The 72,089-nt window shown below is 41.9% G+C and overlaps 1 protein-coding gene across 1 annotated transcript; it reads left to right on the top strand.

Moving 5' to 3' along the window:
• The first annotated feature begins 16,512 nt into the window (after window positions 1-16,512).
• On the top strand, window positions 16,513-40,511 carry LOC147103193 (transcription factor GATA-4-like). Its single transcript, XM_085962590.1, has 6 exons — window positions 16,513-17,290; window positions 28,402-28,568; window positions 32,991-33,116; window positions 34,973-35,060; window positions 36,873-36,997; window positions 39,843-40,511. The coding sequence occupies exons 1-6, from the start codon at window positions 16,816-16,818 to the stop codon at window positions 39,978-39,980; spliced, it is 1,119 nt and encodes a 372-aa protein (XP_085818716.1). The 5' UTR covers window positions 16,513-16,815; the 3' UTR covers window positions 39,981-40,511.
• The last annotated feature ends 31,578 nt before the right edge of the window (window positions 40,512-72,089 follow it).

Below are 72,089 nucleotides of genomic sequence, written 5' to 3'. Positions count from 1 at the left end.
GAATTTAAAAACAAAATGCAGCAGTTGGAAACTTTTATAAGCAGTCCTTATCATAGGAGTAATTGAGAAATAGAGAAATAATGATGAATGAGGAATTAGCACACAGGCTTTCATATGTTCTGGACAATATGAGGGCCGGAAGTGGAGTAAAAAAATTGTCAGGGAGTGACTGAATGTAATTGAGAATAGGAATGTTGGAAGTGGCACTGATTTGGATAGAAAGGAAGGACAGCATTTGGGATTAGTTAGTGATGGAAATATTCTACAGCTCGTGGATAAACAAAGGGAGTTAAGTCAAGTCCTCTAGGAGGTAATAAAACAGTGCTATGTCCAGAATAGTGATCATAGGCAATTTTTGTCAGATCTCTTCAATATTGACTATGATGCCTAATGTGGAAAGACCAGTTATGAGTGTAAAATTATTGAAGTGATGCAGCATTTGTTTCTAAAGCAGTATATGAGGGAACCAACACCAGAGCAATACTGGATCTGATTTTAGCTAATGGAGTGGGTGGGGTATCAGTGAAGGAATATGTTGGATCAAAGAACCACATTGCTATTAGATAAGGTAAAAACAGAGATTGGAAAATAGAAGGGAGACTTTCAAAAAGCTTGATTTTGGGAAACTAGCTTTGAAGATGAGGAAACACATAAAGACAAAAAATGGGGAGGAAACACTAATATGAAAGAGTAGTAGGAAATAGGGACTTCTAAAAAATATTTAAAGTACAGAAAGAATTTATCAATAAAATGAATAGAGGACAAAAAGGATAAAACCACCACAGCTGTCTAGAAGAGTCAAAAAAGACTTAAGAAAAAGGAGAAAGTGTTCAGGTTGTTCAAGAACTCAAGTAATGAACAAGATAAGAAGGTCTATAAAGGCAGGCTAAGAATCTCAGAAAAAAAGCTGATAAGAAGCTGCAAAGAAGACACACGAAGAAAATATAGTAGCAAACATAAAGGCAAACAGTAATGCCTTCTTCAAGTATGCTAGAAGCAAACAAAGAAGGAAATCAGCTACTAAAATGAGAAAGGAGTGTGTATGTGAGGACAGTGAAGTTGTTGAATTGCTTAACTGCTCTTTCACAAGTGTTGACTGATGAAGTGAGAGGAGAAATGCTAGAACCGAGGATTTGTTTGCAGAGGGGTATACACTTGATCATTTGGGAATCACCAAAGAGTAAGTGCCAAGTAGATTGCAGACACTGATGGTGGATAAGGCACCAGCCCTGACAATCTTCACCCCTGGGTTTTAGAGGAGTTGGGAAGGGTGACTGGACCCATTTGCAGATATTTTCCAAAGATCACCGCAATGACAGCAGATCACAGGGGACTGGAAAATAACAAATTGAACTGCTGCCTAGGGATGAGTCATCTAATTTTAGACCTCCAAGTCACATTGTGGGAAACTTGCTTGAAACAATGCTGAGGGACAGCATAAGAGACCACCTGAGGAGCATAGATTAATGGGGACAGGAGGTATGGAGTGGAAGATTGTGATTGATGAATATATTAGATTTTGTGTTGAAGTTTCCAACCTGATGGGAAAGAGTAAGACATTGGATGTTATTTATCTTTAGAAAATATTACTGCACAAGGTTCTCTTCCATAGAATAGAGAGAAATGCATTAAAGAATGACTAGTTGAACAAAATTAACAAGTAGCAGTAAATGGGAATGGTTGTTAGTGGTGCACTACAGGGTTGGTGTTGGGACCACTGTTGCTTATCATTTTCATAAATGACTTAAAGTTCGGAATCAGTTGAAAGTTGTCTATATTTGCAGATAACACCAAAATGGGAGCACTGAGACAAGATTACAGCCCCTGAAGGATTTTGAGATGATGGTTTTGTGGGCAGAAAAATGGCAGATGCAGGTAAGTGTAAAGTGATGAGATTTGGCAAAAGAAAAAGTTAACAATAGAATATGTCCTCAGTGGGAACGTACAGGAGGTAGCAGAGCAGGAACGAGATCTTGAAATATTTGGGTAGGTAACCAAAACCATTAACCTAAGTATTGCCAGGTAGTAATAAAAAAACATGGGCTGCATAGCAAAGGGTGCCAGATATAAATTGCAAGAGGTGATGTTAAAACTGTATGTGGTCTTGGTAAAACACCTCCGGAATATCATATCCATTTTTGGCCATCTTGCTTCAAAGGGGATATCATGTTAGTGAAGAATGTTCAGCAGGAGGCTATAAGATTAATACTACATCTTAAAGAGATGATCCATGAAGAGAGGTTTCAGTACCTTAAAAGTTTTCTTTCTTGAAAAGACTAAGGAAAGACTTGTTAGAAATTTTTAAGATTATGAAGGGTTTTGGTAACTTGGAAACAGAGAGGGTGATTTTGCCAATGGGGAGCTTTTGGAGGCGGGACTCCCACTTGTCAGGTTTTAGTCCCGCCTCCATCGACTTCTGGCCAACCCACACTATTTTCCCTTGATTGACCTTGTTAAGCCTGCCCAGCGTGCTTAGCAGGCCATTTAAGGGAAAGTCGGTTGCAGAGAATGTCAACGTATGACGTTTCATCTGTCAAAAATTTTTGACAGATGAATTGTCATCGTTTGACAGCTCTGTGAAGCTGTCAAATGGTGACATTCTCTGACCTCATCAAACCTCTTTCTTTTACAGAAATTAGATGGTTGTTGCATTGGAGAATGCAACGGCCATCTGTCATCTCTACCGCGGAGGGGCGAGACTCACCTCGTACCCACCAACTGAAGCCTGCAGGAAGAAACAAAGTAAACTTTTTCTAACACTTTCCATTTACCTGAGATACTCACCTCTCCACACTTGCACCCATCACTTACCTTCACAGCACACTTTGCACCCCTCCGACCCCCGCAGACCCACTACTCGCCTCAGTGACCCTGGCGGGGTTCGGAGCCTTCGGGAAGCCCGCACTTGTGTGGGCAAAATGGTGATCAGCCTATTTGCTGCCTGTTAACTACCTGTTAACAGGCAGTTAAGTGGCTGTAATCCCTTCCCGCCTCCAAGGAGACGGGACCCGGCGAGGGACGGCTACCTGCCTGCTGGGAAGATGGCACAGAGGCGGGTTGGGGGCAGGATGGGCACCCGCCCCCAGATTCTGCCATTTTCCCGGCAGACCCGCCACCATACCCGCCTCCCCAGGGCTGGCAAGATCGCGCCCAGAGAAGTTGTTGTTTTGCTGCAGACAAAATTCGAGGATCAGAAAGAAGAGATTGAAGATAATGAAAATTAAAGTTAATAAGCAATTTAGCCCAAAGGAAATTTAACTACATTTATTTTCCAAAAGGGTGATCAACATATGGAACAAATTACAGTGCATGCAGTTAATAGGAAACTTTAACTGGTTTGGAATAGGAAATAGACAAGCTCTTCTCATTTGAAAGGATTCACAGTTATTACATTTTATAAAAGATATTTCACAGGAAAGAAAGAGAAGAATTGGATGGACAAGCTAAATTGACCACAGGTCTTCTCCTGCCTGAAATGTATTTCTGTTTTAGCATAACTTAGTGAGGTCAATATTATCAGACTAATAGAAACATAGAAACATAGAAGATAGGAGCAGGAATAGGCCATTCGGCCCCTCGAGCCTCTTCCGCCATTCAATGAGATCATGGCTGATCATCCAAACTCAGTACCCTGTCCCTGCCTTCTCCCCATATCCCTTGATCCCTTTAGCCTTAATATAAATACTCAACAGGTGATTAAGGCATTGGTCTGTCTGTTAATTTAACCCATTTAAAGAAAACAGGTGAACACTTGTGTTCAAATATCCAATAAAGGAATGTCATGCAAACGTGCTAAGCTTCCATTCACAAATGTCACCAACACTTCTAGGTTTATGTTACTATTGTTCAGTTGCCTGAGTTGGTGCAGCCTGCATTTCTGAATGTTCACTAATTCCAGCTTTCAGTATGTTCACCAATCCCTGATGGAATCTAATACAGTTTATCAAGGTAAATGTATGACTCATAATCTAAGTATTAGGCTGCAAATGGTACGAAATAAGCAGGTTTCAGTGTAAAAGCAAGGGAACCAAGAACAGTCAGAATGAGTTATTAACTGCTACTGGCGCTGAAAATACTCTTCCAGCTGTGTACAAGGTTGCCAATGTTTTTCACATACCTTAATCATTATACACAAAGATAACAGATACACACACGATAGGATACAATTCTGAGAAAACCTTGATGTTAGAGATGGTTTTGATTAAACTCTACGCTAATTGGGTAAGATCTACAAATTCTGCTGTGTCAAGACACTTAGGGAGGTTGTTGCTAAACCATAGGATTCTAACTTTTATCTTTTGAAATTGAAACAAATGAAAACACAGTTCGTTGTGGAGGAGGGCTGCTTGCTGAGCAATCTGTACCAGAGAGAGACAGCGCAAACCTCATAGGAAAACTGATTTCTAAAGCCTCTCCCCTTCCAAACCCTGGCATGGAGAGACACATAAACAAAAGAAACAGTGATAAAGCCAGATAGAAAAATATAGAATAACAGAGAGACAGACAGACAAAGGGAAAGACACACAGACAGACAAGAAGATACATACACATAGATAGCACGTCCGTTTTTTCAGTAATTGTATTTAATTGTATAATGTTTGCATTTTGAAGGAACTTGTGTTTTTGGGGGAAGGGGGTGTGTTTAGAGACAGCAAAAAACAAACTTGATTCTCAAACTGTCTGTGATTGCTGCACTGGTACTTTGCATGTCGTACTGACAGCTATGTAACAAGTTATGCCAATACTTATATACCCCAAACACAAAATGATTTGACAAGACAGAATGCTATCAATTCAACATTCCTGTATCCTTATTTCAAGAAGCCAATTCAGCTTGGTTTGAATAGGAAAGGAGAAGACCACAAGAGACATTTCCTAAAATAGGAAATAGAGGAGCTGGTGCTCATAATCTGCCAACATTATGACCAGTCATACAAAGCAACACTATACAAAGATCCTTCAGGCCTCCAAAGAGATATGATGAGAGGTGATCACTGCTCAACTGAAGGTATTTCCCACATTGCCTGGGTACGCAGAGCATGCTACACATGTTGTAATGACGCCAAAAAGAGAATGCAGATGAATATTGCAGATTTTTGTAATGTACTCGCTTGTACAGGCGATAGTCCATCCTACATGATTATCAAAAGCTAAGTTTATGTATACTCCTAATGAATTCTAGTTTAAGGAGAACAGCCAAAATTTACAGTGAGTGACCCTTCAGGCAAGTCATCAATGTAAATAGAAAAATAATCCACAGTGATACAGACTGACCCTCTATTACAACATTATTACATTACATTATTCCTACATTACAACAGTGACTACACTTCAAAAGTACATCATTGGCTGTAAAGCACTTTGGGATGTTGTGAAAGCGTTATATAAATGCAAGTCTTTCTTCCTTTCTTTCCTTCTTTCTTTCTATCTTTCTTTCCTTCCTTCCTTCCCTGGGACATTCTTTTGCAATGGTCACTTATGAATTCAATTCTTTTAAAACTAATTGTTTAATCATTCCTTCTCTCATGGACCCTTCTAGATGGGAATAAAAATGTTGTTTTGGCCTGTGTCAATTAGCTAAGTATTTGATTCCAGCAACAGTCAAGCAGAGTGAAGTGGCGATACCTGTTAAAATATCTTTTCCTGATAGGTACCTCTTGGGCTGGGAAGGTTATCTGACAAGTATGCCACATTATTAAGAGGTACCTGGACAGAAGTGGAAATCCATCACTACCTGTACATCTAAGAAGCACTTGTTTGACACTTATCTGTTGTCAAACCACTGTACTTTAATCAAAGAGCTCATTGATCAATCTATCAAATGGTAGTTAACCTTATTCTCCCAGTGGTTCATTTTCTCTGTAGACCTGCAAGTGTAGACCAAGACAACTAATGATGGACACAGAAGTAGCTGACTCTCTGCCTCCAGCAACACATAATGCCCCTCCATGCGTTACAAGAGTTATCTATGTCTGACCCTCTTGATGAGCCAGACACTGTAAAAAGGTGAAATAGTAATTATCAACTCAATATTATAACTTCACTTGCACAATTAGAAATGTGGGAATACCTCATTTCTTGGATTACTTTTCTTGATTTTTGTTTAGCGCAGAATTTAAGGTTTTTTTTCCTTATGTTAAACGTTCCACAATTAAGGCTATCTCATTTACTGCTTTACTTTAACAACATTGTTTTTGTTCTATTTATAGTTTTGAATATAAACTTTTCCAAAGTGTAGGATGTCACTGGGGATTTTCATCAACCTGCTGACCAAATTTTCAAAGTTCAGAATTGTGTGTGATAATAGATGGCATCACAATGGTCACATTCTTACCTTTAAACATGATGTTGTTGATCAAATGGTTCCTCAATTTCAGACCTTCACTTTCAGTCTTGTACTGAAAGGTAAATATTGTAAACCTCCTATGTGAAGCCCTTCTATTTCCCTTATCAGTGCAGTACTGAGGGAGTGCTGTACTGGCAGAGGTGCCGTCTTTTGGATGAGACGTTAAACCGAGGCCCTGTCTGCTCTCTCAGGTGGACGTAAAAGATCCCACGGCACTAGTTCAAAGAAGAGCAGGGGAGTACTCCCTGGTGTCCTGGCCAATATTTCTTCTTCTTAGGCAGTTCCTCGGGAACCGAGGATGACTTGCTTCCACATTAAAAATGAGTTTGCAGGTGACTAATGAGTCCAATGTGGGACCAACAGTCTCTGTCACAGGTGGGGCAGACGGTGGTTGAAGGGGTGGGTGGGTGAGGTGCTTGGGTTGACATGCGCTCCTTGCGCTGCCTGCGCTTGGCTTCCGCTTGCTCTCGGCGAAGAGACTCGAGGTGTTCGGCGCCTTCCCGGATGCTTCTCCTCCATTTATCCCTCAACCAACATCACTAAAACAGATTATCTGGTCATTGTCACATTGCTGTTTGTGGGAGCTTGTTGTGTGCAAATTGGCTGCTGTACTTCCTACATTACAACAGTGACTACACTTCAAAAAGTACTCCATTGGCTGTAAAGCACTGTGGAATGTTTTGAGGTCATGAAAGGCGCTATACAAATGCAAGTCTTTCTTTCATTCATCCACAGCTGGATCACTTGCTAAGTACAGCAATCTTGCAGTATGCTATCAAAATATTTCAGACTTTGTAAGCTATATTGTAACATTCATCAGAGAGGTTGAAGCAACAAAAACATATTTTATTTGTGTGCCAAGGTGCTCTCCTGAAGGTGCTGGTTCTTACCAAGTTATGATCCTACACATGCCAGCAGCTCTCTGGTACCTCAACTGATGTCCCTGTAACTGAATAGCCTGTTAACACTCACCGCCCAATGTCAGACTGGATGGTGAGTGTTAGCAGACTATTCAACTATGGGGGACATCAGAGATCACTGAATAGGAGCAGAAGCAGGATTTCTTTTCCTTTGCTAACCTGAGGGCTTTGAGGCCAATTGCAGCACCCTGATAACAAATCCTACTGGAATCAGATAACTCAATCACGGGGCCTTCCAGGTCTCAGCACTGTATCAGGCAGTGTATTTACCCACAAAACTATAGCGGGATCTGCTCGTTGAATTGCTAATGAAGGTTGTAAAATCACATTTGATGCATAGCCACTATCCTGTGAAAAGGGTGTGACACAATCACATACAAACAATACTTAACAAGAAATAACAACAGAAAATGCTGGAAAAACTCAGCAGGCCAGGCAGCATCCATGGAGAGAGAAACAGAGTTAACGTTTCAGGTCTGGTGTTCTGACGAAAGGTCTTCGACCTGAAACGTTAACTCTGTTTCTCTCTCCACGGATGCTGCCTGGCCTGTTGAGTTTTTCCAGCGTTTTCTGTTGTTATTTCGGATTTCCAGCATCCGCAGTATTTTGCTGTTGTAATACTTAACAAGACACTGTTTTGTAAACCACACTGTACTAACCCAATGACTGTCTCCCAGCAGCTCACTATTCAGGAAGTGATGTGCCAAATCAGATGAAGTACAAATGTTCCAGAACAAAGGTTGCTTTTTGGCAGGTGATCTGGATGTCATATATAATCACAATGATTGCACCAATGCTTGGGAAAGCGAGCTCTATCATTCGTGCACTTTGCGGGACTTTTTATCTGTAATTCTGCTAAAATGTCAGGTTCTGGAGAATGTTTTATTGTGGAAGAAAGCATGACTGTTTGTGGTGCTGTGCAGCACAATTAGCGTTAGAGTACTAACTGCTCCTCAAAACTTTCAAACTATTACCAAACCTTTGTAATTTGTTCTTCACTCAGTAAAATTGATTTTTTTTAAGTATTAAATGAAGAAAAAAAGATTTACATTTATAAAGCACCTTTCACAACCACCGGAGATCCCAAAGCGCTTTACAGCCAATGGAGTACTTTTTTTTGAAGTGTTGGGCAGGATTTTCATTGGGCCGTGGAGGCGGGATTGGAGGCATGTGGGGGGTTAAAATCCCGAAATCGGGGGGGCACGAACCCATCCCGCCCCCAACCCGCCTCCATGCCAGTTTCAAAGGAGGCGGGTACCCGACCCGCACTGGGAGCCGCCTCCCCGAGGCGGGAAGGGGATTAGTGCCAATTAACTGTCTGTTAACAGGTAGTTAACAGGCAGTTTTTAGCCTAATCCCTATTTTCATTCTTGAAGTGTGGGATTCCCGACAGCTCCAAACCATGCCAAGTTAGCGAGGCGGGCTTAAGGGATTGGAGGGGTCGAGATGTCTGGTGTTCAGGTGAGTGATGGGTGCATGAGTGCAGAGGTAAGTGTGTTTGGTGTGTTTAAAGTGTTTAAAGAAGTTTTACTTACCTTTACAGCCTTCCTTCCTTCAAGTCTCAGGAGTCCCTCGTCTCACTGGCACAGAAAGCAGAATGGCCGCGATCTGTCAAAAATTGCAGCATTCAGCTTTCTGTTGCGGAGAGATCTCTAAATCATCCTGAGAGGAAGGAATTAATTTGGAGTACGGATTGTCAGTGTTTGACAGCTTCAAACAGCTGTCGAACGCTGATATTTCATCTGTAAAAAGGTCTTGACAGATGAAATATCAATCTGTGACGTCACCTGTTGCCAGGTGGCCCTTAATTGGCCTGCTGACCCCGCTGGGCGGGCTCAACAAGGTCAATCAAGTCAAAATCGCGTGGGTTGGCTACAACTCAATGGAGGCGGGACTACAACCCCAAAAGTTGTAGTCCTGCCTCCTACCCACCTCCTCAATGAAAACCCAGCCCGTAGTCTCTGTTGTAATGTGGGAAACGTGGCAGCCAATTTGCGCACAGCAAGCTCCCACAAACAGCAATGTGATAATGACCAGATAATCTGTTTTAGTGATGTTGATTGAGGGATAAATATTGGCCAGGACACCGGGGAGAACTCCCCTGTTCTTCTTCAAAATAGTGCCGTGGGATCTTTTACCTCCACCTGAGGGGTCTTAGTTTAATGTCTCATCCGAAAGATGGCACCTCCGACAGTGCAACACTCCGTCAGTACTGCACTGGAGTGCCAGCCTAGATTTTTGTGCTCAGTCTCTGGAGTGGGACTTTGAAACCCACAACCTCCTGACACAGCGGCGAGAGTGCTGCCCACTGAGCCACAGCTGACTCTAATGTGGTAAACAGTTTAATTCCCATAATTCCATATTTTCTTATAATGTTCTTACGATCTTGTATTGTAACTTCCATTTAGTTACTATGACCACAATTACTATGGTGAGACATTTTACTAATGTAGGAAAGAAAGCATTAAAGGATCACCATATGTTATGCATATCACCACAATTCAAATTGCCTATGGGTTAAGGTCTTGCAATTACACCATGGGATGTGAGTGTACAACCTCTTAACGGTTTGTCTGAAACGTGCCTCTCTGCTATTCTAGTGGAGGCATTGACTCACTTAAAATAAATGGATTAGCAACTCCGCTAACAAGTCGCAGAGAAATTTCAAACAAGTACACTACGTGTTCATATGTTAGTATCACATAATGTAATCTCAGGGCTTAAATTCTGGACTGTTTCCATAAAAGTACCATAACGGATACATCACACACCTTTGTTGTACCCAGTTGGGGAAAGGAAAGACTTATTTCTAAAGGTGTTGACTCCTTGCTGCCATACTCTTCCTTGATCTCAAGGTGCCCTCTGCCCAACTAACCATTCTTCATGTGTAGACTTCTACAGTAAATTTTGCAAGCTCTCAACAGTGGGAAGGATCACAGCCAAGCCCAATCCTCTCCTCATCTACACCAAGCAAAGGACAATTGGGAGGGGGAACCCAGGGCAATTTTTCCCCAACACAACTTAAAAGTGTTGAGGCCAATCATAGGAACCCCTACCACAACCCTGGCGACACAGATTAGGGATCTTACTGACCTGAGCTCAGTTATAATCTGAATAAACTCACTGAGCCATCAAGGGAGCTATCCCCGTGCTTTCGCAAACTTTTAAAAGGTAACATTACCTTCTCCTACAGCAGCAGCTTTGAAGGGCTCAATGGCCTTTTCTTATCCTATGCTTTCTTATGTTCTCATGAAGTCCAGTATGGTGAACAAACACTGAGGCTAATCTTTTAATGCATTAGAGTCCTTTATTGCTGTGTGCACTCAAAGGAAGGTTGTATCTATCACTGTTATACCACGTGTTCAAGCATTTTAATTAAAACCATCATTTGTAAAATATTTACTCAGATTTTTCTATCAGGCGAATGAATCTTCTATGTTACAGCTTTGCAGGGATGTCAACATGTTCTCAGGGACCGATTAATGTACACAGTGATATATTTTATTTATAACATATTCTTATCTCTAAATTACATGTTAATTTAGTTTTAGAACTGCACAAAAATTCTCTTATTGTCCTTTCCTCTGACAATATTATTCTGCAGCAGTAATATCACAACAGTGCCTTAGACTTCAGTCATTAGCCTTGTAAGTGCTGTGAAAATATTATCATACGAACATTTAACATGTTTGTATCAAATTCCTCTATCTGCTATTTTAAAGGAGGCTTTAACCATTTAAAATATAAGCAAATGCCTCTTATAAAATAGTAGAGAGGGATTTGATACAAAATATTAACCATTTGACATTGCCCATAGTAATTTCCACAGTAATGTCATTGCAACACTCCTTTTAATTATCATAAACTCTATAATGACTTTATTGAGATAAGTCATTATTTAAAAATTGTACATGCTTGAATTTAATCTTGTAGTTCAGATGACACCCATAAACCATTTGAAAGTCACACTCATTGCTTGTAAGATCGTCTAAACCCTGATAGTAAATGATAGCCTTCTTACTTAGTTGACCATTTGTAAATCTCAATCAGGTGTTGGCAGAATCTGAGTAGCTACCGGTAAAATGTATATAAAACCCACTCACATATATGAGGGATTCTACATAAGTAATATTTTGTTGATTCTTTGCTATGAATGATTTATAATGGGACCATGTTGCATGGTATTATTTTAAATTATGGATCTTGAGCCATCGTTATACCATGTATTAGTTGCTTTTGAATAAAATATTAATGCACTTGCCACTTGTCATATTTTGGATTTTATGCCATGTGTTAGAAAAGCTGCATTATCACACAGTGCACACACCAATCAGGGTTATTTCAGTGACTGTGATATCCTCACATTTTCTTTTCTCCCTTGACATAGACTGCACCTTCAATAAAGTTCCACGTGGGAGGAGGCACTGAACATACAGTTAATGATGTACATCAACTAATTTTAGCATTATATTTTGTGAAGACTTCTTTATGTATTTGCTCCTATAAAATTGTTTTGCTGATTAAATCTGAAGTTTTCTGATTATGAATATTTTTTTATTTTTATCAAAAAAGCACAGATTCACCCACAGATTTCTCCCTTTTTTTTTACATCAGCTCAGAAAAAAATCAGAAGGCCTATTTAAAATATAACGAGAAAGCTATTTTCTGTCCCATCATACTAAAAATTATTGGAAAAGAATTTTGTACTTTGACCAGAGTAATATCTTCACTAATATACAAGCAGAAAATGCTGGAAATACACAACAGACCATATACGAACAGGAAATGTATCTTCTCATACAGCACAAACCACATTTCTGTCACCATATTCTGTTTAGTTCTCTGTTAATCCTCATTGCTTTCTCTGTATTATATAATGTCAGTATTTAAGAATAGGTTAGATAGGTGGTTGAAGGAAAGCGGAATAAAAGGATATGAAGACAGGGCAGGCTCATGAGATTAGGAGTGCAGGATAAACACCAACATGGGCTGTTGGACTGAAAGACCAGTATCCCTGTTGTAATATCCATATATGTCTAGGTAATTTTATGTTCCTTCCAGCAAAGTTATAGTTATATAGGTAGGTTAAAAGGAAACCATAATCAAATCTATAAACCTATCAGCACATTTCATGAATTTTGATAGAAATTGGAAGGCATAAGAACATTAAGTGGGCATTTATATTCTGTAGAAAAATGTTCATGAAAATCTCCACTAATTTAACCTGCACATGAATCAGAACAGTACAGCTGATCCAAGTCCAACTAGTCTGCAGTATTTTGCAGGATATACAGCACTGTGCAGGCATCTAATATCTTGACTCGCTCTGTAGTTTACTCTGCAGTCAAGTTTTGTTTGAAAACCATCCTGTGAAGCGCCTTGGGACGTTTTACTAAATTAAAGTGCTATATAAACGGAAGTGGTTGTTGCTGTTATTTATGTTAGTTCATGTTTTTAGGCACTGATGGTGATGTGAAGTTCAAAAGGGGATCATAAAAAGGCACTGTAAAATCATCTCTGTTCTTCCTTGCAACTTTTACTTTGTGATTTTGGTTTTGATTCCCTCCCTCCCCCTTCCCCCAACAACATCTATGTTCTCTGCTCTTTTGTGTCTTCTTAGGCCAAGTGTAATTTCCCAGCCAAGAAATGGCCTTTATCCCCTGAAATGGCCATGAAAAGGATCCAGAGTTACTCACCAGCTCATTCTCAATAGGAAGCAGCATTCTCTTTCACTGGTGCTTCTACTGCCAGTGGGTTATTTGCAGTTTACTTGATTTTAATACACTAATTAATTATGAATATCATATGTTAATAAAGTTTTTGTGTACTATATCAATGAATAATGTTACCTGACAGTTTGCTAACTGGGGCTTTTAAAATCTAGCCTAAACATCTCCCAACCGATGTTGTAATTACCAACAATGAAAAGAAAATCTTCATTGCATTCTGGTAGCAAGTCTAGATTTTGATTGTGCATCATCTAGCGTTGTATTGTTAGAGTCTGACACAAAAGGGAAAAAAGTTTCTTCTGCTCAAAACATTTTTTAGAATGCTGAGATAAAATGTGCTAACAAACTTTTTCAAACAACACTGAGTCTGATGATTATAATTAATGAGGTGAATGTGAAAAGAGGTTCACCTGACAATGAAGAATAAATGAAACAAATTTAAAGCAGCCTTCTTGCCTATCTCCTGACACATTTTTTATCATACATGTAAGGGGAGCGGTGTCTTGCTTAATGTGTCTCTTGCAATCGACGCCAAAACCAACACTTTTAACATTAAGAGGGTCAAACCATGCCCTGTGACTAACTTCCAGTGGTTAAAAGGGGTGGTGCTCCTGTTCCTTCAATATGTAACAGTCTTCACTGATTAGATTAGGAGATGAAAAGAAGGATTCTAGTTGGTTGAGAATGGTGCTAAAATCCATAGTAAACACATGGTTTTTCTCAGCACTTAAACTGAGGGCTTCAGTGAGATAAATATAAAATATAAGTGGAATTGGGATTAATATACTCAAAGGCAGAAAGTGTGTTTATTGTGAGTACAGGCATGTACATTTTACCACTTGGCTCTTTCCTTATATTAAACATTGTCACAGATGCACACCTTCAAGAATTATATACTTGGGCCTGCTTAATCTGCATAGCAGTAAGAGTACAGACATCCAGAGATCATGGTGCAGAGTATCAAGACTACCTGATACACAAACCTGCCCGCTTTACTTTTCAGTTCTAGGTCTGATAACAATGTGTATTCCCTCACAAGAGGAGAGAGGTCTATCTTAGTAGCGCCCATGTTTTGACATGGACAGGCAGAGATCTACATTCTGGACAGCTCATGTTCTCAGCAACATCACAATTTGAAGGAATACAGTCATGTGCAAAAAGATAGAGGAGGAAGGTGATATCAATTGATAGTTTAGTAATATGTACTGGTTAAGTCATTTTTATTGTAGTAAGAAAATGCTTAGACTTTTATATGCTAATGTATTGGAGTAGTCAATAATCGGTTCTGTTAGAATGTCACCATAGCAAACTATATCACAATAGGTCAAAGTTCATTTTGGACCTATCCAAAGACACCTTACTGTAAGAATCACCACAGCCTGGTCGCTCAGTGTGGCACTCAGTCCTTTTAGTAGAGGTACACAGCTTGAAATAAGAACCTCATAACCTCAGAGGTTTGCAGCTCACGAGGCCCTTCAGCCCATTGTGTCGGTGCCAGCTCTTAGCTAGAGCAATCCAAAACTAATCTCACTTCATAGCCCTGTTGCAAATGTTTACCTGATCTTCCCTTTAAATGCTTGCTTCAACCATTCCTCTGCAAATTAATCCGTACTTTTAATAAGTCTCTAAATAAATAATGTCTTCCTAACTTCTCTCCTTAATCTCTTAATGACAATTGAATTGATGATGCCTCATCATTGGGCCTCCAACCAGATAGTCTTTCATTTTCACTCTTTCAAAACTTTTCAAAATTTACAAAAACCTCCCTTAAATCTCCTCTTAGCCTTCCTTTCTCCAGTGGCAATAGTCGCAGTATCTTGAGCCTCTCTTCCATAACTACAGTTTCCCATTCCTGGAAGTATCCTGATCAATCTATGCTGTATGTCCTCTATGGTTTTCATATCCTTTCTATAATGGGACGCCGCAATCTCTGCCCCAACTGTGGCCTAGCATGGCCTTGTACAAATTGAGCATAACCCTTATCAACTTATAAAAAAAATAATGCTGTTAGCCCTTGTATCTGCCTCCAGGACACTTTAGAGGGATTACCTATTTGCAGGGCTAGGCTTCTCCGTTTCTCTACACCGTTCAGCGACTTCCCATTGACCGTATACTCCCAATCTTGGTTTTCTTCCGAAATTGCATAAGGGAAAAGATTGATAGATTTCTTTAGCTATAGAAAAACTTAAATCCATACCAGTTTGGAATATAGCAGATGAACAGTAGTTACTGCTTTATAAACTGCTGATCAGTATCTGTCCTGCGGCATCGCGTTGCAAGATACCATTCACTTTAGACATATGGAAACCGCTGTAATATATGTGATTTTTTTATAGTACCGATTTTATTCTCTGAAAATCTTTATCGAAGGAGAACACAGCAAGTAAACATTTTCAAGGGTAAGTAAAGTCATGATCTGACGTATGTAAGATTTTTAAAAATCTCAGTGTGTTACATCTTTATTAATGGCTCAATATTTTCAACACCCGCACTGACAAGCACAACAACGGACTGTGCTGAATGTTTCTTTAATATTTAGATGCGATGGAGTTCTTACAGATTGAACATGCCGCCATGTTCCCAACTCAAACAGATCACAGTTGTGCAGGACATCGGCATCTGTCGTGAGCTTTCCAATCAAACCATTCTCCGCAAATATTCTTTGATTCACTGCTCTGAGTTCCTGCTAATTGAATAATTGTCTGCAGAACCGAGCGCCCTTATCAAGAGTATTCTCTTATCGGGAATTTACAACGAAATATTAGCATGGTTTCTGCTGGACTATTTGTATTTGTTATGATCGATTTTCTGAAGTTTAAATGGCTTCGTACCATTATTCCCTTAATCCGGGTTGTAGCTACATTGAATATAAATAACGAGGTGCGACAGGTTACACAGAGGATGGCGGCGTATGAGCTGGAAACAGTCCAACTGGGCAAAGAATTTTAGCAGGAGCTCGCACCTAAAATATCAAGCAATCGGCAGCGAATCAAAAGAAGCATTTTCGTTATTATTCTTTATTTACCGAGTGCTTTAGACTGCACTCCTTTCCTTAAATCGCAAATGTAGTTTGAGACCGGCTTGTATTCTCATTATTATTCGTAATATTCCTGGGCCAACCCGTCTTAGACCAACCACTCCAAACAGCGGTTGAAGCTATTATCGAAGCGTTCAGATCAGAAACACTGTTAGTCCAGCCAAAACACACACGAAGGGCAGTGGCCGCGACTAACTGCGGATTCTCAGTGGCGGGGAAACTCCGACTAAACTATTTTTAAAAATAATAATAAACAGCCACGAAGCTGTTATTTCTCCTCGGGCCGTGTCGGCCGCCGGCCCCACGAAAGGGTTAAGCGCCAGATTGGCAGCGAGATGCAGTTACTGGGAGACGCTCAGAGATGGGAGGTTCCAGCGAAATCCCCCACGATTTGATTTCCATTTCCTTTCCCTTTTTACTTCGATCTTTGACCACTTTATGAACTCTAGTCTCTTCCTCCCTCCCTCACTCGCACCCTCTCCTAGTTTGAAAGTTTGTTCTCTCTCTCTCTCTCCCCTCCCTTTGGCAGATGTCACTGGCACCGATCTGCTCTCCTGGGTTTGGACGGATTCAGACCTGCGACGGTTTGGCACCAGTTGGAATCGAAAGGACTTTATACTAAAAGGACACTTCTTGGTTTTTTTTTGTTTCAGCATTGTGTCCCCCAAGGGAAGCAAGCGGGTGGAGCTGCAGATATCCCCGGGTAAAGTCTCTCTCCCTGCGGGACTGCTCCAGGTTCGAGCCCCTGGGATTGCCCGGGACTGCCGCTCCTCTCCCCCGGTGATGTACCAAGGTTTGGCCAACCCTCCGCCGTACACGGCGCGCCCAGACCCGGTCGGGGCTTTCCTGCACTCGGCCAGTTCTGCCGTCTACGTGCCAACCACCAGGGTGACCCCGGGCTTCCCTTACCTGCAGAGCGGCTCCTCGCAGCAGAGCAGCCCGGTGTCCCCTCACCCATCCTGGGCGCCGCCGGTCGCGGGCAGCGAGCCCTCGTGTAGCCGGCACCCTGCCTCCTCCTTCGCTTCCAGCCCGCCCGTCTCCAACCTCTCTCCCCGGGAGACCGCCTTCAGCAGCCCGCTGTCCATCTCCTCGGCCGCCGCCGCCGTGCGGGACCAAGTGAGCATCAGCTGGACTCTCAGCAGCTCCTTCCCCAACCACTACCCGCAGTACATGAGCTCGGAGGCGGCCACAGCCTGGAACCCGGCTCCGATGGACAACCCTGCCTTCAGCCTGATCCCAGCTCGCAGACACGGCGAAGGTAGGAAGCCCAGCTGGGAAATGTGGGGGAATGTTGTATCAAAGAATGTTAGAGCTACACAAGAGGGAGGCGAGCGGAATGTGGGGCTGGCTGTTGCTCTGAACGCAAGGGGTGGTTTTATTTTGTTAAAATAATCTTTCAGGAACTTTTCACTTGTTGGGCACTGGCTGATCAGCTCACTCGAGCTTCCTGAACTCGCATCTTTCAAAAACTTAGTGCCAGATTTTATAACGGGATCATATTACTCGCAGGTTAAGACAGGGGGAAAGAATCAAGAAACCTGCTTCTAATCGTTAATATAGCTGAATGTTGACATTTTAATGTGCAAGTTAGTTACAATCGACAACTAGAAGGGAGCTGTTTATTGTCAGAGTTTGTGAGTATCGGTTTGATATATATTACATGCGGATACAGTGTGCCAGTGGTTAGAGTTAGACTAAAATCGTTAACTCTGGCAACTTTAAAGGTGTGTAAGAACTAACTCCAGCTAATGCTTCCCCCGTTTAACTAGTGGCGGGAGACAGTGAGGTTGTAAGTACAGAGAGCAGGGTTCTCGCTATATTTTGAAAAACCGACAGATTAAAATTATACAAATGATGTGACAGTCTAATTTTAGAAATATTTTCTTCCAGGCGCCGGTTCTCATAGCCTTTGTTAATAAAGCGGCCAAACGTGTTAATAAGGCGATTCATGTTATATGGAATAGGTCAGAACACAACTAGCCAGTATCTCGATTACTGACTGGCTAAGAGGCGCAACCGAGGCCTAATGTGTACAGATTCCCAGCAATGTCCGTATCTCAGGGCTGTGTTGATGTGGGTGAGATGGTGCTCTAGCTGAACTAAAGATTCAATTACAATAGCAAAATACTGCGGATGCTGGAAATCCGAAATCACGACAGAAAACGCTGGAAAAACTCAGCAGGCCAGGCAGCATCTGTGAAGAGAGAAACAGAGTTAACGTTTCAGGTCGAAGACCTCTCGTCAGAACTGGCGAACAATTAGTTCGATCGCGTCCTTTCAACAGGCGGAAATGGAATTTCCATTTATGAGATTTAATAAATGCGAAATTTTGTATTAAAAACAGAAAATGCTGAAAAACAAAGGAGGTCAGTCAGCGTATGTCAGGCTATTGAGTTTCGCGTGTTCGGATGCCTGTGCCGTGCAGATCATATCACTCAGTGAGAAAATACAGGACAGAAACAGAACTTATTTAATACACCCGTTATTTTATAGCTCACGCCTTATTTTGATGTGTGATTTTTCGACCCCGAGTCTGTTATGCTGTCCGTAATTGAAGCTTATGCCTTTTGGTGACAAAGTAATCAAACTGTTACACTCCAAAGGATGACTGTTCAATTTGAAACAGAACATGGCCGGGAGTCTCTCCACTGCTTGGGTTAACCTTTCGGTGATCGAAAAGTGGATGAATCACAGTTAAACCCGCTGTGTGGAGACTCCTCTGCTCTGTTACATTATAAGTATGAATGATATCGTGGTGTAATGGACAATGTTATCCCTCAGTTGTAGAACATACTGTGGGACAGAGCAGGTAACAGAAGCTATTCTAGACTGAAATAGCTCAATAACTAAAAGTCTGTATCCCGATTTGCTCTTATCAGTAATTCTTTTCAGAAGGAACCAATCCCATATAATTCGGGTAAATTAAAATATATCCTCCTCCCCCCCCCCCCCCCCCCCCCACCCCCTACAATTCCTTCTTGGTTTCCTGGTTTGTGCTTTAAGGGCCGGGCGGTGAAGATTCGCTGTCTGTGTTTATTTTCGTTGAATCGAGTCGAAGTTTTCACATTCTTCACTTACTCTTCACTCACTCTGCACTTCGGGGTTTCAATACAATCCGTCGCGGCGGCTCGGTTCTGTTTCTCAGAGAGATGAAAAGGCGTTTAGTGTTTATTGAAGAAATAGCGGGGAGCTCAACGATCAGAAAGTGAATAGGGAGGTCTCTGGATGGAGGGAAATAACACTGTAGAGACTATTATAATCCACATTACCACACCCCGCCAGAGTCCGCTCTTCTACTGGTATCGCGGCTCTGTGGAAATGCAGAACACATATATGGATATATATATATATATATATCTTTATATCTGTATATATATTGTCAACAACCTGAAACACGCGAGCAGATACTCGACAGGAATTGGTATTTTCTTCAAACATCCTGCAGTTTATAATTAGTGGGGGAAATCTGCGCTTCCAATATCCAATCTTACACACATATTGTAGCCTTTTTATATGCAAGCGACCAAACGTTGCACATGCCAGATACCATACAATTATTGAGCCTAAAGAGCAACTGTTGCTATCAGACTGCATGTAGTAGGGTTAGTTGTTCATACGGGACCAACACTTTACTCAGCGTCTTGCTGAGGATTTTTCAGGCCGTGCTCGAGTGGAGTCTCCGCTTTCTTTGAGGGGAGTAGGTTTCCTTTGTTCCAACAGGCAACCGCAGCGATTCGGCTGTGAGTGGGAGAAGTACAGGAAAAGGTGTTTGGCAGGAGCATGGCATGTTTAGTATCAGGAAGAGAACCATGGAAAGTGATGTTTTTTTTTTAGTTGAACTTGAAAGATTTCGTTGGTCGAAATATAAACGCTTACTGAATGTTATTTGGAAAAATAGCCATGGCACGTAGGTTAGGCCTTTGAGTACAAGACAGAGCGACAGAGGCCTGTCGAGAGCTCCGGCCAGTTTACAGCAGCGACAAGATATTGGTCACAAGTTTCTAACGTTAAAACTTTCTTTCATATTTTCTTAGAAAACCGCTACTTATACGAATTAAGCAAATTGCTTCAGGCCATCTTTTTAAAATATTTTGGAAAGATCGATTAGTTTGGTTTTAGTAGCTTTCTGGAAACTGAGGTTTAAAACACAACTGTGTCACATAACAGGTTGTTAGAAGTTAAGCACAGGACTGCTAATAGTTTCTGAAGGGTCTCTCTGTAAGGGTCTAAGATTTCACAACACATTAGCGAATAGTGCCTCTGCCCAGGAGTGTTCTCTCCTGGAGTCCCGCTACAAGATCAGCCCTCAACCCAATGGATAAGAACTAGTGATCTCACAGTATTATTGAAAGTGACGCCACGTTAATCGAGATGATCTCGGTTCAGTTCTAACCTGACTGATTTGTGATTCTTCAGTGTCTTGTTCAGGTGGGGGGATGGCGAACATCCTTTTAACTGTAAAATGAAAACCAATTGGTGCTTTTACAAGAAGGGTCTTTCTTGATTCCCTCCTTTAACCAAAAAGGGACGGTGAAAAGCTGCAGGGAACAGAAATCAAAGAGCAAGGCAGCTTGAGAGCGCCCCTTCCTCGGGGAATTCGCGGACTTAAAACCTCGTGAAAACAATCTCTAACATGAAAGCAAAGGAGCGAAATACCTAAAATATGAGCCAAACAAACCGTGATATGGGCGAATTTGGGACCTTACGGAAAATCTCGACACCTGTGTGGGTGACGTGGTAAAGGGGTTGATCAGAGCAAGTATTAATGGAACTGCTCAGACTGGCCCAGCTCAAAACTCAGTAGAGCAGCATGTAGCCAATCAATAACAATGCGATAAGTACCCTGGCATGGTAGAGGAAACGATTGTACAAAGATACAGTAAGCGTGGCATTTTTACATCATCTTAAGGAACATTGCTGTACGTTCTGACCCGCTCCCAGTGTCTGTTCGTTGTAGTTTTCAGCCTTCACACGCCTCCTATTTTTCAGGTTTAGATTTCTTGGGGGAGGGAGTATGGGGAGTGGGGGTTGTCCCTGTCAGACGTGTATTGCACGGAATGGAACACATTGCGTGGATAGAAACCCGGCCTTGTGGCTGTTTGGCCTATTTTATTTTTGTCTGTGCTTTCACCAATCACCGCGGCCCGATTCCTAAGCACCTGTCCTTCTTCCAGTTGCTCCTTGGTGCCGTGCTACTAAACTAGAACTGAAAGAAAAAGTGTTGGAGTTTTAATAAGGGGAAATACAGGAAATACCCACCAAGCCAGTCGTCATGAAAGATAAATACAGGGAAGGGTAAGGTTGGGGCGAGAGGTGTGTGTCTCCAACTCCAACCGCTGACCTTTCCCTTTCATTCCGGCATCTTCTACTTTTATTTATGGGCAGGGAAGAGAAATCGCGGCAAGAGCTCGCACCCTCTGCATTATTCACTAATCACTGAAGTTACACGTTTATCTCTGTTTTATCACTAAAGGCAATCGGGCTAAAATTACCAAATGCTGTGAGTTGTGTGTGTGCGCGTGTGTGTGTGTGGTGGTGGTGGGGTGGGGGGGGGGGGAGATTGGGATTAGTTTATTCTGAAGCCCAATGATCCAGATTATCTGCTTGGTTTTGACACAGGTCGGTTGGGAACCAAGTTCCGGCAGCGACACGCAAATAACGACTAAAAGCAACATTCTCCAAATGATTACTTTCAAAATACGGAGCAGTCTGGTGACTGGGGTTAGGGCTGGTGTTAGAAGACACCACACGGGATTGCATTGAAACAAGTGGTTTCACTCGAGTTTCGAAACTGGGGTGACGGGGCAGTCCATGGGAAATGACAGGGCAGTCGTTCGCTGTAATATTCCCTGAGCTTTCACTCAAAACACTTCAAAAGTAATTGTGGAAAAAAAGAAACAAGTAACAATTTTTATATTTCCGTCTCCGCCGTTATTTTACCGTATAACCTATTCAATGTCCAATTATTAATTTTTACTGGGGGGAAAAATGCTACATTCATTTTTCGTAGTTTAATTTCAGAAAGGCAGTCAGGTCTGGGTGAACACTCTCATCTTCAGCAACAACCTGATACATGAATGATTGTGTAAATGAACTGGTGATCTGTTGTGATGTTTGCGGGTTTTGAGTCATTGGTATTCAAATTAACCAAACTGTATTGCTAATGGTTTAATGATTGATGCACTTCGGAATTAATTCCAGTCCGCAACCAACGGCGCCGGAGGGGAGTGTGAATGTGCAAGAATTTCTCCCCTTTCACTGACTGAAACAAGCTCGGTCTGAATGGACTAGCGAGGGGAAGGGGCTGCACCTTGCAAAAACGCGCTGTGTTATTCAATAAAATCCAACAACAAAGACGAATACGGGACACGTTAAGACAGCCTCGAACGGCCCGATAACTTATCCGGCCCGATGGTGCGGTTAAATATCCCAATTCCCAGAGAGGTTCAACTTCACTACAGTAAAGTCAGGGTTTAAACTACTTAAGCTCCAACTATTAATAGTGTATTGGGGAATACGCAAATACGTGATCGGTTAAATAAACAGACGCTGATCGTGTGGCCAGGCTTAGTGAGGACAGATCTACAGAACTTGCTGTAAATTATAACAGATATTACAAGATCAATTCGAAAAAAAGTTCTCTTTATCAAGCACTGAAGAATGGTGGACGATTGCTTTAACCCGTTCTGATCTGTAAAGTCGACGAATGTCCTGCCAGTTTGGTAACGGGTTGTTGCCCCCCAGAAGCGAGAAAAGGGACGAGAGTGATAAACATCCCAGAGAAGTCTACCTTTGTTGACCTCAAAAATAATGATGTATTGGTTAAAGCGAAAGAGATGGGAGTAGAGGAGAGATAGGAAAGGGAGCAAAAGAAAATGAGACCGAGGGAGAGATATAAACAGGAAAGTGAAGCGAGACAGACAGAGAAAGAGATAGACATAAACAGACGGGCAAACGGTGAGTGTCTGTTTGATGCCGACATTCATTTTATACCAAAACACGATTACACATCCACGCCTACACTATCCTCAATACACATCATAAATGAAGCCCACCAGATCACAGCTGCCGAGTTACTGAAGGCAACCTCCGGATTTATAGAAAACCCGAATTACTAAATGTGTCGCGGCACACAAGGGTCTGCCAAAGCTGCAGTATATTAAACTTAATTAAGATTTGTTTTCCGATAGTCTGGAATTACACACTGACTACCCCGGCAGAAATACAGTACTGTGTGAGGATTGGTGCAGTTTATTAATGTACACGCCTTATATGCTTATAAAGGAACGATTCTATAGACATTAATCTGTGTCCTTTTCACAAGGCGTCTTCGTAATTAAACATTCTTTGATCAAGATTTTAAGTATAAATCAACATTTAAAAAAATCAAATACCTTTTAAAATGTGCGATGCTTAATTCCGAAACATTGAGTCCCAGTGTCCGGACCCTCGACTTACGGGGTTATCGGCTTGCAGTACAAGCAGAATCAAAAAACGATCACTTAAAGTTCAGTTCAAGCAGCTTCCCGCACGGGCTCGCTATTCATTGAAGTCATGAACTGTTGGGAAAAGAAAATGACACAATTTTATCAACACGCCATTGTTTTATTTGAATTCAGCGCCATCCATATTCTGGCCAAACTCTGATAACTATTTAACCGAATTGGTGGATTAGGAGATTGTGTGATTTACTAATTCTGTATCTTCAGATCTAAATTCATTTTAGAGTGATTTTTTGTTTTACAAATTTTTTACAATTTCTCAAACTGAATATGAAATATATTCAATATTTGTATATATTTGCTGCTTTAGCACCTTAAACGCAAATTGAATTAAATGACTTTCTGTTTTTGTTCGGAATGAGTAATCTGACCCGCGTTATGCAGTCAATAGTAAATAGGAGATTTAAGCGACCTCTCTCTTTTGAAATAACGTAAGAAATCACACAACACCAGGTTATAGTCCAACAGCTTTATTTGAAATCACAAGCTTTCGGAGCGCTGCTCCTTCTTCAGGAGCAGCGCTCCGAAAGCTTGTGATTTCAAATAAAGCTGTTGGACTATAACCTGGTGTTGTGTGATTTCTTACATTTGTCCACCCCAGCCCAACTCCGGCATCTCCACACCATGGCTATTTTGAAATAACAACAGAAAATGCTGGAAAAACTCAGCAGATCAGGCAACATCCGTGGAGAGAAATTTGAGTTGACGTTTCGTTGTTATTTCGGATTTCCAACATCTGCAGTATTTTGCTATCTCTTTTGAGAATTGGGATCAAATTCCTACAAGTTTCAATGTTTTAGATTTTTATTTCCCCAGATTACTGATGAAGAATTGTTCCTTATTTTGTGCGTTTTGGTAACAGTATATTAAAACTAGTATAATAAGGCATTTAATTACACTTGGTTTTTAAGTATGAAAGGAAGAATTGGGGTCTGAAAAGGTGTAAAACAGTTCAGTCTCCAAAGTGCGAATAGGACATCGAGTCCAATGATCGTTCCAAATCCGCTTTCGACCACTTTCTTTTTAAACATTTTTGATACTGGCAGTCCTCAAAAATACTTTCTTGTGAAATAGTCTAAAACTTTCATTGAAATCTCTTCCTACCTTCGGACTGTGACAGAATACAACCGCCAATATTACATTATTTACGAGATCTACGTAAGCAATAAATCACTGATGGTTATGAGCCACATAAATGGCAAATGTTGATGGATATAATTGATTTTCAAGCCCGGCCGGAATTGTGTTGCCCGGCTCCACTACATGTGGGATCCATTCTCAACTAGTGGAAGTGACAATGTTGGCGGGGTGGGGGGGTTGCAAATACTAAGCAAACAACTGACAAGTTGCTCTTGGCACTCGAGATCTGATCTGCCTCCGGAGCCAGTCATCGATTAAAATAAGGGACTTTGTCTTGATTGAGCGAATTATTGGAGCAGCTGCTTGGAGGTGATTCAGTACCGGTTCAGTGAAAGGAGGCAATTCTCGTGCAACGTGACATTGGAATGACCGCGCACGCGGATGTTGTCCATTAGATCCCATTAAAATGCCTCAGTGAGCACTGCCAAACTTGCCTTGTAGTTAATCAAATCCAAAATGGCTGTGAAGATTTCTTTCTAAACTACAGGGATCGAGTTGTCAACCCTTCGTCCTTCTGTTGTATATAAAAGATTGTTCAGTATAGAAATTCATTTCACCACACATTCCCACTGAACCCGAATGTGGTTTGATTGAATTACAGCACATACACAATTTAGAAAGACTTGCATTTATATAGCGCCTTTCACGACCACCGGACGTCCGTCTCAAAGCGCTTTACAGGCAATGGAGTACTTTTGGAAGTGTCGTCACTGTTGTGATGTGGGAAACGCGGCAGTCAATTTGCACACAGCAAGCTCCCACAAACAGCAATGTGATAATGACCAGATAATCTATTTTTGTTATGTTGGTTGAGGGATAAATATTGGTCAGCACACGGGGATAACTCCCTGCTCTTCTTCGAAATAGTGCCATGGGATTTTTTACATCCACCTGAAAGAGCAGATGGTGCCTCGGTTTGTCTCATCTGAAAGACGGCACCTCCGACAGTGCCGCACTCCCTCAGCACTGCACTGGAGTGTCAGCCTAGCTTTATGTGCTCAAGTCCCTGGAGTGGGACTTGAACCCACAACCTTCTGACTCAGAGGCAAGTGTGCTACCCACTGAGAGACAGCTGACAATTGAATGACATCGAATCATTCTTCTATCATTCTATGACTCTCACTGGTCCTTTTCTTGCAGACTAATTATAATAAGAGATGTGGCAGGGCGGAGGTTAATTCACGACCGTCTGTTTAGTTTGAGGGATTGGGTGGCACCGACTTTTAAAAAAACTGTCTATCTCTGGTACCAGGGCTTAAATTCAATTTAAACAGTTAGGAAATAATTTATTGTTCCCGTCAGCTGGTTGACTCCTCCATGAAATTAATTCCGGACAGTCTTAACCCAGTTTCATGTGGATGCTGGCTCATGGCACAAGACTGCCCACATTCAAAGAAGCATCAGGGAGAGCAATTTAAAACAAATTTGGCACATCAGAAGTTGCTGTTCTGTGAAGAGGTTAGGGCTCATGATTGTCCTTACTTTGATCAGTCTGTGCTATACCTGACCTGGGAGTTGTTGATGCTGACACTGAGTACCCAACATAGGCGTTCCGTTTCCAGCCATGCCGTCTATTGCCTTGATGAGCATGAATAGAAAAAAAGAAAACAATATTGAGCCAGTTCTTCACTTTGCATTTTCCCATATCATTACACCCTGGTCATTGGTAGAGTGAATAGTTGAATGGCAAGAGTTGACATCTCCGTCATCACTATTAATACTGCAGTAGATCCCTAACCAATGTTCTCTTCCTCACAGCTGATAGCACTTCCTACATAGGATTAACGAGGATGTACGGCACCGAAACAGGCCATTCGGCCCAACCAGTCCATGACTGGAGCCTCCTCCCGTCTATCCTCATCTAACTCTATCAGCATAACTCTATATTCTCTTCTCCCTCGTATGTTTATCTAGTCTCCCCGTAAATACTATTCGCTTCAACCACTCCCTGTGGTAGCGAGTTCCACATTCTCACCACTCTCTGGGTAAAGAAGTTTCTTCTGAATTCCCTATTTGATTTCTTGGTGACTATCTTGTATTGATGGCCTCTAGTTATGCTATTCCCCACAAGTGGAAACACTCTCTCTGTTTCCACTCTATCAAAACCTTTCATAATTTTAAAGACCTCTATTAGGTCAGCCCTCAGCCTTCTCTTTTCAACCTTCCTCTTTCTATCCAACGTTATGCCCGATAACATCGCTAGTTCACCATCTGGGTGAAACCTGAATGTGAATTTAAGCCAAGTGGGATTTAAAAGTCTTGTCTCTCAGTACATATTGAAGTGCATTGACACACTACTCGTGGATCACTATAATATTTCCGGTTGTAGTGAAAACTATAGAGTCAGGTCCAGATGTATTGCGGGGGATAGAAGAGTCGATTCTCCACTCAAGAGCTACCAGAATAAAATCAGTGGCGCATCACACTGTAACTACAGTGTCCGTGTGGCGCATCACACTGTAACTACAGTGTCCGTGTGGCGGGGCTTGGCTTCGCACTGACTGCAGTTACGGTGCAAATGAGCCTCAATCCTGGATTAGGGCCTGACCTCTCACCAAAACCAAACTAGGAAGAGGTGTCTCGCTCCGCTTGACTTTGGAGACAGTTCAGCAGCTCCCGGCCTACCTTCAAATTTAGCATCGGTGCGTGGTTAGGGTTTCACGTCACGCTAAATTTACAGAGTGTGAATGTATTCTAAAGTACAACATACAAACAGAAAGGCCTTATACTCGATATCTGCTGTGTAGGTTTTATCAGATCCCGTCCAGGATACAAGACAAACCATTGCATGGAAATCTTTGTTTAGATGTGTTAAGGGCAACCTATATCCTCAAGGCTTATGTAAATTTCCTTTAGTTGGTTGATAAATCTAGGAGACAATTCCCAAACCGTAACTCCCCAAAATAAAAAGCAATGATGTTTACCATATAAAAGGGTGGTTGCTTAATCCAGGCAAAGAATATAATGACTTATATTAAAGCTATGGCCCATTGGAGTTCTTTAAAAGACTAAAGAATCCTCATTATATGCAATGTTAGGAGCTCTGTATATGCAGACTTATACAACTGCGCAGAGTTCCACTTTCCCACGTTAACATAAAAACGCAATGGGACTAACAGTGGGAGTGCCCACTTCCTGAAAATATTGGCATGAGTCCCGCTTACGTTAATAAAATGCCCAGAAAGCCCAGACGACCTCCTGAGCACTTTTAAACTCAGCTTGACACCAGGCCATGCAATGCTGCGATGACTCACCCAGGGGGGTCTCACCCTGCTGCACTTCAGTCAGGTTCAAATGTATTGCGAGTGTTATAAGGGTCGATTCTCCACCCAGGTGCTACCGGTTAGGAAAGGTGCTTGCGAGGAGCGCTGACAGGGAAATCGTGGGTCACAGCCCCCCGCCATTTTCCATCTATTTAAGTTCAGGGGCAGGGGCTGAAGGCTGGAATTTCTTGACCAGTGTTCATGGCAGCTCAGTTTCTTACAGATCGGAGAATCAGCCCCATACTGTCAGTTTTGAATCACTAACCAGTTCAGGCAATGCAAAGGTGGCAATATAGCTGCACCTTTAATGTTTATAGACAGAAGCGGTCCAAGACTCAAAACCTTTGTTGTCCTTAACTTGTAGTACACTAGACTGTATCGATAGCCTGGCAATTTATACCGTTTATTTATATGCATTGTGTATGTATGTTTGGCAGTTACTTTGGAATCTATTTTCTACCTAGAACTACTTGACGATGTCCTTGAAGGCCGAGAGTGCGTGAATTGTGGCGCTATGTCCACCCCACTGTGGCGGAGAGATGGAACTGGCCACTATCTGTGCAATGCCTGTGGACTCTATAACAGAATTAATGGAATTAATCGACCCCTTATCAAACCTCTCAAACGGCTGGTAAGATATAGGAGCACCGTTCAGCATAGCTTGATTGCAGTTTTTAGTTAATGCGCTGCTGAAGCAACTGTAGCATTCTGTAATTTTTAAATAATTACAAATAAGTTACCCACGTAATAATCTCAGAGCAGACTCTCTACCAGTCAGTAAATGACTCCCACACGCTCGATTAAGGTGTTCGTTCAGCAAGAGGAGGAGTTGTCTTTTGATGAATAGGCATTTTGTTCCCAATGTTGTCCTTGTTACACTGAAGGATTTGTTTGAGAGATGGAAACCCTCAGGAAAGATTTAAGGTATTTGATGTTTTCAAATTAGTACACAATTAGATTGGTTAATAGTGTTTGAAGTGGAGAAAAACACTTCAGAATGTGTACTTTAACACGTCTTATTGGCTTTGAAATGCTTTTATTTTTGTTTACAACATTTAATATTTTGACTGTAGTTAGGTCTGTTTGTTATCACTGGCTTTTAAAATTCCTCTTTCAAAGGGAATTTTCCATTATTAGCCCCCTAAAAACCACAGAATGGTGCTTTGGAAAGTGCAGTATTTGAGATTGTCATTTTGTTAGCAGGTCATGACAGGGAAAAAAACATTTTCCTTTGGTATAAAAGAGAATAGTGATCATAGTTTATTGTTTTGAGAACTGTTTTGGTTCGTTCCTCTAATATGTTGCTTCGGATGTTGTATTGTCATAACTGTTCCAGCAACCAATCGAAATGGAGAGGATTTTTCACTGTCTCTGGTTAAACTTCCTAACTTCATTATTTTCTGTAGATAGCTGGGTGCATTGCAATTGGATGAGACGCGCCTCATGAATTTGTCGGATCATTCTTTAAAAAAAAAAGTTAAAAATCCACTATTTCCAGTTCAGTATGAAATCATTATATCTCATGAGTTAGGAACATAGGAACAGGCGCAGGCCATTCAGCCCCTCGAGCCTGTTGAGCCATTCAATTAGATCACGGCGGATCTGTATCTTAACTCCCGCCCTGGTTCCTTAACTCTTAGCTAACAAAAGTCTATCAAACTACTAACCCCCCCCCCCCCACCAAATTTTATTCCAACAAAATAACAACAACATTCATAACATTTAATCAGCTCAAACAAGTTTGTTCCCAAAATATTACCTTGAGACAGTTTACACTCTGATTTATACAAATAAACTGTTAAACTGGAAGAATGTTTGAGTATACATGTTCAGGACCAGTAGATATTAAACACTATCAGCGTCTTAAATTTAGCTACTAGTCCATTCCTTGCAACTTTCAAACCCAAACGGAAGGCAGTCGTACATATTGTGGGGAGTTAGCAGTCTTCGAACCAGGCCGCTGAACCAAGACAGTTTAATGTTTGATGTGAATTGCGTAATCTAACGAGTCGCAAATAAAGAAAGGGGAAACAGTATTTACATAATGGCTTCTGTTAGATTACTGCTTAGTTGGGAAAAAAACTGATGCTCGTTACAATTATTGTGATATCAGCAAATATAAATTGTCATCTGACTGGAAGAAGAGCAGTATAAATGAATTAATTAATGAATATATAGGAAGGCGTCAGACGGCTATTACAATTCAGGTGACAAGTTCAAGAGCAGTTTATCAACATTATTTGTACCATGGGCTTATATTAAAGCCTTGAACTCCTGCGTAAATAAATCATTTTATATAAATGCTATTTTTAAAAACAGGATTAAACAATCCACGTGGTGTGAGAGCTGTCCGAGTTCATTGTGGTCTGAGTGCACGATACCAGACGACATTATTCAGTGGGGTTTTATGGGGCTATTTTAGCAGGGGCGCTACTGATTTATTGAGCGTCATGTCTCTATTATAAGGGTTTTAATTTGTGAGATAGAGTTATTCCCGTTTAAGCTATCTATATATATATCGCACATATAAATATATAGGCAGCTAAAGCTCATGATTGAAAACTCGTGACAAAATAACTCCTCACGGGATCTTCTTTACCGGGGTTTAAGCTTAGTCCTGACTAAAACGGACCTGAAAGAATGCTTGCTGCGAATGAAAGGATATTAAAAGCAAAGCTAATCAAAAGGATGCTTCACTATAATGCTGGAAAGAACTTACTTCTCGCTCTTTAAATCTCAGACACACGCCTGGTAATGACTTTGAGCACAGGTATACAACAGGCCTGTGCCAACCACTTATTTTTTTTTCTTAAATTAGCATTATTTCACTTATTAAAATGATTAATCTGATATTCGGATTCGCTGAAGGCACTTATTTTAAACAAGTGAGTGCGAATGTTTAAGATCATCAGTTTATCCATTAATCACTCTCGCGGTGCGGGCAGCAGGGATTTCATCCACACGTTGAAATGGGATTTTTAGCCTTTGCTTTTATCAGCTGGGTAGCTGCCACTATAATATATTGGCTGTGAAATGTAATCTGAACAAGCCGGGGCTTGCTTGTACCATTCCTGGCTAAATGTGTGCTCAGCGTGATGTCAACATATTAATGTGGTACCAGTGGTACAATATACACATGTCCGTTACTCAGCTAATAAGCTGAAGATTAAAGCAACATTTCCAGTGTTTGCTTTATTGTTACTTTCTCACCGGCCGCAGATCAAATATGTGCGCAGTGCTGGTCCCTGGCCACGCCCACTGAATGGAAAACAAGACATTTGGTCAATTATTGATTAATTGACCAATCCAGGTTCAAGATAGGGTTGCCACCTGTCCAGGTTTAGACAGGATAATCCGCTTTTTTAAATAAAAAAGGTAAACCAGACAAGATTCCGTTTTTATAACAGAAGTCCACTTTACCCATGCGCCTGACGGCGTGAAAGCATTTTATTTATTAACCTTATGATTATCAGCAAAGAAAACACAAGCCACGATCCAATGCCCTGTCCTAATCCTAGCCCGCCTCTTCCAGTTTTCGAGGGCTAAACGTGGGCCAATTGGAAAAAAATTCCTCCCTCCCTTAGTCAGTCTGCAGCACTAATTTCGGTGTGGGTGGAACTGACCATATCCCATCATGATTCATCAACTTGAGAGAAGGGCTGAGAAGAGCAAATTGGAGAGAAAGTAAAAGCAAGCCATTCTCTTAATAAATGAGATTTGGAAGCTCCATTTTTCCGAAGGATATTCGATCTGTTGGGGAATTGTGCATGAGATGAGGGAGAGGGGCAACCTAAAAGGAGGGAATAATGAATATATATATAAATAACACAAATAGCAGATTCGCTCCTATATAAACCTGTAACTGATTGATGTTTAAAAAGAAAATAATCAAATGCCAATGAGAAATAGTTCCAAGTTTTGTTTCAGACTTAAATACTGGGTTTACAAGTTCAACTGGACACCACTGCTGTGAATACAGATTGTCAGGTTTCCCTTTTCTCTGGAATAAGAGCTCCCTCGCCATATATAATACATTTGCATTCTTTCCCATTAAGTTATGTGATTAAACAGCTGATAACTTAGGCAAGTGCAAAAAGAATCACTTGGCATAAACAGTTACACTCACTCAGGGGCCTGGCCAAAATAGCCATCAACTGGTCCAGGCAGCAGGCGGTCGAGGGGGTCGTTCGGCCTGATTGCCTGCCTCTCTTCCAAGGCCATGTTCGCGCCCGTGTGGCCCTGGAAATGGAGCACGCGGTGTCCACCGGCACGCTTGAGGCCTTCCGCGACCGGTGGGTGCCGCAGGGACTGGACTGCATCATTACCCCAGCCAATCAAATTTTAATTTAATTTGTTAAGGTTTATTTAAAGTTTTATTAAGTTACAGACAATTTGTTTGAACACCCAATCAAAAAGAGTACACGCACTCAGTTTCTGCTTCTGAATCCACACATGGGCCAGTTATACTAGCCAGCGGTGATAAAGCATCGACTATCTGCAGTAACTCATTATTATTATTGTTATGCTAACCCACCTTGGGACAACATAGCTGCTCCCTTAGCCTGCAGTACACACCCTTGGTTGTAGCAGCCAGTAAAAAGCACATAACTCACAAAGGCCACCACGCATTATTAAAGTCTAACAGCTACTCTTAATAGTCTTTACTTATTAAGCAATAGTCAATATTAAAGTATATTGTCTTGACTGACAGATAGGTTAAATGATTTAAGGATGAGACCAAAGGCCTAATCTCTCACTGTTCTGTCAATATGTGAGGGCACAATTTAAATGATTCTTGAACCAAGGCAATCTGCGGTGCTAAAGGTTACTGTGAACTAAGGGGCCAATGGCAAAGCTGTTTCTTAGTAAAGCACGATTCCCAGAAGGCCTTGCACAACAGTAAATTCCAAGCTTTTCATGCTGGAGGTTGAAGTTTTCTGTCTAAAACAAACATTCCTACCCTCTGGAAGCTCTACAGACACTGTACTGTACTTGAGTTTCAGAACAAAATCTCTGTTATTTGTGGACAGTAACACTGTCTTTTCTCTGTCAGTCTGCATCTAGGAGAGAAGGACTCTCCTGCTCTAACTGTCACACCACTACCACCACCCTGTGGCGGCGTAATGCTGAGGGAGAACCTGTCTGCAATGCCTGTGGACTGTACATGAAGCTCCATGGGGTAAGTAGACACAAAAAGCCATAGCACTGTTTAGAAGTGTGTCACACAACAGAATCCAGAACTGTATAAATCCACCACATTTAATCAATGCTCACAAATATGAGACTGTGCTACTGGCCAGAGGTTCATTCAGCAAATGCTGTTCATCTACAGAAAGCTGGTTTTGAAGCTGAAGATTGAGTATAATTTTGCTTTCAGCCTTTATGGGGTGTTTACTATTCTTTAGTTTCCTTACCTGCAAATGTCCAAACACGTGGAACTTCCATTTTTATTTAATCCGTTTCTTTTACTGCTCTTCATTTCATGAGTCAGAAGGTTGTGGGTTCAAGTCCCACTCCAGAGACTTGAGCACAAAAATCTAGGCTGACACTCCAGTGCAGTACTGAGGGAGTGCTGTACTGTCAGAGGTGCCGTCTTTCACATGAGACATTAAACTGAGGCCCCGTCTGCTCTCTCAGGTGGACGTAAAAGATCCCTGGCACTATTTTGAAGACGAGCAGTGGAGTTATCCCCGGTGTCCTGGCCAATATTTATCTCTCAATCAACATCACTAAAATAGGTTATCTGGTCATTATCACATTGCTGTTTGTGGGAGCTTGCTGTGCACAAATTGGCTGCCGCTTTTCCTACATTACAACAGTGACTACACTTCAAAAAAGGTACTTCATTGGCTGTAAAGTGCTTTGGGATGTCTGGTGGTCATGACAGGCACTTTATAAATGCAAATCTTTCTTTATGTTCACATGGAAACAAATAATGAAAACTCTTAAACTATTTTATTTACTAAATATGCATCAGCTCTAGAGTTAGGTATGTGGATATTAGTTGGAATTATAAACCACCAACTGAAAATCCTCCTTAAAGGGACTCAGTTGGTAGCACTCTCGCCTCTGAGTCAGAAGGTTGTAGGTTCAAATCCCACTCCAGAGACTTTAGCACAAAAATCTAGACTGACACTCCAGAGCCATACCGAGGGAGTGCTGCACTGTCGGAGGTGCCGCCTTTTGGATGAGATGTTAAACCGAGGTCCCGTCTGCTCTCTCAAGTGGATGTAGAAGATCCCACGGCACTATTTCAATGAAGAGCAGGGGAGTTATCCTCAGTGTCCTGGCCAATATTTATCCCTCAATCAACATCAATAAAAACAGATTGTCTGGTCATTATCACATTGGTATTTGTGGGAGCTTGCTGTGCGCAAATTGGCTGCCGCGTTTTCTACATTACAACAGTGACTACTTTTTTTTTAAAGTACTTATTTGGCTGTAAAGCGCTTTGGGGCGTCCGGAGGTTGTGATAGGGGCTATATAAATGCAAGTCTTTTTTTCTTTATGTTAAAAAGCTCATTCTGATCTGAATACAGCCCAAAGGAAACAAATGTAAATCCTGTACTTTCAACTGATCCCAAACGTGTAAAGGACAGGGACTAAGGCTCTATGACAACACGCTCAAACAGCACAGGCGACTACAGTTACATTTTCCTGAAGAGATGTTTGGAGTATGTTCTCCCATGCCCTGACCCCCCAGTTTAAAGGTGGCTGTCAGGCAAAGTGATTTGGCAACAGCCTGATTTAAATTTTGTTCTTAAATGGATACCGAGAGTATTAGTTACTTGGTTCCACCTGACACATGAATAAAATTACTCTGTAAGGTCACGTTCAGTTCACATCAGCCTGCTGCGGGTTTTGTGATTTTTTTTTTAGTGCAAGTGGTGTCTAAACTAACTCAATGTGATTTTTCAAAGGTAATAATACATTGAAACATGAACTTTTATTTCTGATCTGCTTCTTTTCTACATTTTATTTATAAAATCCTTTGTTTAGTAGTTTAACTTATTGAGACCTCACTTCACTTGGCAGATTCCACGACCTTTAGCAATGAAAAAAGAGGGAATTCAGACCAGGAAACGCAAACCAAAGAACGTGAACAAAGACACACCCCCTGCAGGTGAGCAACTCTCTCCAGCACTGCTGACTTTTATTATGCAACCTTTCAGCTTTTCTGGCAAGACATTGAGTCATAGAAAAGAACAGGTAGTCCTATCAGTGAAATAATGCTGGTAAAATATGCCAATCTGCAGGAAGCTCGTCACTGGGAAGGCGGTCTTTTCTTGCAAATCTTTTTCAAATATTTGTTCCATATAGGCATTTCCAGCTGCAGTCCATCGCTGCGGGTTCTTAAGACAATTGTGAGAGAGACTTTCATAACTCGCATCCCATTGCAAATGATACAAAGTTTACAATTAGTGAAGAAATACTTCAAGGGAAATAGCAGGTGTTGGCACAGATCATGTAATTATGTCAGAGGACACTGACAGATGTATGGTTGTCAGGGGGTATGTTTCTAAAGAACCATATATTTTCTCTGAATTTTGAATGTGTTGAAAACAGTAGTTTTAATTTAAATTTACAGTGAGTTCATATTTGAAATAATCTACCAGGCATATATAGGGACAAAAATAGGAGTATTCAAAATGCAGTTGGATGCTATAATGGAATAATCAGGTACTGGAGAGATGAGTTTCAATGGGCCATTTTAGATTTTTCTTATTCTTATGTATGTGGGAAATGAACCAACCCACTGGCTGTAGAATGATGCCTCATTACAGTAACCTCTGATGTACCACAGCATCCAACAGTGTGTATCGTCTTTTGCTTCTTCAGAAATGGAAAACACTACTCTTTAACCTACTTGAAGATTTTATGTATGTTGCCATATTACTTCTACTAATTTTCTCTCCTGAGATATGCAAAGGCATTAGTAAAATTAATGTTTCTTGTGTAATAAACCCTACGCAGTAAAGGCTGTTTGTGATAAACACACCTCCAATCTCTAAGCTAGGAAGTCTAGGAAACAGCTAGTAGGGCTGAACAAGCTCTTAAATGTTCATTGTGCGTTTATTTACTACAATACATTTTGATCAAAAATGTTAGTTTATGTCATTGCAAGTCATCAAAAATGCAAACACAATGGATAAGGACTTTAATAATCTTAATAACCCACAAATCACTATTAAAGCTAATTTGTTCAGATTTCTATGATGTGAACTACCTTTCTCACACATTATGAAAATGCAATGCTTTAGGGTTTAGTTTCCCCTCTGTGTGTTATGCAGCAGTATCAAAGCGGCTTTGTGCTTATGTTATTACCCTACACAGACACACACACTGATAGAAATTGATATTTGCTCTATCTAGCATCCACAGACTGCGCTCAGGTTATATATGTATATGCTTCACTCATGCAGACTAACCTTGTTGGACAAGATTCCGGAAACAAATAGACAACTGGGTCATTAGTTTTCAATTCTGAGACAGGGTCTTGCACCCAAAATGCAAACCTGTCTTTTCGCTTTGCAAATGCTGACCGACCTGCTATGTAGTTCTAGTATTTTACTGTTTTGTTTGGCTCTTTATTTTATTGGATAACCAATTGGTTGAAAACTGTAATCCAAATTAATGCTGGCTAATTGTTTATTCAGCATCTCGCCCAGTAGTCTGATAATATGCTGAAATGCCCCATCTCCAAATATTAGGCAGTCATTTCAGAATGTATCACAATATTTTGTTACCATAATGATCATTTGGTATACCTTTAATTACCACTCATTGCAAATATTATAAGCCATATTATAAGAAGCATCTAACATCGTAGAAAATACTGATGAGATATATTTATTTTCATTCCTTCTTATTTCGTTAGGACTGCTGTGATGATTACACATATCAAATATTCCTATTTTCTCTTTTTGTTGTTCAGGCCCTTTTTCAAGTTTGCCATCCACCCCCAGTAGCACTCCGACTGGTGCATTAGAACTTATCACACCAAAGACTGAGCCAGGCCTTTACTCATCTGCATGCAGAGTCCAAAGGATCAGCACCCAGGTAGGTCAGTGAATGGGGAAAGGGGAGAACTTGTTGGGCTATTCCTTACCCTTTATCCAATGTATTCTAAGAAAGGTGACTCAATTGATGCTTTTTGTATGTAAAATAAATTAGTCACGCTGCCAGAGATTAAAGGGTAGAAATTCTGGCGGTGGGTCATAACTTCTACCCGTCGCTTTGGTTCCACCATGACTCTGTCCCAAATCCCAGACACAATTCATCAGCATATTGAGGGAAGGCACCTGTGTCTGTAGTGGCACAACTGGGGTGCCCCACTCAGTGGAGGAGCTGGAATTTGCTGCTCCTAAATGGGTGCCCACAGCTGAATCAGGCTAAAGACCTAGGTCAACAAACCTTTCTGTAACCTTCCCTCCTCTGGGAAGAGTTCTTGTTTGATTTCTGCGTGATGGGGCCTATCTTTGGCCCAGTACAGCCCCTATGCCTGCCCAGGGCCTATCAGAAGCGTTTCTGGTGGGATTCTCAGGGTAGCTGGGGAATGCCCTCAGAAATGCCCCAATCTGCTGTTGAGATGTGGAGGCGAGCCAGCAGAAGACATAGCACTCCCCCACCCATCCCCCAGTCAGAATTTCCCAGTGAAGCCCTGAAGCAGCAGAAACTCAGCGGAGCTGGGTGCCACCTCACCCCTCGGTTCCTCCGTCACGCCTGTGCCAGAAATCTGTCACACGAAAGAGCGGAAATTCTACCACTAAATGTCTTGGCTATAAAAATAAATTACTGATCAGCCCAAAATTCTCTGGAAAGATTTTTGAGTGGTGTTGGTGAGCACAGTCAGAAACAATAACATCATAATTCACAGAATATATTGTAGACAAAGGAAATAATGGCCACCCCGGATGTGAAGAAATGCAATGATAAAAACTAGATTTCACTAAATCTAGAAATACATGGTTCAGTGCACTCAGCAAAGGATTTTGTTTCTCAATGAACTATTGACATTTATTAACATGGGGAGAACGACTCTTTAACAGGATATGTTTACCATATTTTTGATCATAACTATTTCACATTGTATTATTCTAAACTATGGTGATTAGGTCCCTGGCTAGCATCAGAACACAGAGTATATTTTCTGCTGCCTAACCGAATGTTAATTCATCTTAATCCACTTCTACTGCGTTGTGCCCATCGTCAAGCCATTTTGGAGATTCGCCTCTTATTGCTTGTGCAGAAAGTTTTTTTTTCTTTATTGTCACCTCAATTTTAAAGGTATGTTTTTAATTTTAAAAGTTCATCAAAAATCTGATCCCTGCACATTCCTGTTGCACCATGGGCAGGCTTTTCTACAAAATATTTTTTTTTTTAAATCTTTGACCAGAATTGATATAATTTTATCGCTTTTACTTCATTAGAAAAATAAGTCATTGGCAACCAACAATGTGCCTAGCTTGCTCACAATTCCCTGTTTGAATTTCTTCAGTGCTGCTCCTGCCCTGCCCTGCCCACTCCACTCAGACTACTTTGGTCAAAGTTGCCAATGGCAATTATTGTGATTGTGACACAACAGTCAGAAAATTATGCCCAGAATGCTCAAATATCCAATTTTCAAAGCTCAGTACAGGAAACAGGAAACTTTCGATTTACCGGCACCTAAATAACCGGAAATCTCGGTTAACTGGCAAAATTCAGGAGTAGGTTCAGGTAACTTTTACTTCCTTGCCTTCCTCCATCTGTTGCTGTGCAAAGGTGTGGCTGCAGCTGTTGCTAAGCTACAGAGATACTTGCAACTTGTGGCCATTGTTCTGCACTTGTTGCTAAGCAACAGGGTTTGTTGCTTTATACGGAGCTGTCAGCTCTCCTTACTATAGCTTTCGGTTATCCAGGATTTTAGATGAACCAGCACCAGGTCGGTCCCGTGGGTGCCGGATAAAAAAATGTTTACTGTACATTTAATACATTCACTGCCAAATTTCACTTTGGAGAGGACAGCACATTCTCAATGTGTAATCATTGCTATAACCTTACATTTTTTGTTAAAATTGAATTGCTCAATGAATGATTAGAATTACTGGCCCTAATATTTACTCGGAGCTGGGAAGAGAGTGTGTGGGGAGGATATTCAGTCGCGAATCCCGGACGGACGGGTTTCCCGCACACTCTGCTGAATTTAATGGCAGGAGTTCGAACAGGTTTCCCGCCCACCAGCCAGCCAGATTGACAGGCTGTCTGTCTGTCTGTCAGGCTGGAAATCAGTCGGGGAGCGGATGGGTAAGTCCGACATCGGAGGTTGGCCAATCACTGGGGTGTGTATATCAGCCAATCACGGGGATCCACTGGCCTGGAGGTAAGCTTGCTGATACTGGGGTGAAAACCCTCCTGGCCCACAAGCAGTGCAATAAAGGTACTTACCTCATTGATCTGGCCCTTCTCACCACCTTTTACCTGCCGGCCTCCAAGGAGGCAGGCAACCTCCTTAAAATATTTTAATGACCGACCCGCCTCCCGAGAGCGGGTTGATCATCTGCCCCCGTCCCCGCCTCCATTAAAACCAGAAGTGGACGAGTTGGGGTCGGGATTCAGAATTTAAACATTTTTTTACCTTCCCACTCGCACTCACCCCACCCATCCTTGGCAGTTAAAACTCCCCCCCACTATGTTAGAAAGACGTGAACATTGGTTGAATTCCCCATTTCACAGGCACCCTGATCCATGTAAGGGAAACTGGCAAAATAGTTCTGAGGTTATCAGGGTTCAGATTTACTGCCAAATCGCTTTGGGTCAAGATGTTACTACTGTGAGATACTTATATTACAATTCTAACATGACATAGGCTTGCCCAATCCTATTCACGGTCCACTTCAACAGCTCGCATATCCTTTGCTTCCAGGACACTTCAGTGGCAAGTGGCAACAGTCTTCACTTCAGCATTCCAGCTCTGAAACTGACAAACTCAAGTGAAGCAGCCGCAAGTCGAGATTCCAAGGGAGGCAAACCTTACCCCTGGGGCAGCATGGAACTAGTCTGACACCAAAGAGACCTCCACCACAATCCTGCTAAAGCTACATTTTCACTGATACCAAGAATGGAGTTTGCAACTGAGATTCATTTTATCTGAATGAAAACTGGAAATGATGAAAAGAAGATAAAAGAATGCCAGGAAGAGAAATCAAATGGAATGCTGGATCATATCGTGTTATATAATTTAAAAGAGTGAGTGTTGCAAAAATGATGTCTTACTGCCAAGGCTTAACACCACCTAAATTCTATGTAGGTGACCTTGGTGCAATTCTGTTCCAACATTGTTAGTAATTAAGTGCCTTTTTTTGGACCACCACTTGCTGTATGTCTCTAACTTTCCGTTTGAAAACGGATATTTTGGAGTGTACTCCCTGGACAGTTGCAACTATGGAACAATTTGAACAGACCTTGCCTCCGGTAAAAATACAACAGCGTTTCATTGAGAAATTATTTTTTCTTAGTTTAATTAGTTCTAGTTCTATATGGATGGTTCAGGCTAATAATAAAAAGCAATTTAATAAATTCGGATTGCCGCTCAGCTATTAGTGTCATGCCTGCAGTATGTCTATTGGATCAGTCACAGTTGGTTAAGATTGGGTATGGAATGTCAGTCATTGAACAGTCTCTTATGGTGCAAACCTTTCTGTTCTACTGCCCACAGCTCTTGTAGTATTTATTTCAGAAAGAATATTGGAACACGTAATGATAGCATTGTGGCTGGGCTTTCTTAATAGTTTGTTTGCATGTGCGCATGTGAACGTGGGCTGGGGTCAGAGTTCAATTGTTTGGTAAAAGGTTGTAAGGTAAAAACACTTCTTTTTTTGAAATTTTATTTTGGGGAGGAAAGCTTTACTGGCTTGTAGTCACTTCCAGGCATTCATTATTCTGCATATATTTTAAAAAACACACACAATTTCTGGAAGTGCAGTATTCCTGCATTTCACTGATCACCTGTTGGACAATATCAGGTTGATTATACTGGCACTGGATAGTTCTTCGCACCTGCGGCCTGACCCTCCTACACAGCCTGCCTGCGGGTAGTGTTGAACTGAAGACTGCAGCCACACATTGTCACCCACCTGCAGGCTGTATATCTCTATCTCTTCAGGTTGGTCTGAAGTCTGGTTGTACTAGCTGGGTTTGAGTCATGTTAAAGCAACTGTTAAACTGAATAAAAGTGTGTACAATGGAGGGATAAAGACACTATGCACCCTCAGTTACAAAATAAAACAATGCAATAAAAACTACACAGTCAATATGCATATAAGCATTCTGATATAAGGGCACCATAAATATTCAATTATTGAAACCTCTACAGATCTAAAATGTGAAAGAGAGCATTGGGACACTTTAGGGATACCGTGCACACAATGGTTCATTTCTGGTTCTCTCAGGAGGACGATTATAATTTGTCAAGAGCAGCAAAGTAAAGTGGTAGTATGGAAACTAAATTGAGCACGTGGAATGAAAGGTGCACACAATAATGGACTCTCCCAGGGAAGCTGATGGGGCAAGAGGCTCTGTACCTTCAGTCACATTACTCCACAAAAGTACTTCATTGGCTGTAAAGCGCTTTGAGATGTCTGGTGGTCGTGAAAGGCGCTATATAAATGCAAGTCTTTTTCTTAAATTGAGAAACGATTACATATGGCATCACAAACATCTGTATATTCATAGTACAGCTTCATTGACTGAACTATGTCCTTATTATAGACAGGTGGTCTGTGAGCTCCATGTACAATGGCACTGACCCAGGGTGCTGACAACTCTGTTACTGCTGTGTGAGTCGGAGATGTCTCCAGACTCCTGGCAACCACTTTAAACTCCAGTGAAATATCTACTTTCTTTCCATCCATTCCTGAAACCTGTGACTACCCCAAAGTATGCCTATTTATTACTGGAGCATATAACAGCACGGACGGAGTTCCCCAAAGTTAATCTAAAGTCACTCTTCACATGAAAGTGATCTGACTTGTTGAATACTGTAAAATATTTCTTCCAAAGTAGTTTGATTTTGCATTAATAAGAGAAAAACCTGACAACATAGGTTGTGCTTTTAGTTGAAATGAAATACCTCTGTTACCGACCTTGATCCATATAGGTTGTTTGACACACTGAATTTTTCATGTATTTTGCCTCAGATTCTGTGGGAGTTTGAAATAGCTTCTCCAATATGCACCAGGATAGCGATAGAGTACATTCAGAGTAAAAGTGGAGTCAGGGGTCCTGACTGTATTAAAGGCAGATCGTATGCTATAAGTATTTTTAGTAACAATGAATTGTTGATGTTAGAACCATTAAGATTAAGATCTCACATTAAGAAATGGCCTTCAAGTACAAATTTTTATTTTTTAAATTAGGCATAAGGATAGTGGGCTAGCCAGTGCACTATGAAGGTAATTTTCCAAGTACATGCTCATGATGGGGAAATGTACCCTACGATTTCAATGGACCCATAATTTACCACACTGGGGAAATTACCCCCTACATATACACATGATGAAGTATAGGCAGTTGTGGAAGGTACCAGACAGTACCAGATGCCTGCGGGATCACGCCATCTCAGTTGGCTACCATTGCTCAGGCAGCCAATGTTACACAGATATATGTGACAGGCTCACATTCATATTTGCATCTGCCATTCCAGTTGACTCAGAGGACAGAGAGAGACAAGACAAGTTGGGTTGACGGAGCAATACTCGAGGTCTTTTAGCAATTATATTATTTTTTGAAATAAGTGTCTTCTAGAGGGGTGAGGGTAAATGTAAATCTTTTTGAATTTAAGCTTCACATGCCTTTAAGAAAGCAAATATTACTTTTAATATGTGTACTCTGCGAATCATGCATTGTACAAATTGATTGTATTTTTTACATGTGACTGGATGGTGTGCCTTCTAAATTCATGGCCCGGATTTTGCAGTAAGAATAACGGTGAGGCTCTCAGCACTCACTCTTATTAAGGAGGAAAACGGACAGCAATTTCTGGTGTCCGCACATGCGCAGTTAAACGCAGAAATCATGAAGTTGCTGTCCGAGTTGCCCTGCTCCTCCAGAAGCTTCACTCGAACAGTATCTCACTGAGAGACTTGGCATCACCATACATGGAAGGGCGTGAATTTGCGGAACTTACCCAATAGATGCCCACTAAACATGCCAGAAAAAGTTAGGACTTGTCCATTCAAGTGTAAGTGAATTTTTACTGGTGCGGTAAGTCTTAATTACTGCCAAACAACCTCTCTGGCACTGAAAATGTACTTTTACAAGTGTGGAGTCTCATTCCTTCAAATTTTAATTATAATTGGAGATTTAAAAAAAAATTAAAATAAAACTTTGTCTTTTACTTTTTCTTTCTATCTCTTTTATGTCTCCCTCTCTCTCTCTCTTAGTCCCATCTTTCTTTCCCTCTCTTTATTTTCATTTCTGCACATGATTTGGCATCGAATTAAATTTTCTAACTTACACTTCCTGATTTAAACTCTGCGTAAGGATTCTTCAATCTGATTGGTTAAGGAGACACACTGGTCACACAGGTCTCCGGTCCCCTGTAGAGGGTGCCGCATTGTTTTGACTCTCTAATAACTGCAAGTTGCAGTGCAAAAGCCCACAGAAAGTCTGTGGCCAAGTGTAAGTGTAATGAACGGCTGGCGCCGTTCGATCGCCGCTGACCACAAAATCCGGGCCAATGAAGTATGCTGAATACAGGTATGTTAATTATCAGTCAGCAGATAACATCGGTACATTGGAATATACATTAAAGCTCCCCTGAAGGCCTGAATGGGTAATGACACTGCTTGCTGGAGCACAAAGCCAGACAAAGCAAAGGGTCCCAGGTTTGATATGTGTCTTCTGATCTCAGTTGGGGCAGTCGCTGGAATTATAGAATTACTGCACAGAACTATCAGGCCTGAGTCAGTGCCCGCTCTTCAACTGGAGCTATCTGCTCTAATACCATTTCCCTATCCCTTCCCTGCAGCTTCTATATTCTTTCTTTTCTAAACAGAATCAGAGTTGGGAAGCTACAGTTGGTTACAAAGCTTCTGGGCACAGAAGGAAAAAAATCAGCCAGCACCTAATCTCAATCAGGTGACCCTTGCTGGACGTGTGGCCATTGGGTGAGGACAGGATTGGGCTTTGCTGTTAAACTCTGTACAGCTGAATCACCTGCTGACACTAGTCGTTGGGGTTCACACACGGAGAATGACCATTTGGGGAAGGCATTGGAGGAGGTTTGATGGCTATTGAACCAGCAACAGTCAGCACCTACGGGCCATAAGGGGGGAGAATTGGGAAGAAAGGATGAGGATAATTAAATCCTTTTTTAATTCAAGCTTCAGGCCTCTTTAAGAAGTAAACATGTTGAGAATGGAGCATTTATGAATCATGCAGTGTAAAAAGTGATTTTATTCTTACATGTGATTACACTGTCTAAGTTAATGAAGCATGTTTAAACAAGGTTGATTAAAACCACCAACCAGCAGATAATGTGCAATAAGTTATTTTCACTTATAAAGTAATAATCATCAATATGCTGATGGCAAAAGGATACTAGCTCTGATGTCTTCTGTTGACGCATAAAGCCCACCTGGTGATTACAGTGATGTTTTGCTTGTTCTGCCCATAAGCTTTCGGGGACGACTTCCCACGCTGTAAGAACACTTTATGAGGATTCAAGAGACACTGTGATTACTAATGGAATGTAATTGCCAGACTTTGTTCTGTGTAAATGGAGCCACCGGTGGTTCCCACTATCTCAGTTACTATATTTGCACTGGTGATTGAACCCATAGCTGTGCTGATACAATCATGTCAGGACACTGAAGGTATCTGAGCAGCAGGAACAGAACACAGGATTTCCCTCTTTAGAGATTAGGTCACTGTGGGATCAATAAGAACCCTGTGATTGGCTATTGCAGCACTGTAATAAGTCACAGTATACTTAGTGTTGATTTTAGGATTTGCATTGTGATTCTTGTGCCTCTGCATAAGGATTTTATAGACGGTTATGTAAACTGTTACTCCATGCCTGTTCTCTGTTTGCTGGCATTTCATCAGAATGCATTTTTTTAATTTAAGCACTCTACATAAGATATTGACTTATATATCAGTGTCACACTTTTTGTTACAGGTGCAAATCAATCTGAAGGTGTTGTCTGCTTCTGAGCTGCAGCGTGAAATTAACAAGTACATCCTAATCTGCAAATTTCTTTAATCAAACAACAATTAAATGCCTGATTTACTTAACAACAACTAGACATTGTGGGCTTAAAAAAAACATTGCTCCACTTGAGCAGATTAATACATTGTGAATTACATGACATGGCTCTCCTGCCCTTAAAAAATTGCATATCACCTGGATTACCATGAGTAACATCACAAGAGATCTGAAAAAATGGTCGATATTCATTACGGGATTGAATGGCAACAATAAACTCCAAAGTGCATCTATATAGGGATATCACCTTTTGCCAAAGCAGGTACTGGTATAGAAAAGCCCTGATACATACACACACCATCTCATGTATTACTGGTTAGCAGAGAGACTTCCAGTGTTTGGTCTTTATAGTGAAATTGTAAATGTGTTCTTTCTACATGTTTATAATTTTGTTATAATTAGCTAAACAATGGAAACTTTCCCCCTCCTGCTATATCAGCCAAGTTGTGTATTTAAAGCTGGTCAGCTGAGTGTGACCGAATCAATTTCAGGTTAGTTCGCTATTCACTTTGTGTGTAATAGCCCGGCTGTGTTACTGGACCAGCAATCAGATCTTTCCTCTGCTTTTTATTCAGCGGAAATGTATAACATTCTCTAATAGGATCAGTCTTCATTCCAGCTGACTGTTCTCAATAAATCTCTGTTAAGTAAATCTCAAACCCCTACCAAAAATCTAGCTGATTCACTGACTTATGCCAGTTTTAAAAATTGGACATTCGTGAAGAACTTCCCATGCGTTAGTTCAGTCACTCTACTGCAAGGCACTGGTGTTATCAGGAAGCTGCACAAACAGATGATAATGACAGGACCTCCTGTCAGTACTGGCGTCTTAAACTTGGATGGTAAAATCCTAGACTGATGCTTTTGTCCCTGACTTACAAGATGAAGTATTTTTCTGGCCCTACCTTTGCTGTAGTTTAGAACCTGAAAGATTCAGATGTGCCCAAATGTTTCTTGTTTAAGGACTATTTGGTGAGATATTTCATGGGGAAGAAATTATTCTTTTAAATGCTAGTCTACCTGCACAACACATTTGGTGCAGCCTAAATATCCTAAGGGTTAATTTGATTTTTGCACTTGGAAGCTGTATTTCTATAGACAATGGCTATTGTGTTAAATGCATGATGAAGTTCAGCACGTTGTTAACCACGTTGACTGCATTTGCTTTTCAAAGTTAGCATTTCCAAAAGGAAAAGGTAAGTAGTCAGCTGGGTTGCCAATATTAGAAAATAAGTCGCCTGAGTCACATTTTACTACCTGGGCTACTGTAAATTTTAACCCATGCATGTTTGATAAAATAAGTAGAAACTTTATGATGGTGCCCAATCTACCAGTGAAAGAATGTTACTAGGATACTAAAGACAGCATGGGGAACTCAGGAACTCATTTGTATACTGAAGGATTATATAAATTCAATAGATAAAAAAGTAAATAATTAATTTGAAACTTACAGCAAAATAAGCAGATTAGAGGTTTAAGATAGCCAAGAAAAAAGTAAGGTGAGAAACTGCTGCCCCTTTTGGATTCAAATTGTATGTGACTTCCACTTCCACAGCATTAATTCCAAGTTAAAGGAGAATACTGTGCAGAGAATTTTCAGCATAGTGTTCTCTCTTCTTTACCTCCCCACCCACCCATCTATGATTTCAGGAAGAAGAATTCAGTATCATCCTGTCTTGTTTCTGTTGAAGATCAAAGATGTTTAAAAAAATTGTATTCAAAGAACTAGTTTCACACTAATAGGATCTGTTTACAGACTTAAGGGGGGTTCATAGCACTTTGCTTACCTGCAATGTAAGATCGCTGAGGGCCAACCAACTTGAGGAATGCCAAGCAAAATGACACAAGAGTGACAGTGAGTGCCCGAGAGGGAGACAATCATACTCAGTGCAACAAGGCATGGTGGGAGAGAAAGGACAAGCTGTGTACCAAAGACAACATCATAAACAGGTGCTCTCAGCAGGTTCAAGGACAGAAGAAAACAACCAAGCAGTACTTTCCGAAGCTGTTTTTATAGTGGCGCTGCTTTTATTCATATTCCAAGAGACCAGTGCCCATGAGCTGGTTCCCTCATTCCTGTATTTGACTTGTAGACCCAGATGAGTCAGTTGCCAGGATAAGAAAGTTGGATTTAGTAATGTAAACACCGAGAGCCATCTCACAGACATGGCTTCCTGGAATCTGAAATAAAGCAGCCCAAGTCTCTCTCTGATCATTTAATTCTTCATTATACACTTATGTATTGTTCCATATTTTTCACAATCCCTTTGTAGTGTTAAATTTAATTTGTCTCTGCCCAACTGCATAACTGATCCACATCTTTTGCTGTGTCTATTGCTCTTACTATCTTAATGTCCTTAGCAGATCTGACCAAGTTCCAGTTGATTTGTTGTAACACAATGCTTCCAGGGTTGTGACTCAATCAGTTCCTCTTCTGCACACAAAGACCAATCAATGAATCAATCAGTTAATATATTAAAGAGGCACTGTCTTCATTAAAATTCTCTTATCAAACTTCATTTGTTTACAAGCACATAACACCGTCATCATCACGCCATTGTGCGGGACGTTATCAGAATGAAAGTGGCAATTAACTCTTCTCTCTCCCCAACCAACAGAAAGAAAGCCTTGATAAATACATTTATATGAAAGCAGTGCTCCTTTAAAATATGTGCAGTCAATGAATAAATGGTGAATAGCTGTTTGTTCCACAGCACGTTCTCTCCCCGCAAGCCTTTTTATGAATGCAGTGCTCCATTAATCTACCTAAGATTTCAGTTTTGATTTCTAATTTCTGCTACATTTTGCTACAAAGTTGCATGAGTAACCTCGCTCAGGTTATAGCTTATGTCGTTATCAAAAAGTTTAAAATTAAAATCAAAGTCAAAAAATCATTCAGTTAACAAGAAAAAAAATCACTAAATACATATGAGAGTTATAGTTGACTGGACCTTGTATAATCGTTCAATCTTTATTACTAAAAATGTTCCAAAAAATGCAAAACAGATTTACAGGAATGATACCAGAACTGAGAGGTTGTAACTATCAGGAAAGATTTAATAGGCTGGATCTCTTTTCTCCAGAAAAGAGAAGGCTGAGGTGTGACCTAATAGAGGTCTTCAAAATTATGAAGGGGCTTGATAGGGTAGACATAGAGAAGATGTTTCCACTTGTGAAACAGACCAAAACTAGGGGTCATAAATATAAGATAGTCACTAATAAATCCAATAAGGAATTCAGGAGAAACTTCTTTACCCAGAGAGTGGTTAGAATGTGGAACTTGCTACCACAGGGAGTAGTTGAGGCAGATGCATTTGCGAGGAAGCTAGATAAGTACGTGAGGAAGAAAGGAATAGAAGGGTGTGCTGATAAGGTTAGATGAAGTAGGGTGGGAGGGATAGGGTACTGAATTTGGATGATCAGCCATGATCTCATTAAATGGCGGAACAGGCTCGAGGGGCCGAATGGCCTACTCCTGTTCCTATCTTCTATGTTTCTATGAGCCTCGTGTGGGGCATAAACACTGGTATAGACCAGTTGGGCCGATTGCCCTGTTTCTGTGCTGTAAATTCTATGTAAAAAAAATTGTATATGGAATCAAAAGTCAATGGTATATTATAACTTTAATAATTCAGTTGAGAGTCTTAAGTGTAATAAAGTTGATACAGTAGCTGCTTCATGCAGTGTTTTAAGGTGATGTGAAAGCCTTATTAAAATGTAATGTTTCAATTTAATGAAACGTTATCTATGTTTCCTTTATGTTCTCATGAACATTATTCTTGTCAACGGCAAGTGATTGAAAAAAGGCTGGTGTCCTACCCCATGTTAGGGACTTCCAGTACTCACAGGAATATATGTACTGAACATGGTGGCAAGGCTACTGTAGAGGCTAGGGATGAGTGAAAACCAGGCCAGAAACCTGAGCCAAGCCAATATGAAGAAACTAGAATCAGTGTATTCTCTTAAAAGTTATGGCAACAAAGAAACATTTAAGTTGCTACCCTAGAAACAACATCGTGCATAATACAACCCAGGCTGGTGGCAGAATATTGAATCAACTGTGATCTTTACAATTGGATATTAAGGAGTTTTCCTAAAATGCAATTTTAATATATTATATTACATATTATCAATGATGAGGTAAATTGGTCTCAATATACCCTTGTTAACAGGGTTTTCATTTTCTAAACCGGGCCAATAATAGAAAATCTTCCACTTGCCTGGCAGTTTACAATAAGACTGACCACACATGTGGAATACTTTCCAATCCACTGTGACATATTATGACATACAGTTAAACCCGACAGCATCACAAGATGGTTAATTTGCTTGTCACTATCATGTTTGAAAAACAGATCAAGTCTGTGACTTTCTGTAAAAACATTCTGTCTCTGTTCTCAGAGCACTGATAAGCACAAATGACAGAGTGTCTGTACTGTGTCTAATGATAAAAGTGTCTGTACTGCTTCATGTATCACAGTGAAAATACATTACTCTAACTCAAGCAAAGGTAACGAAAGATTGCATTAATTAACTCTTTGAGCACTGAATCTCCTCTATGCTTTTCAAACTGCATCTGTATCATCATATGAGATATTTAATGTCGGAAAGTGTAATTAAAGAAATCTTTGACAGAAACGTTCAGCAACTCAGCAAAAGTGATAGATGTCCGCTCGCTCGACAGTGGCTCATAGGCTTTGGATTTCAGAAGCATGGCCAAGAGAATTAAAAAACAAAACACTTAACATCAGAAACAGTGAAAAAAAATACCTGAGAGCATTACGTAAACAAAATTGAAAGAAAGACTTGCATTTATATAGCTTGCACTATATCCTGCCCCTCAGAAACCCCCCAAATTGTTTTGCATACAGTGAATTACTTTGAAGTGCAGTGACTGTTGTGCAGGCAAATGCAGCAGGCAATCTCTGCACAGCAAGATCCCACAAACAGCAACTAGATGAATGACCAGCTAATGTGAAATACAATTCAGGATCAGGTGTCAAAAATAAAAATGATTAATGAATGTCAGCATGTGTTTGTGAGCGGGAGCTCACAGCTTTCCAACTTATGAACCTTTTAAAACATGCAACTAAGTGGATGCTCTATATCTTGACTTTCAAAAGACATTTGATAAAGTACCTCACAAAAGACTGGTAAAGAATGTGAGAGTTCATGGAATTAGGGAGAAGCAGCAAAGCAGATTAAAACATTTCTGGATAATTAGAAACTGAGGTTAATTATAAATGGGTACTGTTTGAGCTGGGGAGTGCCACTTAGTGGATTCAATCCCTGGATCGTGACTATTCTCAGTGTTCATAAATGACCTAGAGAACCGCGTCATATCCAAGTTTGCTAGTAGCATAACTCTGTGTGGGAGACAGGCTTGTACAGGATGCAGATACTATTCAAAGAAATGCAGAGAAGCAGACTACTTTGGCCTTGTAAATGGTAAGTGGCATTTTACATGAATTAATGAAAGATGATGCAAATAGATGCAAAATGTATTTACTCTGACTACAAGATGAATGATCGTATGTTGTGGAAGGTGGAGCAAAGGATCTAAAGACCTGTCTTTGGCACTGTCTCTGCAGGGTGAGATGCTGATTAGTCTGAGATTAGAGTCCATTAGAGTGCCAGATGCTTGGAGTTTATGTCCAAGGACATTGTATCACTTCACTACAATTCTTTTAAAAATGAATGAAGATTAGGAGGAAATATGATTCAGGGTTTTTTTTTTAAAAGGGTAGTAAGGGGAGTAGATGAAGGATAGCCTAGTAAATTCTTCTAGCAGTGTCCAAAGCACAAGACGAGAGAGCTGGTTTTATGGATTTCAAACAGTGCTCAGTTACTTTTAGGTTGGAACAAATTGTACCATTCTACTTTCTATGAATGAAATGGATGCAATTCAAAAACTGTTAGCAAGACAAAAAGAAATTGATTATTAATAAACAAAGTGCTCAGACAACTTCACAACAACCAGAATGCAGGGTCTAATTACAAAGCATTTGAATGTTAGAAACCAAGAAAAAGTTTACTGTCAGGAGGCTTCACTGCCAGAACAGTACAGTCAAAGTATATTCTAACAAAATTACACTGGGAGCAAAATAGCATCTTTCATCAGATCAGACTAACCGAAACTTCATATAAACTCCATATACACCATAAAGAAGATCAAACAGTCAAACCCAGAACACCCTTCGTTCTTGAACAGGAAATGATGCTGTAAAAACAAGTAGCACACCCTTACCATGAATTCCACTCCCCTCCCCAGCCATAGTCTCAGGCTGAACTAGATGGTTTGCAAACTTGGCATCCTACTCGACTGAGTTGAACTTCGGACCCTATATCCTATCCATCACAAAGACTGTCTACTTCCACCTCCATAACATTGCCTGCCTCCGCCCCTGCCTTAGCCCATCTGCTGCTGAAACTCTCATCCATGCCTTTGTCTCCTCCAGACCCGACTATTCCAATGCTCTCCTGGCTTCCCATTCTCCATCCACGGTAAACTTCAAAACTTTCCTGCCTGCATCCTATCCATCACCAAGTCTCATTCACCTATCACCCCTGTTCTTGATGACCTACATTGGCTCCAAGTCCCCCAGCATCTCCAATTTAAAATTCTCACCCTTGTGCTTAAATCCCTCCCTATCTCCGTAACCTTAATCCTGCCCCCACCCCATTCTTTGTTGCTCCGACTCTGGCCTTTATACATCGCCCCTCCCTTCACCCAATGTTGGCAGCAGTACCTTCAGCTGCCTAAGCCCCACACTCTGAAATTCCCTGCGAAGCCCCTCTGCCTCTCCATCTCCCTCTGTTTTTTTGGAAACTCCTTACAGCTCACCTCTTTGACCAAGCTTTTGGTTGCCCCCTCCTAATATCTCCTTCTTTGGCTTGGCGTCCATTTATTTCTGACTGTATCATGTACTAGAAAACATACTAAGAAAATATTGCTGATGTGTGAATTGACTTTTGAAAGATTATTCCAGACTGCGCTGAGGACTGTGACTACCTAAATCAATTCTGATGCAGTGACAACACCTTGTTTAACTAAACACATTATGTGCTTTCTTTTCTCTGATGTGTTAACTACTGGATAGTTGATTAAATCTTTCTACTATTTATCTGACAATTTGTAAAGCCATTGCTGTAAAGTCAACTGTGTGCTGCATGAACTGAATATATATAGGAATTCAATAACAATCGGTGTTTGAAAATGGGACAGTTGATGACTGAGATGATCAGGGTGTGGAATATTACAATAAGAGGTAGAGATTTACAGAGATTTATAGAGATTTACAGCCCCATCCCTGAGGAAAATGATTGGTCTGCAGCAGCCAGGCATTAGGTGCGATCAATCAATCAATCAACTGCAGAACTGAGTAAATAAACACAATCTGACGACTTTAAGCTGAAATATCTTTAAGAGTACAAGGAACTTTTTAGATGCATTTTTGGTTGTTCTTTTTAATGAGAACCCATCAACAAAGAACAACAATAACTCGCATTTGTGGATTCAAAAGGTTGCTGGATGAGTTCCTGTGAGTGGTAAACATCTCGACCTATAGAAGGTAGCTGGGTCAATGGGGGCTAGTTTCATCAGTCACCATGATCTCCTGCAGCTAGCCTGATTGTCTTAGGGTCAGAGAGGAATTTCCCAGTGTTTTTTTCCCTAAATCAGCCGAAGTTTTTCCTCTCTGTTTTGTTGCTTCACCCATGTGATTATGTGACTGCAGGGAGTCGGGTGTGGGGGGGGACGGGGAGGGGGGGCTGTGGGATATGGAATAGGAGTGATGGGTTGGGACAGGCTCAGTGGACCTGCTGGCCTTTTCCTATCCTTTTTCCTATGTCTGTGTGTTTATATTAGCGCTTTTATTGTAGAAAAGCACCACCCCAAAAATAATAAGAACTCAAGGAAAAAATGACAAGTTGTGAGGTCAGTGGCTTTAATTGTATCAATATGATTTGAACATTTTAAAAACCAAACCTGACCATGATTGTACAACATGACTGTAGGAACATCAGTGAGTCTTTACAACCATGTTAAGCATTGTGAAGAGCCAGTAAGTAATCTGTAAGAGCCTGCAGGCAATTGTCAGAATGGGACTATTCTATTTTAATTGCCTATGGCCAACTGAAGATCTCCATTTGGACTGTATTCATACAACACATACCACCATTCCATACTGACAAAGTTTATAAAGACCTTGGTTAGAGCCTGAACTAAGATAGATCTAATGAACAGAAAGCAAAGAAACTTCAACGTCTGCTCATCTTTCAAGGACACAACCCTAACCTACATAAATAACAACAGAAAATGCTGGAAAAACTCAGCAAGTCAGGCAACATCCGTGGAGAGAAATTTGAGTTGACGTTTCGGGTTTGACCCTTCTTCAAAACTGGAGAGAAAAGGAACTAGATCGAAGGCAGGGCTGCGATCGGACAAAAGAATTAAAGAACCAAAAGAAGTAAAAGAGATTAGAAGCTAGACGAGATGGTAATAGGCTGTGATTAGGTGTAAAGTGTACTGGCAGGGCAAAAGATAGCTGCCAGGTGTGAGAGAGAAACAAAAGGAAAGGGGGGGGGGGGGAAAGGAAAGGAGTGGAAAAATATAAGTGAAAATGAAATAGGGGCCGAGGTTATGATCTGAAATTGTTGAACTCGATATTGAGACCGAAAGGCTGCAGACTGCCTAATCGGAAGATGAGGTGCTGTTCCTCGAGTTTACGTTGAGCTTCCGTGGAACAGTACAAGAGGCCAAGGACGGTGAGGTCCGAGTGGGAATGGAGCGGTGAATTGAAATGACAGGCGACCGGAAGCTCGGGGTCACCCTTACGGACTGAACGGAGGTGTCCCCTGCCTTCGATCTAGTTCCTTTTCTCTCCAGTTTTGAAGAAGGGTCAAACCCGAAACGTCAACTCAAATTTCTCTCCACGGATGTTGCCTGACTTGCTGAGTTTTTCCAGCATTTTCTGTTGTTATTTCGGATTTCCAACATCTGCAGTATTTTGCTATCGTCCTAACCTACATAACATCAGTGATTTCATTTCAAAAGTACTCCATTGGCTGAAAATCGCTTTGGGATGTTTTGAGGTTGTGAAAAGATGCTATATAAATGCAAGTCTTTCTTCTTTTGCTTTCAACCACAGCTAATCAGCAATAATCTGGAGTAACAAGGACAGCCCAATAATGAGGATTACCCTCTGGAACACCAACACATTAAAATTACATCCAGATAGAATCTTTGTGCGGAGGACTCAAAGAATCTGCAAAGGGATAGAGACAGGCTAGGTGAGTGGGCAAACATTTGTCAGATGGAGTATAATGTGGGAAAGTGCAAGGTTATCCACTTTGGCAGGAAAAATAAAAAAGCAAATTATTATTTAAATGGAGAGAGATTACAAAATGCTACAGTTCAGAGGGACCTGGGGGTCCTTGTGCATGAAATACAAAAAGTTAGCATGCAGGTACAGCAAGTAATCAAAAAGGCAAATGGAATGTTGGCCTTTATTTCGAGGGGGTTGGAGTATAAAAGCAGGGAAGTCCTGCTACAATTGTACAGGGTATTGGTGAGACCACACCTTGAGTACTGCGTACAGTTTTGGTCTCCTTATTTAAGGAAGGATATACTTGCATTGGAGGCAGTTCAGAGGCAAATCACTAGGTTAATTCCAGAGATGAGGGGGTTGACTTATGAGGAAAGGTTGAGCAGGCTGGGCCTATACTCATTGGAATTTAGAAGAATGAGAGGTGATCTTATTGAAACATATAAGGTACTGAGGGGGGCTCGACAAGGTAGGTGCAGAGAGGATGTTTCCCCTCGTGGGGAAATCTAGAACTCGGGGGCATAGTTTCAGAATAAAGGGTCGCCCTTTAGAACTGAGATGAGGAGGAATTTCTTCTCTGAGGGTTGTAAATCTGTGGAATTCTCTGCCCCAGAGAGCTGTGGAGGCTGGGTCATTAAATACATTTAAGGTGGAGGTAGACAGATTTTTGCAAGATAAGGGAGTGAAGGGTTATGGGGAGCAGGCAGGGAAGTGGCTTGGAGCCCATGATCAGCCATGATCTTATTGAATGGTGGAGCAGGCTCGAGGGGCCAAGTGGCCTATTCCTGCTCCTATTTCTTATGTTTACTGGCCATGCATATTTTACATTAAAAATAAGCTCTCAGTGTATAGACTCCTGCCCTTAGTACCACAGGAGATCTTAGCTAACAGAAGTTATCACAAGTTAGATTCCATGGGCTGGATTTTCATTCAGAAGTCGGGTTGGAGGCGGGACTAAAACTTTCAGGGTTGTAGTCCCGCCTCCATCGAGATGCGGCCAATCCACACGATTTTAACTTGATTGACCTTGTTGAGCCCGCCCAGCGGGCTCAGCAGGCCAATTAAGGGCCACCCGGCAACAGGTGACGTCACAGACTGAAATTTCATCTGTCAAGACGTTTTGACAGATGAAATATCAGTGTTTCACAGCTGTTTGAAGCTGTCAAACACTGACAGTCTTACTTCTAACATGAGTCTTTCTCCACAGACTCAGTTAGAAATCACTCCTGCACAGAAAGCTGCAGGCTGTCACTTTTGACAGATCACAGCCATTCTGCTTTCTGTGCCAGTGAGATGAGGGACTCCCCGAACCTAAAGGAAGGAAGGCTGAAAAGGTAAGAAAATGTATGTAAAACTTATTTAATCACTTTCGACACACCAAAAACACTTATCTTTGCACTCATGCACACATCACTCACCTGAACACCGACATCTTGACCCCTCCAAGCCCTTCAACCCGACGGCCCGACTCCTCCAACTTGGCGTGGTTTGGAGCCGTCGGGATTCCCACAGTTCAAGCTTAAAACTAGGGATTAGGCTAAAAACTGCCTGTTAACTACCCGTTAACAGGCAGTTAATTGGCACTAATCCCTTCCCACCTCGGATAGGCAGGTCCCAGGGCGTGGCGGGTACCCGCCTCCTTTGAAATTGGCATGGAGGCGGGTTGGGGGCGGGACGGGGTCGGGACCCCCGATTTCGGTAATTTAACCCCCCGCACACCTCCAAAGCCGACTCCACGGCACACTGAAAATCAAGCCCATAGTTTGTGCTGGATTACCTGTTCTCATCCAGCATTGCAGTATAGACACTGCAATTGGCCTCAGTGCCCTGGGTAAGAGAAGGCAAAGTTAAGCAGGATTCCCACTCCTGAGCTCTGCAGTGATCTTTGCTGGGAACGTATATGCATGGAGATCTGGTGAGGACAGGATACTATATGGAAATACCATGTCCCCAGTCAGCCATGATGTGAAAAGAAAATGGCTGTCATATAATCACTTAAGGCAGCCTATCCATGAATGTTAATATCTGATCTCGTAGGTCTATGAGAGCAGCTGTAAGAAACTGTGAGCAAAACATTCACAGAACTTGCAGCTTCCTCCTATTTAGCAACATAAGAAAACATAAAACAAGAAAAGACCTTTCAGCCCATCAAGCTGGTCTCATCAAAGATCATGCACAATCATTCTTGTTATAAACTCTATCCAAACCACTTCATTTCCAAATAGAAATCAAGCAAATTGCCACAGCAACTAACCTTACACCCTATGGTGGTGATCCTTGGCCATTGCCTTCCCTGGTATGACATTCCCAAGATCGCAGCAATCCAGGAACGTTCATGTTCCACAAAGCATTCTATCATCTCTATCTACATTTATCCTTCTAAGCCTCAGTCTCAATATCAAGATATCAAATCCGCTCTCTTTTAAAAATGTTAATCGACAAGGCAATAGCTGCTTTACCTGGGAATCCATCCTGCAAATCAACACTCTAGACTTCTTCCCAGTTTTCCACAAGTTTGGAAAATCATCTTCAATTCAATTTTATTTGTCATATATGCAGCAGACGTGTGTACTGCACAATGAAATGTTGATTTTTACGAGTCCTCCCTCTTCTCCCCTTCTTTAAAAAAAAAATCTGATTTAGCTAAATTATTTTTAATAATACAAGTAGGAACTACTGAGGAAGAGTGTATGAAGTACAGTATCATCACTAATGTATGTAATTGGTATTTAACATTAAGTACAGAGGATTACCCATCACCTTCAATCACTGCCCTGCATTCATCCTTTCACAACGAGTGAGGGCAGCAAAATACTCTGTGTCCTCCACCCTCCCGTCTCATGACAGATATAATTTTCTTTTTTCTTCAATTCTTCACTTCAGACAAACTTGTCCTCCACCGCCTTCCATTATTTGTCGTGCTTCCTCTTAATAGGAAGCATTTGAGTAGAGTTCAAGCAGACACCACATTAATAAACGGTCCTTGTTGAAAAAAGAAAATCACCTTTCCTTCTGTATCGGCCACTGATAACTGTCTCTTCACAGTGAGAAAAGCTCCTGACTCCTCAACACCAAGTTCAAGAAAACTCATCATTTTATACAGAACAATTTGGTAGCTTTCCACTCACTAGATAGGAACATACAGATAAAGGTATTTACAAACTAGCAATGGGTACAATGTGCGGAGAAGGAAATCTGTCTATTCTGTAATCTGCCATTCATTCCAGAGGAACTGATTATTTCCGCAGTCTCACACTCAACTACAGCTAACATGCTAATGGCTGAAAAACTTACGCTGATCTGTTTTGGAAAAAAAAAGAAAAATCCACATAGAAACCTCATTACAACATCCAAGTAGTATGTTTTCCTTTCATTTATCCTGTAAAAGCAGCAAAACTCCGATGAGGAATTAGTGAGTAATCCTATCAATTGCCAACTGGAATGCCTGGAACTTTCACCGAAGATTGAATTGAAACCTGACCAGAAATGAAGCCTGCGCCCACTCTAAGTCACTAGGCCGTGAGAATAGGCTCAATCCCCAGCAGCAGCTGTTGGCTGAGAGGTTCTTAGATAAACGAACACATTTCTTATTTCCCAGTCTTTAGTGAAACTCTACCAATAAGTAATGAGAGGGTATAAAACTGTTAGCTGTACAAATAAATGGAAGATCAACAAGCCAATGAAGAAATAATCTCTTCAAATTGAGGCCTGGAGCTGTTTAAAAAAAAGTGTTAATGCTAGTTAGCAGAGGACATTTGCTTAAGAACACTATTCACTCAATGACCTACAGTAGCATTGATAACAGAATATGAAAACGTCTACTCTTCAAATAAATAAAGGCTCAGCATCTTAATGAGGAGTTGATCTGTATATTGGGCTCTTACTTTGAGTGACTCAAGCTGTCACTGTGTCAGAAATGAAGAAAAATGATGGTCTATTGTCAACATTAAATGTGCATTGTCCAATAGAATCCTAGCGGCTCCTGTAAAAATCCTACAGTATCGCCAAAACCTACACAGATTTCAGATGAGCAGGAGGTTTAATTCTGACAGGCTTGAACATTTACTATCAATAAGTTTTTCACAAGGCCTGAAAGGACAGGGTCCACTTGCTCGTGTGTTTGTGCACATGAGCACTGTGCGTCACATAAGGAGTTCCCAGTCCGCACAAACTCAGAGTAAACATCTAATGGCCACATCCTTAGGTAGAGGCAGCTAAGGTGCTGGATTATTTAGTTGACATGGCAAAGTATCAATGGTCGACACAGATGCGTTCAGCAAGATGGACAGCTTTAGGCACCTTCAAAAAGCCCATAGAAGAGCTGGACCAAGATAGCTCAGGAGGGCCTGAATGGAGTAAGCTCATCTCTGTGCTACCAAAATCAAAGGCTCTGGGTGGAGCAGGCGGGAATGCTACTTGATAGCTGGGAATTAGCAGATTCATAAAAGAGTGGTTGGAAGAGGATTGCTATGAGCAGCCTCAAGACAGCAAACAGGAGCAGTAGAAAGCACATCTGATGCCTGTCACAACAACTCTGGTTGGCTCTTAACCTGTTGCTTGAGCACCTGAAGCTACCTGTGGTTAGGCTGTGCATTGGCTGTGGCTCCACCACTATGGAAATGTGACTGCAAATGATGAAGAAGTGGTTTGTTATCATTTGCATGTAGTTGTTTGCATTTCTGTCATCTCCATAACTCAGACTACAACACTTTACATGGATTAACTGTTGCAAAGTGCTTGAAAGATTGGACCCATGAAGTGCATAATAAATCAGGGTCATTTTCTAGTTAGTATATACCCGTAGTTTGTAACCCCCTTCCCTTCCCCTCCCCATCATTTTTCACCATAGGAAATTCCAATTTGTTAATGTTCCATCTATCTGTGAGAGCCTATGCTCTGTAACCACTAACTCAACCCTCATTAAGCAATCTTAAACTTGAATAATGTTGCAATTTTTTTCCCCAGTTAACGTCACCAGGGATGAAACTGTGACTCAGCAAGTAAGTGTATCCCACTACCGTACAAGGCAGTTCATTTATTCAATGAACTATTGGGGAGACTTAAAGCATCATCTTTTTAAACTTAAGTTGCCTTTTACAATTACTCCTCTCAAGTGTGCACAAATTACAAGTGTATCAAATAATTTTGAAATATGCACAATTAATAGTACAATGTCTTAAATCCAGGGCAGTTAACATTGGGGAAAAGTTAAAGAGCAAAATTTGTGAAAAGGGTGCGACCCATTTAGATAAATGGAGTTATGCTTACTTTTAAGAATGAGCTACACTAAAATAGGTCATATTTTGTTTCCATTAAGAATATATATATTGTGTGAAGTCGCTGTGCAGCTTTGCCACATGATACAGGAGAGTGCATTGGCACATTAGACTTTTCAGCGTGGTTGTACAGATGCTTAGAACAACATGGTGTTGGTGGGAGAAAGATCATTTAAATGATTTGATTAAATTCGAGACTGCCCCAACTTGATTGAAACGCAAGCAAAGCCATAATACATTAGGCACTGCACTGCTGGCAGAGTTTAATGCATCTGTAATGTTACTTAAGTTTCAGTCCCAACATGCAAGGTCACTGCAGCAGCACACAAGTCTCAGCACAGTTTGTCAGCACAGTTTATTTAGATTTCTCACTAATCTGTCTGTGCCCAGAAGTTGCGTTCATTTAAAAGCTTTTCCATTTCTTTACATGAGGGATCATGTAGTAGTTGTGCATGCTGGGATAACAGTTACTTCCCAGCTGAACCTCCTAGTCAAAAAGAGAGCTTCCTTCGCCAATAATAAAAACAGAAAATGCTGGAAATACTCAGCAAGTCAGGCAGCATCTGTGGAGAGAGATACAGAGTTTCAGGTCGATGACCCTTTGTCAGAACTGGAAAAAGCTGGAGATGGAACAGGTTTTTAAGCAAGTGCAGGGGCAGGGAAAGGGGGGAGGGGAGGAAAGAACAAAGGGGAAGGTCTGTGATAGGACAGAAGGCAGGAGAGATTAAGAGAGATTAAGAGATGGTGCAAGGCAAAAGGAGATGGTAATGGGACAAGTTGAGAAACAAAAGATGGCTCTAGAGGAAGGGTAAATGGCACTGGCAGAATGAAAGACAGCTGCCATGTGAGAGAGAGAAAAAAAGTAAAAGGAAAAAAAAAAGGATAGGGGCAGAGGTTATGGTCTGAAATTGTTGAACTCTATGTTGAGTCCAGAAGGCTGTAAAGTGTCTAATTGAAAGATGAGGTGCTGTTCCTCGAGCTTACGCTGAGCTTCACTGGAACAGTGTAAGAGGCCGAGGACGGTGAGGTCTGAGTGGGAATGGAGCGGTGAATTAAAGTGACAGGCGACCGGAAGCTCGGGTCACCCTTGCGGACTGAACGGAGGTGTTCCTTCTCCAATAGTCGGGCCTGAGATGGAGAGGTTACGCGCCAGTAGGCATTGGGTGGACTAATCCATTTATTGCAATAATGCCACTGGAAGCCTTAAATTAAGGTAAGCTACTAACAGTCAAGATTACAGTAGGAATATACATTTAAATTAATATTTTCAAGCAAATAATAAGAATAATTTTAAAGCTAACGTTTATTAGCCATGACTCCTGTGATCATCAGGACAACATGTTTATATACTTGTGAAACCAGGCTAAGGTAATCAAACCCAAAGCATTGGGAGTGTGGTCATGTAAACCAGGACACGCTCCGTCTACAGCAGGTCACAGCAATTCATCAGTACTGTGCACCAGAATCTATTATAGCAGCTCTTTAAACAAATATTCAGCTCCAACAACCATCTTTAGTTAATGTCAGAAACAGAAAGATTTGTTTTACTGCATTAAGCTGAGATTTAATGTTCCCATCAACATAATAAAGTTTTTTAAAAAAAGTTCTTCTGAATAACTAGGATCATCTCTTAAAATAACTCATTTGTTTTGTTGACATAACAGGTGGATTTTTTACTTTTGTTGGCAGGATTCAAAGCCATTTACCAGCACAGGTGAAATGTGTATGGCATGCGTATATTAACAAATCACAATTAGAATGAGTTAGGAGGAAAACAATGTAGAAAAATGCAATTACTTGTCGAATAAGAAACAAAGGACGGCTTCATACAGCAACTGTAAATGCTAAAATAATGAGAGGGCTTGCTTGTTATCGTGGAATGTTTTGCTTTCAGGTGTGTTTCCCACTCTACCTATATTATATCAATATTTTCCACTTGCTTTCTCCTTGATTCAAACTTTTTGTCCATGGAAAGCTTGCATTGTAGTGCCCACCACCAAATCATGAAGTTGTTTAACGCAGCACACTTTTCTAAACTCCCGCTTGTATCTGCCCAGCTACATTCACTGGTCAGCAGCTGGTGAATGGTGGTAGTGACAACTATCAAAAGCCATCGTCAGAAGACTGCAAAAACGGTGCCATTTATCACCAAAACAATCACCCATCTTTGGAGTACTGCAGGGTCACTATGGTAGTTCCATATTTGTCCACCTTCCTGACAGCTCGTGTCCTCGTTTTCATTATCTCAAGAATATCAATCCCAGAGAGACACATTGGGTACTGAATTTGTCTAAATATTTGTTTGACGAAATGGAATCAAAATGTTCAATATTGTGACTTTAGAAAACATTGCGGTTGAATCAAAAAAGTGCATATTGTGATATCCTTATTAAAATCAAGTTTATTAGGTGTTCCTATCTTGTAAAATGTTGAGTGTGGTTGGTGGTGGCTTCCTCTATTAGCAGTGGGTGGGCAGAATGGCTCTCAGATGTCACTGCAGAAAGTCCAGCAATATTACCCTCCAATAGATATTCCACATGTAACAATTAATGCTAATTGCGCTATATAATAGGCAAACTGATGTGACTGTGAGAGGTTTAACCACTGTGGACCTGATTGTGCTGAGTAACAGTGACCATTTACTGGAGGAGGTTCAGCTATTATACATTGCTTGTGCTGCTATCGATCTAGATTCAGTCAGTGATCAGAACTTTGCCAGTTATTGTATTTCTTCACTCACTTGCATTGAGTTTAACAGCTCAATGGCTCACTGGACATCCCAGTGAGTCCAAGCAGTGTGAACTGGATAGAGTGAGCATCAAGTATAGTGTGTGGAGGGTGTTAAGCATTTTTCCTTCTTTCATTCACACCCAAATTAATTTGACAACTAAAGGAAGTGCTGTAGCTTCCCTGATGGGTCAGTTAGTAAATTCACTGACCAATATTCGACTGAGCCATACCAGGGATGCTCTACATTCAGGTCAATGTGTGTGGCGAGTTAATTGATCTCAGCAGGATCAACAGTAGAGGTGCTAAAATTGACCTGTGGGGAAGTCAGCAGAGGCTCTTACTGTCCGGTATCCAGCTAGGAATGTGCATGAATGAGGGCAGAACGGGGTTCGCTGTGGTGCTTCCAATGGTCAGGTGGCCTGTCAACATTGTCTAGGGCCACATTTGAAGAATGGCCACTTAGATGAGGTAGTCGAGGATGCCTGGTGCCCATGTTAGTGCACAAGCCAGTCAACAAACGAGATAAGGTCTGGAAAACACTTTCTCAAGAAGGCTGTACCCTTTTAAATAACTCAATTTCTTGATAATAAATGTTGAAGAGGCGGTCTGCTAGCCATTCTGCTAATCATAGAGTCTGGTGTTCAATTGCCAGTTTTGACAGATACTCATTTGCACTTGCCCTCATTGCCTGAATTTTGGCATTGGTGAGCTGGTTCACTGTATGGAGCACTGCAGTAGTGGAGATGATTGAATCTGAGACTATCCTGCCTTGCTCCAGCTGAAGAAGGACACGCATCTACAACAACTAAATGTAATGACCCTGCTGTCCGTGACCTGTCTGATTTGAACCTCACCTTCTGTCTTGTTGCATCTTGGGACAATCAATGGTTACAGGAAAATAGGCCACTAAGTGTTATCAGTATGTCGTTCAGACGCTTCACTCGTCAGTAAGCCATTCATTTATCTGTTTAGTTATACACAGTTTAATGGAATTCATGAATAGTTCCTGAACTGGCCCCTGAGCAAAATAACGACCAGAAATAAACCATTGCTTCTGTGTGGTATAAAGAATTAATTAATTATAAGGAGGCAGGAAGTACAGTCTAAAAGACAACTGTTTTTCAATTTGTTACACCATTTTCTTCAGGAATGAAAACACAGAGCACTCTAAAATTATATAAGAAATTCTAGATCATATGATCCTGTAAGTATTTACATTTATCTGTTTACCATTTAATAAATCTGACATAGTTTATATTCTAAGCCACATAGTGTATATCCTCCCTTACTGAAGTCAAGGAAATCACGTATTATATCCAATAAGCTGGAATACAGTGACAAGGTTTATCTGTTTAACTCCTGGGCTCAGAACATTTACTTGATATTGTAGGGAGCACAGTCACTTGTGGGAGTGGCCTACTTGAACCTGAAGAAAATGTCTGTTGTAAAAAACCTAAAAACATAAGAGTAAGGATAGACAGTTGCCTGAAACCTTTGAATTGAAATTGTGATACAATTTGAAAATGGCTGACATTGCAAAAAAATGGTATTCTTTTCCAAACAGTAGATGGGTAACAGGAGCATGAGGCACTAGGGATTACATTTTGACTGTGATGCAAAAAGGCACTGGTATTTCCGGCCCCTTCCACCGACACAAGAAGCTTTCTATCAATCATTGTGGCCAAGATATCGGCCAGTGCTGCGGAGCTGGCCGGACGCTTGTGCAGGAAGGAGAGGCGAGCCTTCAAGTCTCCCATTCAGTTTCCCCCATCCTTCGCCAGTGGGAAAACAATAGCTTTTGATCTGCAGCACAAACACGACGTTTCTGCATTGCTTGTGCCACAGCGAACACTTATCAGCGGGTCACCAAGATAACTTCCAATAATCTGGTAAACTGAAGGCTGCACAAATGTAGTTTTGAAACGGCTGCCAATTTGTTAGTCGATTAATATTATACTCAAATCTCAGATATTTATAATGAAGATGTTTTGTTTGCAGTATAGTGAAGCTCATCTCCAGCCTTTCTTCCCTGGCTTAACAGGAGGTGCCTGATCGGTTTAGGTGTGACTTACCAGATACTAGAGGCTGTGCCTCAAAGTGGAATGTCATATTTTATACAGCACTGGCAGGTAAACGAAGGAGACTGGTGGAGAACTCACTGTAGATGTAATACAGTGTGACTCTGTGTATTTATAGAATGATGCAATTGGTACAGAGTGCAGCTTCTGTTCTAGTGGTGAGCTTACTATGCTGAAGGACTTGTTATCTCTCAAGTTGCTATAAATAAAATTTATTATAACTGTGAATGATAATACATGTCAGTTAATGGTCACCATGTTAACAAACACATTCACTTAAAGGGGCACCGTCTTCATGCAAAAATATTTTGCAATCAATTTAACATTTATTTACACATTATACAATGACGCAAATTGCTTTAAAAAGCATTATTTTTGTATGACATTATAAGAGAAATTCTGATGCAACACCTGCCCTTTTACCATCTCCCTTCCCACCGTCCAGGCCCCCAAACACTCCTTCCAGGTGAAACAGCGATTTACTTCTTTCAATTTAGTATACTGTATTCGCTGCTCACGATGTGGTCTCCTCTACACTGGGGAGACCAAACACAGATTGGGTGATCGCTTTGTGAAACACCTCCGTTCAGTCCGCAAGGGTAACCCTGAGCTTCCAGTCACCTGACATTTTAATTCTCTGCCCCACTCCCACTCTGACTGCTCCGTCCTCAGTCTCCAACACTGTTCTAATGAAGCTCAACTGCAGCTCGGGAACAGCACGTCATCTTTCAGTTAGGCACTTTACAACCTTCCGGACTCAACATTGAGTTCATCAATTTCAGATCATAGCCACTGCTCCCATTTTTTCAGACTGCAGTTGTTGGTAATGATTCTGCTTTTGTCATTTTCAGCTCCTCTAAAACCATCTTTTGTTTCTTTACTTGTCCCATTACCATCTCCTTTTGCCTTGCACCATCATTCCTTTTTCCATTTAATCTCTCCTGCCTTCCACCCTATCACAGACCTTCCCTTTTGTTCTTTCCTCCCCTCCCCCCTTTCCCTGCCTCTGTACCTGTTATATCTCTAACTTTTTCCAGTCCTGATGAAAGGTCATTGACTTGAAACATTGGGTTGGATTTTCTCAATGGGGAGCTTTTGGAGGCGGGACTCCCACTTGGCGGGTTTTAGTCCCGCCTCCATCAACTTGTGGCCAACCTACGCTATTTTCCCTTGATTGACCTTGTTAAGCCTGCCCAGCGGGCTTAGCAGGCCAATTAAGGGAAAAGCCAGTTACTGGTGACGACAGCAAGTGACGTTTCATCTGTCAAGAGTTTTTGACAGATGAATTGTCATCGTTTGACAGCCTTCCTGAGCAGAAAGCAGAAGTATGCTGCATTTAAGAATGCAGCGGCATTCTGCTTTCTCTGCCGGTGAGCTAAGGGACTCCAGAGACCTGAAGGGATGAAGCCTGGAGGAAGAAGCAAAGGTAAGTAAAACTTATTAAAACACTCACCTCACACACTTACCTCTGCACACATGCACCCATCGCTCATTTGCACACCGGACATCTCGGCTCCTCCGACCCCTGTTGACTCACGGCTCGCCTCGTTGACCCTGGCGAGGTTCGGAGCCATTGGGAAGCCCATACTTTAGGTGGCAAAATAGGGATTATCCAAAAAACTGCCCGTTAACTGCCTAACAGGCAGTTAATTGGCACTAATCCCTTTCCCGCCTCGAGGAGGCGGCTCCCAGTGCGGGTCAGGTACCCGTCTCCTGGGAAGATGGCACGGAGGTGGGTTGGGGGCGGGATGGGTTCCCGCCCCCAGATTCTGCCATTTTTCCGGCAGTCCCACCTCCTTACCTGCCTCCCCAGGGCTGGCAAAATCACCCCCATTAACTCTGTTTCTCTCTCCACAGATGCTGCCTGACCTGCTGAGTATTTCCAGCATTTTCTATTTTTATTTCAGATTTCCAGCATCCACAGTATTTTGCTTTTGTAATAGCATAAACATGGACTCCAACTGGAGCAGACTTGGTGGGCCAAATGGTCTCTGGAAGCTCCAAACTTTATGTTCTTATACGACTTCAAGAAACAACTAAAAAAGTGGAAAACAAATAAAATGACAGAAGATAGGTCAGAGCAGCATATATACTGATGTGGCTCAGGCAATGGTACTCAGTGCTCTGGACATCCTGGCCTAGAAATTCAGTTGGTTGCGCCAGCCGGTAGCGCCTTAGGAGGAGTAGATGTCGGGCGCTAGGCGGCTAGCGGCCGGGCGCAGCGCGAACTGCGCCTCTCCCCAACTTCACTAGAGATTTAGCGGCGGTGCAAAGTCTTTGCGCGCGCTCATATGCACGCGCAGATCATGACTTCATTTCCTCGTGCAACGCCCTTTGTGCGCCCCCAACCGGAAATTCAGTCGCGACACCCCATTGTGCGCCCGGCGCCCCTAGCGACTGGTAGAGTGGAACGGTGCTCAGTCGATGCGGGGGGCGCAAATTAAAGGGCACTCCTCCTGCACTATAAAAGGCTGCCATTTCGCAGCACTCCTTCTTGAGAGACGGATCTTTGCAGAGAGACCAAGGTAGAGAGCTTTCTGCTTTGGCTCAACACTCGGACAGGTACTTGTGGCGTCAGGCCACAGCTTTCCACTTGTCTTTGCCTTCATTGACATATCATTGTTTGCTAACATATTATGGGGGCTGCAATGGGTGCAAACGCTGGCTTTCTCCATTGCATCCAAAGGGCTCACAGAAGCCATGAGAGAGTGGCAGCCCTAGCTAGACGGAGAGGGGGCAACAGGCGTCAGGAAAGGAGGCCTTACCCACCCAGGGTATACCGCCAACATTTCTCCTATCTCAACATGTCTGACGAGCAGTGTGATCGGAGGCTGCGATTCCGAAGGGAGGTGGTCACAGAGATCTGCCACCTGCTTGGCGGTGATCTGCAACCACAGCTGAGGAGCAGGACGTCTCTGTCGGTGGCAGTGAAGGTGACGGTGGCTCTCAACTTCTATGCCACCGGCTCCTTCCAATCCGCCACTGGGGACATTTCCAACATCTCCCAGTTCGCCGTGCATTGCTGCATCCGCCAGGTGACCAATGCCCTTTTCAAAAGGAGACGTCAGTTCATCTCCTTCTCCATGGCCCTTGCCAAGCAGCAACAGCGTGCAATGGGCTTTGCAGCATTTGCGGGCTTCCCCATGGTGCAGGGCGCCATTGACTGCACGCATGTGGCTTTGCGGGCACCTCTGGAGAATGCCGAGGATTACCGCAACCGGAAGGGCTACCATTCGCTCAACGTCCAGCTGGTGTGTGACCACAGGCAGCTCATCCTAGCTGTCAATGCCCGCTTTCCAGGCAGCAGCCACGATGCCTTCATCCTGCGACAGACTTCTGTGGCAGACATGTTCCAGGCCCAGCCTCACCCACGAGGATGGCTTATCGGGGACAAAGGCTATCCTTTGTGTACCTGGCTGATGACCCCGCTCCGTGCGCCCAGCACCCCTGCTGAAGAGGGATACAACGAAAGACATCAAGCGACCAGGAACATCATCGAACAAACAATCGGCATCCTGAAGCAACGGTTCCGCTGTCTGGATTGTTCCGGTGGAGCCCTACAATATTCGCGAGTCTCCCATTTCGTGGTCGTTTGCTGCATGCTGCACAACCTGGCTATCCGCAGGACTCAGCCACTGCCACCAGAGATTGGAGGACCACCTGAGGAGGAGGAGGAGGAGAACCAGCACAGGAGGGAGGCAGAAAGTGCAAGGGCCGCCCGTCGCCGGCTTATTGAACGTCGCTTCTAGGCCCCCTCTCAGGGAATGGCTTGTGCCAATGTCAGCAGATGAATGTAGCCGCTCCACAAGCCCTCAGCCGAGCAAGGCAACCAGGACTTGACAAAAAAACCATGCACAGTGCAATTTAAGAACAATAATTTATTGCAAACCTCTGCCCTTCCCACATTACAACCTCATGTGGAGAAGCCCCCCCAAAAACACAAAACTACCAGTCTCGGCCGGCTTCCTCTTCCTCCTCCTCTAATTCGGAAGCGCTGACAGTGGCAGCTTGAGGGCCCGCCTCCTCACCTGGCGATTCACCATCTGAAAGCAGGAAGGCACAAGAGTAGCTTTAGAGTGAGGACAGGGCGGCAGCGAGGGAGGCATGAGTGCTGCCATTCACTGCATTGGTCGGACAGTGGCAAAGGATGCTGATTTGAGGCGCAAGTGGAACGAGAGAGGTCAAAAAGGTGATGCCCTTACCATTGGTGCCCAGAACAGGGTCGGCATCTCCACTGGCGACGGGGCCAATCAGCCGGCCTGCCATAATGTGCTCCACACGCTGGTCGAGGTCGGAGAGCTCTTTGACGTCAGGACGGCCTCCCCTGGTCTCAGTTCGTTTCCGCCGGTTGTACGCCACCTTGGCCTGCAAGAGAAAGGACGGCCTCTAAGTACAGTGTGAAGCCCTGATCTTGTCTGCACTGCCTCCCATGGTCGAATAGCTTGTACAGTGTGAAGCCCTGATCTTGTCTGCAATGCCTCCCATGGTCGAATAGCTTGTACAGTGTGTAGCCCTGATCTTGTCTGCAATGCCTCCCATGGTCGAATAGCGTGTACAGTGTGTCGCCCTGATCTTGTCTGCAATGCCTCCCATGGTCGAATAGCTTGTACAGTGTGTAAAGTGCTGAATGTGCAAGTGATTTTCATGACAGTCCCATAGCTGCTGGATGAGGGCTGGCCATTAGGGCTTTCAGGTCCCTTTGCCCATAAAGTGAGGTGCACATGCAGGGATGAGGAGGACACTGGAAAGGGTACTCACCCTGACAACCCGAGTGAGGTCGTTGAACTTCTTCCGGCATTGCACAGGAGTCCTGGCAACCACCCTGTTGGAAGACACCCTGTTGGAGACCTCCCTCCAGGCTTTCTGGTAGGCGCTGGGCAGCGGCCTCTTGCCACCTTCTGGGAACAGAACATGGCGCCTGCGCTCCACTCTGCCAACCAGCAGCCTCAGGTCACCGTCGCTGAAGTGCTGCGCTCTCTCCCTGGCCTTCTCCATAGCCCTGGGCGTTGTGCAGGTGAAGCTGAAGTGGTCAGGCCTAGGTTGAGGGCTGCAGTGTGCAGGGCGTGGCAGGCAAACAAATCGACCCTCCCCCTTTAAGAGCTGACCGGCGCCAGAGTGTCTGCCGTCAATCAACAACTCGCCACACCGGCGCTGCGCCCGGCCTCGGGGGTATCGCTCAGCACCGCCGGCTTAGCGCCTAAAGATAGTCGTGCATCGCCCGTTTTAGTGCAGCAGCAACCTCTTGGGGCGATGCGACTGAATATCGGCGAAGGTGGCGCGACTTTGCGCCGGGCGCAAACTTTAGCGTCCGCCCGACTTTACCGCCCCAAAAGTGGCTATACTGAATTTCTAGGCCCCTGAATATGAAGCTGATGGATGTTAACACAGAAGGTGTAGAAATACTAAGGCTTCAAGATGGACTCTCAGACCTTGGAGCCATCAATTGGTAAACATTTTCTTATAGTGGGGGGGCGGGGGGAGCGGGGAAGCTTGCCCAGCTCCTGTTAGTTTGGAGAAAAAAAACATTTGTTTACACTTGGTAGGATTGGAGCTGATTCTGCGCAGATTAACCACTACATTTTTTTTGTTAATTTTTTACTAATGAATCTAACATTTAATTGTTGGACAACATTGCTTGAGTTTTATCATTAATTGCAACATTTAAATGACTATTTCCCTGAACATTTGTTATCATTACAAAATCCCCTTGCTTTAAATGGATTTGTTTGCCTCAAGGTAACGTCAAGAAGGTCAAAAGGTGACTGCACACCTCAGGTCAACACACGAAGTCACTGGGACCAAACTGTTGAAAGGTTAATGAACTCCTGATTTTGATAGCTGAAACCCTGTGGGACTGCTTGCAAGACTCTATACTGGAAATTTGTGGGCTCTGTTTGTTATTTGAGTTTGATTTCGTTACTTTAAGACATGCTTGGACAGATAAGTCAATCCTTGACGCTCTGTGAGTTTCGTTGCCTAGCTGCGTTGGCCTTCAACCCTACTAAACCATAGGCTGAACGATATTTTATTCCATTTGCTAATTTTTGCAACAAAGTAGGTGCGAGGAGAAAGTGGGGAGCATTACTTTTCAATAAAAGGAAAGTGTACCGATTTCACTGGTCATCCATCATGAAAGGAGTTAATTTGGAACAGGAGCAACTTGTATTTAAATAGTGCATTATCTTATCCTCAAGATGTCCCAAAATGCTTCACATGCAGTGAATAATGGCAAGCATTAGTTAAAACTGTTTATGTATTCGATGAATAAGCTACTGCAGACACTCTTGCTTCCTCTGTAGTGTGCACAGGATCTGAAAGTCAAGGGTAGGTGTTTGTTTTTATTATGTTTACAGTAGAGAGTTGAAGTAATGAAACAAGGTAAAATACAAGGACAGGAAGGTAATAAATTATGGTTTAAAATAGGAATTAAAAGAACACAGAATTTATAGCACAGAAAGAGGCCATTCAGCCCATCAAACTTGTGCTGATGCTGGCTCTTCAGCTGGCGCTGTCTGTAGTAACCTGGGAGGTTATGAGTAACCTGATCCACCAGGTGGTGCTGTGGCAATTGGTCTCCTGAGTTAAGTCTGATCTGTACTGGTTGTATTCTTTGTTTTTGCTGCCTCATGGCAGAAGCTTTTATGTGCAAGTGTTGATTAAACCATGTTACGGAGTTAACCGGTGTCCGTCTCCATCTATGGCCACCTCAAGATACCACACTGTCTAATCCTATTTCACTGCCCTTCCACGTAACCCCTAATATTCTAATTTTCAAAGACTTATCCAATTGTCTTTTAGATTACGTTATTCCTTTTCCACAATAACCACTTGTGGTAAACCTGAAAAATTTGCTAAAAAAATGTCCTCTAATTTACATCTTTTGTTCTTCTAATATCCCACATTACAACAGTGACTACACTCCAAAAGCACTTCATTAGCTGTAAAGTGCTTTGAGACGTCTGGTGGTCGTGAAAGGCACTATAGAAATGTAAGTCTTTCTTTCTTAATGATAATTCGGAAACTATGGCCCCTTGTTACCAATTTATCAATCAGTGGAACAATCTCTGACTCTGTACTTTCTCAAAACCTTTCAGAATGTTGAAAACCTCAATTAAATCCTTCTCTGTTAATCAGGGCTGGATCCAGATTCTTAGAGTTGAGAGGAAAATACTGATCGACAATGTCACTCACTCCCCCAATCTTGAATTTTGGATTCATAGTCTCCTGAGATTCTTAATCCAGAGAAATATCTTCTCAATCCCTTTCTCTATAACTCTGCCTCATTTTCTTGGAGTTCACCTAACGTGAAGGGACTGATACCAGGGTGACTACACATCCACCCTCTGCTCTTAAGTTCTCCTTCAACACTGGGCTTTTATTGAAATCTGCCTCTGAAGTAATTGATCAAATGATAGAAAACTCCTTAAAAACAGCAGCTCCTGTCTCATGTAATTCTTCTCGATCTTCCACAAGCTGGTGTCTTCTCTGCAGCCT

The sequence above is a fragment of the Somniosus microcephalus genome, chromosome 20 (assembly GCF_052327205.1).
Source record: "Somniosus microcephalus isolate GS21.2 chromosome 20, FLI_Smic_1.0, whole genome shotgun sequence".
NCBI lineage: Eukaryota > Metazoa > Chordata > Chondrichthyes > Squaliformes > Somniosidae > Somniosus > Somniosus microcephalus.
Note: the sequence above shows the minus strand (reverse complement) of the source record. Positions and strands in the feature narration are given on the sequence as shown.

Bases quoted from the DNA above. Each gene is read 5' to 3' on its own strand.
- LOC147103193 (XM_085962590.1), top strand. From the start codon at position 16,816: ATGTACCAAGGTTTGGCCAACCCTCCGCCGTACACGGCGCGCCCAGAC. The intron at 17,291-28,401 runs GTAGGAAGCCCA...TTTTCTACCTAG, and splicing joins AGCTCGCAGACACGGCGAAG to AACTACTTGACGATGTCCTT. The intron at 36,998-39,842 runs GTAGGTCAGTGA...CTTTGCTTCCAG, and splicing joins TCCAAAGGATCAGCACCCAG to GACACTTCAGTGGCAAGTGG.